Source organism: Solanum verrucosum, unplaced genomic scaffold, assembly GCF_900185275.1.
Source record: "Solanum verrucosum unplaced genomic scaffold, falcon-dt-bn FXZP01000118.1, whole genome shotgun sequence".
Lineage (NCBI taxonomy): Eukaryota > Viridiplantae > Streptophyta > Magnoliopsida > Solanales > Solanaceae > Solanum > Solanum verrucosum.
Window position 1 is genome coordinate 46,199 of NW_026020568.1, and position 53,172 is coordinate 99,370.

General features: G+C 34.2%; 2 protein-coding genes and 1 pseudogene across 2 annotated transcripts; 1 reads left to right on the top strand and 2 right to left on the bottom strand.

Moving 5' to 3' along the window:
- Nucleotides 1-8,740: 8,740 nt before the first annotated feature.
- LOC125810585 (DNA replication licensing factor MCM7) lies at nucleotides 8,741-15,148 on the bottom strand. Its single transcript, XM_049490060.1, has 15 exons — nucleotides 15,015-15,148; nucleotides 14,845-14,912; nucleotides 14,649-14,708; nucleotides 14,307-14,530; nucleotides 13,714-13,891; nucleotides 13,433-13,555; nucleotides 13,265-13,354; nucleotides 12,886-13,028; nucleotides 12,200-12,377; nucleotides 11,918-12,109; nucleotides 11,594-11,766; nucleotides 11,190-11,393; nucleotides 10,908-11,073; nucleotides 10,257-10,478; nucleotides 8,741-9,130 (listed from the first exon to the last, which is right to left on the bottom strand). Exons 1-15 carry the CDS (start codon nucleotides 15,043-15,045, stop codon nucleotides 9,026-9,028), a joined length of 2,157 nt encoding a protein of 718 aa, XP_049346017.1. The 5' UTR covers nucleotides 15,046-15,148; the 3' UTR covers nucleotides 8,741-9,025.
- Nucleotides 15,149-17,772: 2,624 nt separating this feature from the next.
- LOC125810552 (vacuolar protein sorting-associated protein 51 homolog) lies at nucleotides 17,773-42,685 on the bottom strand. The gene is made up of 20 exons (XM_049490027.1): nucleotides 42,380-42,685; nucleotides 37,312-37,451; nucleotides 36,961-37,015; nucleotides 36,718-36,825; nucleotides 35,584-35,682; nucleotides 35,417-35,494; nucleotides 35,105-35,182; nucleotides 28,629-28,766; nucleotides 28,197-28,297; nucleotides 27,997-28,064; nucleotides 25,402-25,475; nucleotides 25,238-25,304; nucleotides 24,354-24,472; nucleotides 22,775-23,041; nucleotides 22,573-22,686; nucleotides 19,522-19,593; nucleotides 19,386-19,436; nucleotides 18,956-19,186; nucleotides 18,701-18,877; nucleotides 17,773-18,397 (listed from the first exon to the last, which is right to left on the bottom strand). The coding sequence occupies exons 1-20, from the start codon at nucleotides 42,557-42,559 to the stop codon at nucleotides 18,281-18,283; spliced, it is 2,334 nt and encodes a 777-aa protein (XP_049345984.1). The 5' UTR covers nucleotides 42,560-42,685; the 3' UTR covers nucleotides 17,773-18,280.
- Nucleotides 42,686-48,036: 5,351 nt separating this feature from the next.
- On the top strand, nucleotides 48,037-49,006 carry LOC125810433 (protein FAR1-RELATED SEQUENCE 5-like; annotated as a pseudogene).
- The last annotated feature ends 4,166 nt before the right edge of the window (nucleotides 49,007-53,172 follow it).

A 53,172-nucleotide genomic window follows, 5' to 3' on the forward strand; every position in this document is an offset into this window, starting at 1 on the left:
CCAGATAGGGGAAATCGTTAGTTTGGGGGTACATCTGATAAGCTTCATAAAAGCGAAGGTAATACTGGCCAGATAGTATAACGGAGGATAAAGTTGAACAATATAATAAAGTAGAGCAGTAAATTTGACCCATTGCCCTAGAAAAAAGTTAACCTGCAAGAATTTTAGGATTTGTATGAGACTTCAACCAACAACCCTAAGTAGGGAAGTATGTCGCCAACAAGTTAATGCATGAGTTCAAACATTTTATCATTCAACGAATGCAAAAAAAGGGGGAGGGAGAAGAAACGAGAAGAGGTGCACAAAGCATGTTACATCAAATTAACAGGAAAATATTTTAGAACTATGCATGATATTTCCTTAACAGGTACTAGTGCATATTCATTTTGATTAATCCTCCCTCTGTTTCAAAAAGAATATCCCAATTTCCTTTTAGTATGCTTCAAAAAGAATAACCCCTTTCCTTTTTTGGCAACAATTTAACTTTAACTTTCCACGTGGCATGTTTAAGGCTACAAGATTAAAGGGAATTTTGGTACATTTGACATAACTTTGATTTAGAACCACAAGATTAAAAAGTCTTCTTTCTTTTCTTAAACTCCGTTCCAAGTCAAATTAGGCCATTCTTTTTTAAACGGAGGGAGTATAATAGTTTAACATTTGTAGTTCCAAATTGCAGAGGAATAGCTTAGTTCTTCTTTGTTCCGATAACCAAAAAATTCCGAAGGGTCACTGATGCACGGTTCGAAACTCAGTGATAAACTGATAATGGGTCCACCTCTCTATCATTTTCCACTTAATTACTAGGTTTTGTCTACAATGGGGTTCAAACCTATGGATGTGTGCCTAACCGATACATTACAAGTTGTGCTTTAACCACTGCACCAAACCCTGGGACATTAGCTTGGCAATTTCTAACCACATAAGAACTCTTTCTTGGTTAAGAGGGAGGAAGGCTCTCCATGTTTCTCTCAGTGCAGTAGTCACTCAAGAACATGTATGTCTGCATCATCCTAATTATGGACAATCCTCAGTAACACAACTTCTCACCAACCAAATAAGGAAATAGATAACTGGTCCACTCTCCAATGGAAAAATTTACTCTAAAAGTTCAATCCACATTGTACACAAAAAGTGGGGAAAAAAATCTAGAATAACATGCAATATGACAAGAGGGAGTTGCTAGGATGGTAAGCACCCCTCACTTCCAACCTTAAAAGAGGACTTAGAAGTTCTGCAATTCCGATTTAGGGAAGTGCACGTGTACATTTATACTTAGTTGATGGTCGTTCATGCATTTCAGTATCAACCTTGTACAAATACCAAGGTGGAATTTCAGATCTCCTTTCAGGAAACCTCCATAAATCACCACCACAATTGGTATCATAAGGAAAAATGAGACTAATGCAGGTATAAATTGAAGAAAATGTGCTTAACAAGAAAAGCTATTAACATTGTAGGCACATAAAAGCAGGTCACTGAGCATGCCCTCGCGTCCTCGCCATAGTCGGCCATAAAATTTGTCTGAGACAAAAAATCAATTTTGACTCAATTAGAGCGTAATTGTGAACATGCATACAACAACTCAGTGTTTTGAGATTACAACAACAACATACCCAGTGAAATCCCACAAGTGTGGTTTGGGAAGGGTAGAGTATACACAGACCTTACCTCTCCCTTGTGGAGATAGAGAGGTTGTTTCTGGAGGACCCTTGGCTTGAGTACAGCAAATCAAAGTAGGTATGAAAGGGAAAATAAAAACGACAGTGAAGAAAATATAGCTATTAGTCAAGGGAACACAGTAACAACAACAAAATAGTGTGATAACCAAAACACAATAAACACAAATGATGATAGAAACCAAAAGCGATACACTACAAGAAAGGCTAGAATTATGACAGACAATACACTACTACCTACTAACCTTCTTCCCTAATCCACGACCTCCACGCTCTCCTATCTAAGGTCATGCCCTCGGTAAGTAGAAGTTGTATCATGTCTTGTCTAATCACCTATCCCCAGTACTTTTTTGTCTACCTCTACCTCTCCTCATACCCACTATATCCTCAAGATTAACCACTTCTATTACATCCTTAGCCCCCCTGAAGACTTCTTACAGAAGCAGTCAGTAACTTGGTAGAAATAGATCACAACAAAAACAGAACAATTGATGACTCGCTTTTGTTCAATTATAAAAAAATAAGCACTTTGATGAAGATTTATAACATCATTCAAATATATACAGATTAAGATTGTAGAAACATGAGCTTGTGATATAGCTTATTACAGACACTTCGTTCGAAAAGCACCACATGCTGATACGGACAACCTAATCATTTTCTGATAATTTGAGCTCAATGATCCACCATAGTTAAAGTACCAATATAAAAACAAAAAATTGATCCGCCATAGTTGAAGTACAAAAATATGATGAGATATGTACTTTCTCCTAGTCTTTTTATAACTTTTTCCTCTTATTTTTCCTTTTGACTTTATTGTTTATCATCTAATGGTGGTTTCGCACAAATTCAGTTACTTAACCTACTGTAGCTCATGAATAAATTGACTCACTAGAACTGAGTTGAGAACCATGAGGTCTCAAGTTCAATTCTTAGTGGAGGCAAAAATACAAGATTATTTCAAGAGAACAGTATTTTTTCCTATTTTACCCTTAACATTAACTACTCTTCCCCAAATTATTTCCTAAGTCCATTGAGACTTAATTTGGGTATTATGATAAATGTGCACTTCATTTATTATTTCTTAAGGGGAGTGCAAAGTCCATTATGGACAAGTAAAAGTGCACATAGAGAGTAACTGTAATATGTGCAACTATTGTTCCCATACATTTGATCACTACTAATTCTGGAGGACATTATTAAAATTGTAAGTTTCCTTTTGCTTAGTGTCGTTAATACTTCGTGCAAGAACCTGATCTCTTCCCTGGGATAATATGGCAAGGTTGAATGTGCTTGTCACACACTTTGGCTCCACCAAAAGGTATATAGAAATTAGGCAAGTTGAGGTAATTATTAAACTACTTTGCTGTCAAAATAAGATTGTTAGCATTGTTCTTGTTTAAACTTCAAATGGTACAGACATTGGGAGCCAAACAACAATTAGCGCTTGCTCTGACACCTTTATTGGACTGAACAAAGCAGGACAGAAGACTATTTTGGTAAAATGTTTTACAATATAAAAATTACCCAAGAGGAAGGGATGGGATAGCAATCAGACATGGCATTTTATTTTACGTCCTTCCTTTTTCTCCTTTTCATACATTTCATATAAGTACTGGACAAAGGATATCAGTACCACTACAAATCCCCTCACTGTGTCCGCCTTGGGATCATAATCTAGGGTTATTTACTTATTTTCCATAACCATTAACAGCCAAAAGATTTGCAAACATTAACATCTTACGCATTTAATAAACCTCAACAAAGTTTTATGGAGAGAAATTAAATTCCTTTTTAATTACTAAACCACGAAGAATCATCTTTTGAAAATGTAACACATCAAGAAACTGCTTGATATTTTCTAGAAATATTTCAAGTCCCAGTTTAAACTCAATAAATTAATACTACAAATACCGTAAGCTATAAAAGAATCCCTCAAAAAAGTGAGGTATCACAAGTGAATGACAAGATGAGGAGGAGGACACAAGAGAAAAGATAGCAATTCAACTACAGCAACAACATAAGTGATGCAATCAATCAAATGACCAATTGATAAATGATCAATGTCCTTATCCCATGCAGATTGATTGACTATATATGCACGGGCAGAGCTAGGAGCAGAAGGGGTTTATCCGAATCCCCTGTGCTGAAAAAGTACATTGTCTATATAAGGTAAAAATTAACTTTATGTCATATATAGTAGACATTGAATCCCCTTGACTTTACTTATTCATATTTTAGGATCCCCTTAATGAAAATCCCTAGCTCTGCCACTAGTCGACCCATTTCATTCCAATTATGAATTCATGATCAATAATTTGTCGTTTAAGGCAAGTTAGGTTTCTCTATAGATTCTCTAAATCTCACACTTATTCATAAATTAACATGCCATTCTGTAACTAGACTATACATGACATGCATGCCTAGTGATATATAACATCAAGAATCTTCTAAACACAAATAATAAATCTACCAAAAACTCAAAGCCCAGTCAAGTGGGGTTTTCTTAATAACTTTTCAAGTAAGAAAATCTCTTTTCTTCTTCCCCAAGTTTAATTTTTTTTCCACCATTAAAGAAAATAAGCATGAATTGAAAGACCCAATGTTAGCAAAGTGAAAAAGGAAAAAAAGACATAGTTTTTATGATTGACCTGGTGAAAAAATAGGGCAAGATTATTCCGACCAGAGCTAATGAGCTAAAAGGGTTTTCCGGTTGTTGCTGTAAATTGATTGAGATGCAGATGCAGATGTTTGCTCTCCCACAGCCTTCGAAAATGGAAAGTTAGCTCCTTTTGGGGACAAAGAGGGAGAAAAGATTTTGTTAATAAGAAAAAAAAATAGAAGAGACAATTGTTTGTAGTGAAAAATTGTGTGTAAATGGCCAATCCGTAATTCCTTGGACCGTTTGACGCCGCAACTCCCACTTTGCTGGTTAAAAGCAAAGAGCAATAACCTTGTCTTTTCCTTTTCATTATTTTGGTTTTTCTCTCTTAATCTTAAAGAAGAAAATATTACTCCTATATAATAGATAAAATTATTATTTATTACTTTCTAAAATTATTATTAATATATATATTCTTATGTTATCTGTTAGTATTAGATAAGTTCCAACAACAGGTAGCGAAATAATTTATATTTTTTTAAATTCTGTCATTTTTTCACTTTTTAATTGTTTTTAAAAAAGTTATTCTTTATTAGTATTATTTATAGAAGTCAAGATTGTGAAAGAATTAAATTTAACATAAATATATCAATTTATATATATATTACATGTAATGTGGAGTTTCTTGGCAGATGACTTATCATTTTTTTTTCGTTGCAATTTCAGATTGTCAATGTTATTTCTAATTTATTATGTTCATATGTAATGTTGTTCGTTTTTCATTTACCTATTGTTTAAAGCGTGTGTTTGTGTATTATCAACATACTTTGACTTTTGAATATCAATGACACTATATTTAATTTTACTCCTTAATTTAATTTAACGATGAGTTATCATGTTCCTTTTAAGTATATTTTTATCTTAAAAAATTTACGACATTTAAAAAAAAAAATATACTGTAATTATATCATTCTATGACAACTTATTCTTTTTACATATATTCATATTATTGATTAGCGTAACACACACGCAAAAGCATGTACATTTAACTAGTCTATATTTTTTAAAGCATGAAAGTTCTTTAAAATGTTAATTGGACTTTACCTTCATTAAAATACTCTATAATAAAAAACTATCATTTATTATTATTTCTCAAATTATTATTTGATTATGTTCATAATAGATACGAGACTTTTAAACTTGAAAAAGTTTAAAGTAGAAGTCCTAAATACCCCCTGTCCTACCATCATGGGCGGACCCACGTGGTCTCCATGGGGTTCACCTGAACCCCCTCGACAAAAAATTACAGTATATATAAGGTAAATTTTCTAAATTTATATTAGATATAATAATTTTGAACCCTCTTATGAACAAGAAGTAAGTTGTAGCATAGTGGTAGATCTCCTTTTAGATTGACCCTCGCATCTAGGGTTTGAACACACTAATTAAAAAATTATAAATAGAAGGATAATACAGTAAACAACTCTTATTCCACATAGGTATTAGAAAATTTTATGCAAACTCCTAATTATATGAGAAAGAGAATTAACGTTTGGTGTATTTACTTTTTCCCACATGAATATGTGGAACGGAAAATTAATGTGTTACTCCCTCCATTCCTATTTAATTATCATTATTTTAGATTTTATGTTTCTTAAGAAATCAGATAAGTGTATCATTATATTCTTATTTAGAGCCCGTTTGGATTGACTTAAAAAAAGTAACTTTTTAAAGTGCTGAAACTTATTTTTAAAATAAGTAGTTATCTGTTTGGATAAAAGTGTTGCAGCTAAAAAAAAAGTTGTTAATGTGTTTGGCAAATAAGTGCTAGTAAACACTTTTTTTATCAAAATGTCTGAAATACCCTTTAAGTTGTTAACATGATGAAAAGTTGATTAATTTAAGGTTTTTATACTTTTAAAATAATTAAAACAAAATTAATTTATATTTTACATCCATAAGTAATAATATTTTCCTATCATTCACATATTTCTTTACCACCACAAATTATTTATAAGAGGAATAATAATAATAATAAAATAATAATATAATAAAATAATAATAATTATAATAATAAAATAATAATAATAATAAAATAATAATAATAATAATAATAAAATAATAAAATAATAATAATAATAATGATAATAATAATAATATAATAATAATAATAATAATAATAAAATAATAAAATAATAATAATAATGATAATAATAAAATAATAATAATAATAATAATAATAATGATAATAATAAAATAATAATAATAATAATAATTCAATATGGGCAATTTGGAAATTGTATAAAAGAATTAAGGGCAAAAATGTAATATACTTGGTCAACATAAAAAGGCTTTTAAGTTAAAAAAAAAAAAAAAACTCTCCTCACCTAGCTTTTAGCTTTTGGCTTAAAATAAGTCATTTTTGACTTAAACTAAAGAGCCCGTTTGGATGGGCTTTTAAGCTGGTCAAACTAGCTTAAAAGCCAATTTTTTACTTATTAGAGTGTTTGACAATTATCAAAGTGAATTATTTTAAGTCAAAAATGACTTATTTTAAGCCAAAAGCTAAAAGCTAGGAGAGGGGAGGTTTTTTTTTTTTAACTTAAAAGCTCTTTTATGCTGACCAAGTATATTACCTTTTTACCCTTAATTCTTTTATACAATTTCCACGCCAATATTGAATTATTATTATTATTTTATTATTATTTTTTATTTTTTTAATTATTATTATTATTTTATTTTATTATTATATATTTTTTATTTTATTATTATCATTATTCTTATTATTATCATTATTATTATTATTATTATTATTTTATTATTATCATTATTATTATTATTATTATTTTATTATTATCATTATTATTTTATTATTATTATTTTATTATTATATTATTATTATTTTATTATTATTATTATTATTTTTTTATTATTATTATTTTATTATTATTATTATTCCTCTTATAAATAATTTGTGGTGGTAAAGAAATATGTGATATTTTATTATTATTATTATTTTATTATTATCATTATTATTATTATCATTATTATTATTATTATTATTATTTATTATTATTATTATTATATTATTATTATTATTATTATTATTATTATCATTATTATTATTATTTTATTATTATCATTATTATTATTATTATTATTATTATTATTATTTTATTATATTCTTATTATTATTATTATTATTATTATTATTATTATTATTATTCCTCTTATAAATAATTTGTGGTGGTAAAGAAATATGTGAATGATAGGAAAATATTATTACTTATGGATAAATATAAATTAATTTTGTTTTAATTTTTTTTAAAGTATAAAAACCTTAAATTAATCAACTTTTCATCATGTTAACAACTTAAAGGGTATTTCAGACATTTTGATAAAAAAAAGTGTTTACCAACACTTATTTGCCAAACACATCAACAACTTTTTTTTCAACTGCAACACTTTTATCCAAACAGATAACTACTTATTTTAAAAATAAGTTTCAGCACTTTGAAAAGTTACTTTTTTTAAGTCAATCCAAACGGGCTCTTTAAGTCACTTTGATAATTGTCAAACACTCTAATAAGTCAAAAACTGACTTTTAAGCCAGTTTGACCAACTTAAAAGCCCATCCAAACAGGCTCTTAGTATTTTCTTAAAGTCAAGTTTTTAATCAATGAACATGAATTAATTTATTTTGATTAATTAATTTGATCAATAGACATAATTTATTTACTTAATTTTTTCATATTGGTCAAATACATAAGAGTAGAATAAAAATAATAATATCATTTATACATTAATTTTGTAAAATGACAAATATAAAAATATCTATTTCTAATAAAACGAAATAAATAGAAACGGAGGGGAGTATTATACATATGACAAGTGAAACTTCAATTATTGTCTATTACTCCTCAATGAAGAGCAGGCCACGATATACTCCCTCTATCCAACGGTATTTGCCAATTATTGACTTCACACCCCTTTAAAAAATTATAAATAGAAAGATAATTTTATTATATTACTCTTTGAATATAATAAATACAATATTTTGAAAAATGTAATAAGAAAATGATTATACTTAATTATAAATGTAATTAGAAACTAAATGTAAAATTATCTAGTGATTTCAGCATAATAAGCAAGTATTATTAACCATACCAAAATAATATAGTAAACAACCATTGTTGGAGAGCGTGTATTATATATGTCTTAGTACTCCTTCAATCTTATTTATAGTATTAATTAGGTAAGTCATAATATTTTATACTTTTAAACCTTTTGAGAAAAAGAATTCTTAACAGACCTATTTTTTGTCAGAATAAACACCAATATTCATTCCTATTTTCATGTTGCAGTATTTCCAAAGTCAGGAAAGATGCAAATTCAGTTGCATGATGAGTAGAATCTTAATACAAAATAAATGCTTTCAGCCTTTCACTAAACAAGGTAATTTCAATTTGTTTCTCACATTGACTTGCATTGCCATGAAGAAAGTACGAGGGGCACAGAAACCTCTACGAATAAATAATTAACACTTTAGCAAATTCTGGTACAGACTGACAACTCTGGTCATACACAATTAGCCTCCCATATTGATCGGCTTTAATAATTTGATCTAAATCCCATTCTTGATGCAATACTAGTTTTACTAACTGTAAGTAGTAACCTGACAGACAAGGGAGATTCTGTGATACGATCTTGTAACATTACTGGATTCACATTGATCCAGTGTCTATCATGCATCAATGAATCTGATGTTAAAGCTATCAGGATGAATCTGCCACACATTCAAGGCTGCATATTCTTCCAAACACTCCTTGAGTTGAGCTTCACTGTATCCCTGTTCCAAGATAAAGCAGCAACACATCAGAGGCGAGAGAACTCGTACCAAAATGTCAGTACCATGCCCAAGGAGAAAACAATTTAAGCCAGAATATAGGACTTGTTGAGTTAGATATTGAATGCCAGCAAGAAATGTATACAATGTCTCAAAATGAAACAACCAAATGAGGTTGCCCTGAATAGATAAATCTAGAGATACGTCCCAACTAGTTTGGCATGATCTTAGCTGATTGCCATCACTTGCAAGTTGCGGGAAGATGGAAACCAATTCAGTTGGTTAAAAGCATGGGTGGATCTGATTATGAGTAAAGAAAGCTAAGTGAATCTTTGTTCACCACAAAGGACTCACTGTAAAGAATTGTGGGAATAAACTGGTACTGTATCAATAGCCAGCTTGATGTCATGACCTGCTTCATCATCGTGCCACTTAGGTGCCATGTGGCATAAACTTATCCATGTGGAAGTTTTACATTGGAAGAAGGCCAGCCCATAGTGGAAGGTTCGTGAAAATTTCATGAATGAGTCACCAGTGCCGCACAGTACTAAGTAGAATTTTAAGGCCATGACATTGAGCTATTTAGTCTGATATGATTTGTTCTTTTTTTTCTCTTAAACGGGGAATGACAGGGTGGGTGGAGGGAATTTCAACAACAATAAGATGAACTAGCAGATTTTGGCCTTGCATCAAGCAATACTTTTGCCAATAGCAAAAAGATGTTCTACCAAAGGCTTTTTTAACAGAACATAAATAGTTCATAAAAGGTTGCCATATGTATCAGTATTGTAAAACCTTAATGGATTTATCATTCTGCATGTTTCCTTCCCACAAGCATGAAATCAATGCAGTTGGACACAACTTCATTGAGAAACCATGGCACAAACAATTTTGATAAAGCTTGACAGATCATGCAAATCTATTTTCTTTTTTCTTTTCTACGTTTTAATCACAACTATCTACCTTTACTTCTTGACAACTGTATCATCAGATAATGGGCAAGTGTGAATTGTAACATATTCTCTAAGCAGTAATTTATCATGCATGTGCACTAGATCCAAGTATATGTTTCAAGCTACCAACACGGTGTGCTTCCAGCTTCATCTGGCATAATTGCCCACAAACTAACCTTTCTGGAAATCCAGTTCAGAGCCTGGGCATAGCTTAGTTCCAGCCTGTTCATCCTAGCAGCCTCATCACGCAGGATTGAATAAATGTCAGATATTGCATCCAGGCCAGATCTTTGCCGATCATCTGAATACAAGGAGAACTTCGACATCTGCATTAGCCGAAGTGCCTCATCCACATCACTCTGAGCAACTTTTTCTGAGAAACGCAGTCTGGCTAGTGCCTAATTTAACACAGTAAATGACATCAACAGAGTGTAAAGAATGATTAAAAAGGACTTTTATGACATTCGCTTGACTAAATTGCGATCATCACTGTCTATTTGACCTTGTGATTAAGCGAGACAACTATATTTATGACCAACTTATTATCAATTGAGCTGTAAAACCTAGAATCAGGATTGCAAGGTCCTGGATTGTCTTGGGAAGCAAAGCCTTACATTTGCAAGGACTCCATATTTCCTAATGATAGCTAACCTACTTTCTGCTTTTTAGCCTCTCAAACCAAAGAGAAAACAAGAATGTTTCCTCATTCAGTTTCTTCCACATGGCACTTGCCAACTGTCATACTTGATTCACTACAAGTTTTCCACCCAACTCTTACTATGACGCAATGTGATACTTTAACTCTGTAAATTGATGCAGCAACTTACAGATGATATTCTCAGGATGCTTAGAAGTGTTCTGACGGTTGTATAGGAGTGAGGGGTGTTTGATTTTGCTTCTTCTTGCCTGATACTAGAATATGCACCAGCAATATAGTCCTCTAGCTCCTTTGGTACAGAGGGAGACAATCTCCTTGCAGCTGATATATAAGCCCTGAAATAAAATAAAATGGATGTAGGTTTGCTCAGTCAATTCTAAGCATCACTACTAACTTGTAAAGAGAGGTTCTCTTGAAGGTTAAAACACCAGAAAGATATTCTTGTATTTACCGAAGCACAGATGGTTCAAGTGGAGTGAACCCAAGAGCAGGAGATTCTTTGTTTTGATGCACATAAACCACATGTCTAGCCATTTCAAGATCGGAATCCATATCTGCTCGATCTAAGATTAGCCATAAAAGATCAAATCTTGATAGAAGAGCTGGAGGAAGATTAATATTTTCAGCTGGTGTCCTTCTCATATCATATCTTCCCCTAAGAATGTTTTGAACAAAAAATTGTCAGTGTTTAAAGTTTGTGCATTAACACAATCAACTGCCTGCACAAATAAATCAGATGACCATTTGTTGCAAAATTTAGCATATTTCTACATACAGGAAAAGTCAAAATTCTAAAAGATAGCAGTTGTTTCTCAATGTTTTCAACAAACCAAAGGGGAAACAGTAAATGTTTACCATGCAGGATTAGCAGCAGCAAGCACTGCAGTCCTTGCATTTAGAGATGTAGTGATCCCAGCCTTTGCAATACTAACAGTCTGCTGCTCCATTACTTCATGAATAGCTGTTCTATCAGAGTCGTCCATCTTGTCGAATTCATCAATAGCACATATACCCATATCTGCTAATACCTGAGAAAAACATTGTCCACAGAATACTTGAGAAATAGATGGTTGAAAGTTGCCTGATACAGTTCCAACTCTGAATGCACATTGCTCACACCATGATATTTTCCAAAACTCAATGAAGTAGATGTTAAAAAAGAAATTAATTTGTTCTCACCAGTGCTCCGCCTTCAAGAACCATCTCATTAGTTACTGGATCTTTCTGAACAGCAGCAGTTAGACCAACTCCACTGCTACCCTTACCAGTTGTGTAAACACCTCTGGGTGCAACATTGATTATGTGTTTGAGAAGCTGGCTCTTTGCTACCCCGGGATCACCCATCAAACATATATGTAAATCACCTCTGATCTGAGTTTTTTTCGTCATAAAGATGAATAAGATTTTCTTAATCTGAGGAGTAGGCAGAAGATGGATTTCAATTTAGGTCGGAGAGCTTACCTTCATACCATCCTTCAACTGTCGATGAGGAGCACCCACTAGAAGGAGAAGAAGAGCTTTCTTAATATCCTCATGCCCAAAAATTTCAGGAGCCAAGGAACGAGACAACTTGTTATATATATCTCCATCCTCAGCTAACCTTGCAATCTGCTCTTCCTCATCTCCTCTAAGTTCATAACTGCATCCGAAAACATATTAATCATATATTCATCACTAAGAAATTAAGCAAGCATAGAAACCTTATCTTTTCTATTTCAATAGTGAACACATAATTCTTTGTGAGAAAATGGTTATGCATAAATCAAATTTACAAGTAGTGATCTAACATTCCAAATAGGAAACTAGAAAAGATTTAGATTTGATGTGAAGTTGTCTGAACCTACTCCAAGCATAATATTTCAAGAACACTCAAAAGAAAAAATAATAAATAAATACATTAAATTATATTATGCTTCAAATTTCATTTCTTTTAGAAATGATTTGGATTTAAGCTCAATCTGGAATCAAGTTCCTCAATTTGCTAAAACTTAAAAGCAGACTCCGATTCTTCAAGGAAAAGGTGATGCATTACATTAGTTATGTTTGTCCAGTTGCTAGTAGAAAACAGAATCCATGTCAAGAAGCACTACTAGCAGAACATGAAGACGAAAGAATTACAGTAAAGGGAAAAAGTAACAATAGCTTACTCTTCATATTTTTTCTTGAAATGGCTAACAGACATTGCTTCCAAGTACGTATCTGCAATTAACCCAGCTCGCATAGCTCTAAATCCTGTGTAAGGCATAGGTAGAAAAATGCCTGACAGTTCAACAACGTCACCAGGAGATACCTGCAATTTTTAGAAAAGCAGCAGCATATGTTACACTTAAGTAGGCAGTGAAAGCTTTAGAGGAACCCTTTTAAGAAGATGTTCACTGGGAGCTTTAAGTTTGTTGGGATCATTTGATCTCACCTTCTAACTCAATCTAGAAAGCAGTTTAATGTCCTTAACATTTACTCCACACTAGACAAGCTCCTTTCAAAAACACTAAGGAAAAACATAAATAAACAAAAAATATCACCAACCTTCCTTGTAAGTTCTCCTCTGAAGTGCACAGTCATTGATCGCGGAATGTGACCTTTGGGTACATGTTCAGCCAACTCTTGAATTTTGGCCTGAATCAATGTCAGAAATGTAAAACAATTGTGCTGCAGATTTGATATTGTAATCAAGATTTAATGCAAAAGACAAACCTCTTGAAACTTTAAAAACTTTGATGCCCGAAGTTGAAGGATGAGGTTCCCTTTTGCTTTATTTACAGTGCAGCGTTTGGATGGGCATTCAAACAGAGGCATGAATACTCTAGCAGTTACTTCCTATTCATCAAGTGCATTAAGATAGGCGCATTAGATCTGAAACAGTGTAGCTTTGCCATGCTACTTAACATTGTTGTAATTTAATTTAACACTAGCATTGTGGCTCTCGTACTGCATTTAGCAAGTCAAAAATAAATAAGCACAACAAAAGTTCATACCTGATAGATTTCAAATCCACATTCTTCACATGTATATACAGCCACCTGCATCAGTGGTTTGACGTCCGAACAACGTGTCACAATACCAGATATCCTGACAAGCTGACCAATGTATGAAGCCTTGACCTCCCTAATTGTAAAGGGCCGACCTTTTGAAGATGCTTTGACATACACTTCACTGGATTCAACAAAGACAAACAGTTAGGCGGTTAACCCATTCAGAATTTCCACTTTCTGTCTTTACTTAGGAATTAAGTTATAAGGCCAGACCATATAGGGACATTCTATTTTCACCTGGGAACTTGACTGCCTAGTATATTAACACAAACAAATTATCACGCATATCATCATGTTGTTTTGAGATTAACTAAATAAGTCCATCTAATTCATATCATACAGTTAACAAAAGCACTCCTAATTATGCTGAAAGAGAGAACATAAGATATTCTTACTACTTATTAGGTAAGCTGATTTATTGGAGAAAGTAGTACCAAGAAGATGCACAAATATAAAGTCCAGCAGAGAGAACAAAAAACATATAGGCAGATTAATTCATAAAGTTAGATTCTTGAGGATAATATAATGCTTCTTACTAGAACCGCTTGATTTCCGGGGGCATCTTTTGTTTTGGATCAGAACCATCAGTGTTCTCAGTTACTTCCTCTGATCGCTGGGTCATCAAAATATCATGATCATCATCTGGAAGAGCTTCCGTTGGCTCTGGCATGAGCTCATCAATCGCACTAGCTAATATTGTGATATATCGTTTAGTGTTCTCAGCAATTCTTCGAAGAAACTCCTCATCCAAGTCCTTGTACTGAAAGAGAATTTCAAAATCATGTTAAGAGCAAAAAAACTTCAAACGAAAAACACCACATAGAGAACAACCACTCCATAAAAAGTACAGTAATTCAGAGGGAAGTAGTGGTACTTACGTCCGCTAAGTCTTCGAGCTCAATCTCAATAGCTTTGGTTTTACGATTAGCAACATCTTGCTAAGTAAAAGTTAAAACAGAAAACAATTAGCAAAAAAGTAAGAACATTTCTTAAACGATTATATTCACTAAAACAGCGTAAAGGAGTTTTTCAACTTGAAATCAACAGAAAAACTGGAAAATGAGAGGAACTTACGAGAATGTTCATGTATTTGGCTTCACCATTAGAATCAGCGAAGTTCGACAGAAAATCTTTTGCTAGATCTGTAAAATGAGAGACAAATTATTGACAGCATAAGATGATTAAATCAAAAGAAAAGGTGAATCCAAAATTTGAAACCACTTGATGCAATCGAAAACCGTTACCTTTATCGCGGTTGAAGTCAAGATCATTCATGGTGTTTGAATGAAGGCAGAGAGAATCGAGAGGAAGCTTGTGAGAATGAGGGTTTGGGGGGAAATTGATACTAAAACACAAGCAATTTGGCGGCAAAATAGTGAAGGTGTTTTGGCGGGAAAAAACTGGGCTAGGTTATGTTCGCCTGCGTTACGGGTGTACGTCCACGGTCCACACCGGACCCGGAAAAACAAAAATGAATCAGCAAAAAAGTTGCTGGTGATTAAATTAAAAAAATATCGACTCATTGATAAGACGGAGCCAATCAATATGAAATATAATTAGGTGTAGTAGCCTAGTAGGTAGTAGAATTGATAATTTGAAGTCACATTTTAATTTTTTTTAAAAATAAATTCTTTAAATCTTAAATATTAATTGCATTTTCTTGAATCAAATCAAACTATAAAGATAATAACTAGAATGAATTAAAACAAGGCTAAAATCTACTAACTTATACTACCAAATTAATTATTCCATTTCTCCTGCATTTCGAGTGTTATGCATGACGGTCATCAATTTGAACGATTTCGTTATAGGAGGAACTCGTTGTTAAATTATTTCATCAGTTCCTTTTTAGTTGTAATTTTAAACGTCTATATAGTATTTAAGAAAAAAATAAGTAGGAGTATAGTTTGACTAATATATTTCTTATTAATTCTTTAATATTTATTTATGTCCCTCTTAATTCTAAAATAATTAATGTTAAGGATAGAGTTGAAAAAAAATAATTAATCCTCTCTTAAGTCTTTAATTGTTTAAATTAATAACTATTTTGGAACAAATATTTGTATACATGATAACTAAAAAATGATGGAGGAAGTATAACACAAATATTGCTTTAATGACATTATTATTATTAGGGAAAAGGGCATGATATACCCCTCAACTTTGTCATTTGGAGTTGATATGCCCCTTGTTATGAAAGTGGCTCATACCCTTGCCGCTATACAAACAACTCACATATGCCCCTACCGTTACATAATGAGCTCACATATACCCTTTCTTTAATGGAAGTGAAAAAATTAGTTTTAAATTTATATTTTTTACTTTTAATTTTCTCAAAAATTATTTAGGGGTATATATGATTCTTCTAGCAAAGTTCAAGGTATATTTTAATCTTTTTCATACATAAATTATTTTTTGACTTATTTGATTATAATTATTTGAGTTTCTTATTCATATTTTATTTTTTTCTTTCATTCCTTAGTGTAAAAAAATAAATTTAAAACTAGTTTTTTTGTGGCTATATTATAATTTAAAACTATTTTTTTTGTCTATATTATAATTTTATTTTTGTATTTGAAGAAACAAATTTGGTCATCTATAATAAGTTTTACAAGAATATTAGTGAAACATAAATAAATTTGACCATCACAATAATAAATCTAAATTAGTCATTTAAACAAAAAAAAGTAAAAAAAAAATATGTTTGAGTAGGATTAAATATACTCATATGGGATTATATATTTATTTTTTAAAAATAATAAAAAATTCAACGAAAATTAATTTTTTTCATTTCCGTTAGAGGAAAAGGGTATATGTGAGTCATTTGTATATAAGTAGGGGTATATATGTGTCACTTTCATAACGAGGGGTATATCAACTCTAAATAACAAAGTTGAGGGGTATATCAGACCCTTTTCCCTTATTATTGTTATTTGAAGAGTCAAATAACTTTTTTATATAGATATTTTTGTCTAATTCATAATTACATAAAAAGTGATTGAGAAATTGATGCTTGGATTAAGACAAAATTAGAAAGTCTTTAACGAACCCTAAGCCTTTTATTCATTTTTTTTTTGTTTTCCGCTCGATGCGTCTGGAGCTCATATTGGAGCCCAATAAAATTCGGATCACATAAATTGCGCCCCTAATAAGATTTTTCCATCCTGCACCACACTTATGTTGGATTTTTCAATCATTTTGAAACAAAGCAATCATAAATTAGACTACTTTTAGCTCATGCCCTATAGGAGTGTGCAAAAGTCTAATAAAAAAAATGTTATTGGGTTAATGATTTTTAATAGCTTTTTTATATATAAAAAATATTGATTTATTGCTTTTTTTATTATTGAGTTATTGGGTAAATCGATAACCCAATAAGATAATAGTAATTTACTACTTTATCCTCACACAAATATCAAATATTATATCAATACCTTATTGGTTACTATCTTTGCCATTTAGCCTTCAATTAACATTATTGTCCTAGTTCTTTTATTTGAGCTGCACTTGTATAGTTTTTTTTTCCTTTTAAATGTTAGTATTGTTTTTGTTTTATGAGCATTCTGTAAAGTTACATTATTGGAGAAGTCATATAATTATTTCATGAGTATTTTCTTATTTGTTAAATCGAAAATCAATTAAAAACATCTTATTAATTTTGTTATTAGTTTAGTTTATTAAAAAATCAAAAACCGATAAACCAAACCAATAATACATAACATCAAACCGGACTGACCGATGCACATCCTAATACCCCTGAGTTCATTTTTAATTTTTTTTCATGTTTTACCTTTAATATTAATTACTAATTTCCAAATTGTTTTAAAAAACCTTACACTAATCATTATTTCTTAAGTGGTGTGAAAATCCAAAGTTTTTAATAACTAAATATGTTAACAGTAATTTGATGACCAGAATTGGTAATGTTGACAATGAAAGTAAATCTTAGCAGTTAATTTGGGGTTTAGGGAATAAAAAATAAACAAATGATCCATTGATTATAATAAAATGAATTGACAAATTACAAAATCCACTGTACCCCTTCTTTCATTTGGAAAATGCTGCCCCTTAATGAACTAGTGATCCATGAATTCAGTTGCAATGTAATTGGTCGTGAAACCAGGAGAGCTGCTTGGCAATGCTTCCATTCTCTATCAAAGTGATGCATATGCTATGGACCTATGGTGAATGCTTATCTATAGAGGATTCAATTAGTTTAACTGAATCCACTACTTTCAAGTCGAATCACTTATACATATGTAAAAAGAAAAAGAAATAAAAAATGTGAACATATAACATGTCACATCCATTTTGAACTCGATGACTCTAAATCTTGAAATCATCTCTGCCCAGAAAGGCTTTAAAGCAAGTTTTTTCTTCTAATATGTACCTAGCATTGAGTGTTATGCTTTACCTATTAAAAAAATGCATTGGGTGTTATATTTTCTGATTACTTCCGGCTCAGAGTCGCAGTAGCACGATGCATTTGAGCTCCCAGCCTCCCAGATTATTATGAAGGAGAGTTCTGGTCCGAATTCTTTGCTAACTTTGCTTGGGTAAGCCTGTCCAAGATGGCTGGTTCCAGAGGGATGGGATCAAGACAACGTTCAGCAGCAGCAACAATCACCTGTTCAGCAAGAAACACTCTCTCACATTTTGCTAGATAATAACCGTTGAAGCATTCAACTTTCAGTATGTGCAGTGATGACCAACTTAATGATTTCTACTACAAAGTCAAATCTATTAGGAAGAGGGAGAAAAGAGGTGGGGAAGAGTTTAGGGAGGAAACACCTGATCGATAGCAACTAAACATAGATGATACAGAACCTTTCAGGACTGTTTGAAGGTGGTCATTAAGAAGAAAATATAGGAAAAAGCCCATTAAAAGAGTAGCTGTTAAGTATAATAGCTGTGGAGATTCTGTCATTACCTCATCAAGCAAAAAATCAACAGCTGCTTCATCTTCAGCAGTATCTTTAAGAGTGGTCTTAAGAAAGTGAATGTCCAACTGAATTTGTTGAAATCCACTCCGATTAAAAGTCTGAAGTCGGACAAATTCTTGTAAACTCTTCAAGAAAAGTTTTATAATCGTAGTTATGACTGATTCCTGCACAGTAAATAGTTCTTATTCCACTGTTCTCCAAAATTAATGCAGGTAGATGAGTTACAAGCACTAGAATCAAACCTGTGTGTGTTCAACTTTAGTAAATATTTCCATCTTTTGCTTAAACAATTTTGCTAAATGGGACTCAAGAAGCTGACTCCTAGCCTTTTGGGTATTTGATCGTACCAGCCTATCATCTCTCAACGGATTACTACGAGAAGAAGTGGTACTCCCATTGCTGTCTGTGCGCCGATGCTTAGGCTGTAGTCCTTCAGGCAATATTTGCTTCACTTCATTAAGGATTGTATCCAGCTGAATTAATGACATCAAACAGAAAAAGTTAAATTTTTCTACTCAACTAGTCATATTAACTATTATAGGAGAAGAAACAATAGTGTATATCATATGAAGACAAAAGGTGCCATTTTTTCTCCCTCTCGGTGCTTCAATTTCCTATTACAAAAACCTCATAATGGAAAGAGGAAGAGAAAATGAGAACTGCAAAATTTACCTCTTGAAGAAGCAGATCAACGAACATATGAACTTCCCTGGGCTCTTTATGCTATACAAAGAGGGACAGAAATTAGCACAAGCAAATCATCTTGATGCTTACAAGTGATTAGTGTTAGCTGACCATGTCTGATTACCTTAACCCAATTGGGGGTTGTAAACCTCTTCTTCAACACAATCAAGATCTTCTGAGTTTTCAAGCTTATATACTGAAACAGGAGATCGAAATAGAGTTAAAACTCAGTAATTTGATTAAACTCTAATTATTAGCTGTCTACCAAGGAAGTACATAATAACAAAAAGTATCATAAGCTTCATTTGTTGGTATGGACAACAAAATTCATAAAGAACAAACTAGCACCACATACTCAATCATTCAGATCCTCCTAATATTCACAAGAAAAATGGAGAATAGCAATTTAACCTTGGACATGTATGTTTTAATGTACTTCAACAGCTTCCATAATTAGTTAGATCCAATTTCTTATTTACTCATTAATGCAAATGTTGTGTTCTCAATGGTAAAAAGATCAAGTTCAATGTTCAATCACACCCCAGAAATAACAAAATCTTTAGCTTGAGTGAAGAGAGTTCATCATGCTTGGCAAAAAGATAATATGAAATTCAAGGACGTTAACAAACCTACAACAAGCATAAATGCAACCCAGCCAGAAATTCATCATAAATCCCGTATAACCAAGCATCAAGAGAACTAGAGAAGTATGCTCTCTAACCATATAAAGACAACAAATGGGTTCTTAACAACCTACCTGAATAAATGAACAATGGCATTTAGCAGTTCATGAAAGGTTTCCATTTTTTTCAAGAAATGCCATGGTTTATGTATTCAGAGACCAAAAACAACGAAATCAGTAAATTAACTGAATTAAAAGAGAGGCAGCATGAGCAAACAAGTGGAACTGTATTGATGGACAAATAAGTAGAATGCTGGTCATAAAAAATAATTATTTGTATATTAAAAGATACTGCAGATCTTGGTTTAATTGAATACTATTCATAATTCTTTTTATTTGTCATCAACTTGGAACTATTTTTTTTCATTCCTGAAGAGGTGCATACATGCATCAAAAACAAGATCAATGTAGTGGTATGTTAGACCAACTTTGTAATATGGGGCGGAGTGTTGGCCAGTCAAGAGCTCCCATGTTCAAAAGATGCAAATTGTGGAGATGAGGATGCTGTAATGGATATGTGGCATACTAGGTGAGATAGAATTAAGAATGAGGATATCCGAGACAAGGTGGTAGTGACCTCTATGGTGGACAATATGAGGGAAGAGAGACTGAGATGGTTTGAGGAGATGCACAGATGCCCAGTAAGGAGGTGTCAGGGATTGGATATAGTGGGTATGAGGAGAGGTAGAGGTAAGCTGAAGAAGTACTGGGAAGAGGTGATTAGATCGGACATGGCGCAACTTCAACTCACCGAGGACATGATCTTAGATAGGTGCGTATGAAGGTCGTGGATTAGGGTAGAAGGTTAGTAGGTAGTTGTGCTTTGACTATATTTTCGACAGGTTTAGGCTTGGTGGGAGCCTGGGAGCACCGGGTGTGTTGTAGTATTAGTCTTATACATATATTTTCTTTCCAATTATCACATTTTCCCGTTGTTATTACAGTTTCTTTTCTTTGTAGGCTTTGTACTGCCTTCCTTATTGATTGACATGATTCACTGTCGTATTCCCTTTTCGTATATACTTTGTCTTGCTGCACTTGAGTGAGTCTTTCGAAAACAACCTCTCTACCTTCCCGAGGTTGAATTAAGGTTTGCGTACACTTTACCCTCCCTAGATCCCACCTACGGGATTACACTGAGTATGTTGCTGTTATTGTTGTTGAATGTAGTGGTATGTTAAAGAGTCCCTCCAATTGATAATACAAAAAATCGATATCTGGAATTCAAAGGGATCAAATAGAAAATAGAACTTTGATCATAGAACTATAATGAAATATATGACCACAATAACAACTGGAGGTAGACCTATATACTGTAAATGTTGTTTGGTTCTTTATTTCAGAATCTGCAAGTTTCTAAATTATCCATGAATTTAATTCTTTGTTTAAATCACAAAAAGTCTAATGAATCATGCACGTTGACTTTGTGATTGCAATCAATTTCACGCTTTTAATAAGGAAATAAATGTGAAATCGATTGCAATCATAAAACAACATGCATGAAAAAATTACAGGTTTTCACTGCTGTCTTTGTAGAGTACCGAAATACATAGTATTCTGATTTTTAGAACATTAGCATTGGAAAATGGTAACATATATGTGAATCTTATACCCGTAACCTTTTACAGTCCCAATCATTTATCTTTTCAAGGTCATTTACTCCAACGTTAGCATTACAGATTAAAGCAGTATACAGCGGCCATTTGGCACTTAAATTGAGAGGGATGCATTGAGAAGATAGACAGATTTGTTCTAATGTTTGAGAGACATATTTAAGACGAATTTCTTTTGTTTCTTCTTTTATGATTGGAGGACTTTATAAATTTCATCAGTTCTATGTGTGGTTGGAGTTAGAGAAGGAAGAACAAACTTCTAGTAGTATAATTAGAATTGTATAAATCTTGCTGTCCTCTATGAAATTATAATAATTAGCATGCACAAATTTGCTTCTAGTTACATATATTATCCATTTGATTAATCATGATTCATGAACATGATGGGTAGAAGTTCAATTGAAAACAGAATATTAAAGTTGTAACTTAATTTCTCCAATGGACTAGGTAAACATGAATAATAAATGGAAATGACTGAAAAAGTTTGTATGCTAGACAGAAAATTCATTCCCTGAAAAAAGAGAGTTATATATGCAATACAGGAAAATAATTTTTTTTTTGCAACTCATCAAATGAAATAAGAATAGTGGCTTTGGAAGTTCTCAGAATAACAAAAGAAATGTTGTTTTTGCATGCTGCAAACCTCTCAGTCACAATAAAAGATCTCTGGCAATATACTTTTGCAATGACACAAGTTTATCATTGGAGCCTAAATGGATATCAAAGCTACTTAACACAATGAAAACAAGGAAGATTAGATGTGATAAACTTTCGCTTTAGAGAAAATACACTAATCCATACACCTCTAGAAAAAGCTAACCAGTAAAACAAAACAAGATGTTTGTAGAAGTAAGAAAATGTTCAGAATCTAGATACATACATGCTGCAAGAGTTCTTCACCAGCTGATCGAAAGATGCGACAAATTTCTGCAGGAATAAAAGCTGAACTATTTTCATAGCCCCGAGTCCCACCACCAGAGAAAGAAGATATTTCCTGAAATTTTAAAAAAATAATCAAAAAGCCCATTTAGATGGCCCAGATCAGGTAACTATACTGAAGTACCAATCAGACAACTCCTTGCCTCAGTGATTCTGGTAATGGCATTTTGCTCTATGAAAACAGAGAGTTGAGCCAGCAAAAGAACAAGCTCGGGAAGTACTTTATCACCCTGCATTCCTTCCCCAAAGGTTAGATCCTGATTAGCAGAATATTTCTTTCCCGAAAGCATGAAAAAGTGATCATTCAGCTTCCTGAAGAAGTCCTGAAATCCTTCTTGCACCCACTCAATGATCAAGTCTGTCAAACTTGATAGCACTTCCAAGTTTTCATCAAGAAGTAGACGGGAATCCTGTTATACAAAAAATCAAACTAAAAGTACAATAAAGAACACAATTGACTGGACAACTGGAGACTGTACTCTGATAGAGGATATGCTGAAATCATGAAGCTGTGGTGCTAGTTTTACCCCTTGCTATTTCCTGATTTATTGCCTTTTCATTTTTTTTATTTTTGGGAGGTAAGCTCAGCGATTTTCGCAACAATTTTGTTCAGTTGAGAAACCTTTCTGATATATTTGGCATAATAAAAACTGTCTGTCAGTAACTTGAGATCAAACCTGAGTGGTGAGTTATAATAGCAAAGACCAAAGTAGGTCAGTAGGTATAGCAGCAGAAAAATGTTAATGCACACTCATTTCATATAGTAACATAACTTCATCAGCGAAGACTTTGGTTCACAGTAATCCACTATTCCAGAAGCTCTAGATGCATGTCAAAACAGATGCTATATGTGCAAAAAAGAGGCTGAAACCCCCAGACACCTTCTTCTTCATTGTGAGGTGGCCTCAGAATTATGGAGCATGTTTTTTTGTCTCTCTGGCATCAATTGGACCACACCCCTCACTGTTAAGGATGCATATGAGAGTTGGAGTCTATGGAAAGTTGACAAAGCCATCAAGAAGATCTGGATTATGATACCTGCTTGTATTTTTTGGTGTATTTGGTTAGAGAGGAACAAGAGATGTTTTGATGGAGAGTCAACTGCTTTAGGCATTTTGAAGACTAGGTGCACTGAAAATTTGTTTAGTTGGACCAACTTGTATCCTGCTGTTAATGCAGAACAACTTCAGGATTTTACTAACTCATTAGCTCTGGCTTAGATAGTTTGTATAGTTAGCTAGAGATTTTTTTTGTAAGCTCAAATGCCATATCTTGTAAATTATGCATCTTCCTGATGTTGTTATTAATACCACTTATCTTATCAAAAAAAAAAAAAACAATACGCATGAAAATGATGTTACTGATGCATTTTGCTTACCTATCCCTATTCCTTTGTAAAACAAAATAGTTTAGTTCCCAAGGGGTTCGAAAACTATTTAGCTCCATTCATAGGTTTGGCAAAAATCCTTTTAAATCCTTTTATTTCACATGTTTCTGCAATTCTTACTTAAATCATTCCCTGGGTAGAATCAAATAGAGAAAGAAAAACAATGTGCGGGCCAGGGTACGGAAATGATTAACAGATACCAACTACTTTAAGAACCATTCCCAGTGAAAACTAAAAAGACAGATTTGATGACCTTTGAACCCATAGATGAATTATTTGATACAAGGATTCAAGAGAACTTCTTAATTTATATAAAGCCACAGAGCTACTTTTACCAGCAAGGCGCCCATGCTGCCTTGTACTAATGCCTTTTTGCTGGTCTCAAGGGCAGACTGCAAAGGATACTCTTCTTCAATTACCCCCTTTTGATTATCATGGACTTTTACAAGAGCATCTGCCAATTTAAAATAATGTAAAGCAACAGTCAAACTCAGAATAGTTTAGAGCTAATGTAAAATAAGTGGTTTGAGAAAGAAGGTCATTTTCTAAGAAGGAACTAATTACTCTTAAGGCTAGTTAAGATTTTGGATTATAACAAATAATATCATAAACGAGTAGTTACACATTGTGCATTAAGCTCCAAATGCCAGATGATACAACATATAAGATAAGACCTCAGACTTCTGAAGAACCTCACCAATTTTTATCCTCTGAAAGACAATTATCTTCTTAGAGCCTGTTTGAATTGACTCAAAAGTTGGTCAAACCTACTTTGAAGTCATTTTTAGCTTTTGGACGTGTTTGGCAAGGTTAAAAATAACTTAAAACAATAAGTTTAAAATGACTTTAAAAATGTTAAAAATCAAAAGTAGGTCTCCCCCTACTTTTTATTTTTTGACTTAAAAAGTCATTTAAGTTTGACTTTTTATTTTTTGACTTAGAAGCTACTTTTTTTAAGCCAATCCAAACGGGCTCTTAATAACCTTTGCTAAGTCACATTACTCACATCATGATAACAAAATCCAATATAGGACAGAGTAGATATCCAAGAAGAAATAACAAGGAGGTTCTGTGTTTACTTTGTGCAAATTAGTAGTGTTGTGTTTTGCACATCCTTCTTAGAGATTCCTTTAAGTCTCGTAAACCTAAAACCTAACAAATTTAATTTGAGTCAAATTTAGACATTTTTATCTGACAGTACCAGTTTAACAAGACATACCTGAAATATCTAGCAAAAGATAACTGAATGTGCAAGCAACATATTGTTTAATAGCATCATGAGCAGCCTGAAACCACACAGGATTTTTCAGATATTCCAAACCCATCACTGTCACAATCGAATAACATGAATCCATAAAGTGGTAATTGTCTATTATAAGTAACCTCAAACGTAAAATCACGTAGTCCGGCCTCTGGCAGCACTTCATCCATCAGAAGCACATCTGTCCAAATTACTCCTGAGGAAAAAATGCGCGTAAAAGAATAATTTATAATCAGACCAAAATTTCATGAAATGCAAAAGTGGTGTCGACAGAGAGCCAGAGTTATTAAAGGCGAAAAAGTAGAAAAGCAAAGGTGTAGTAAGTTTTGAGTGTAAAGTTTGAATAAAGAACAATCAGTGAATAAAGGTCCAGATTCCAGAATAAAGAAAAACTAATAGATATATATGTGTGCACACACACATCAATCAGTATCGAAGAACACAAACAACAATTACAACGGTAAAAGAATTGAAACACTGTAAATAAGAGATATATGTGAAGTTAATAACCTAGTCGATCAAATTCAAAAAACATTTTAAATTCCTGATGTAAATGCAGAGATGCACTCTGATTCAGATTTGGTGTTCTTTTTCATAAATAAAGATTTGCAGACTGATTTTCTTGTTCTAAAATTTCTATTACCTACGCATAATTAATAATTATAATCATACTCATCCATAATGTTCCTAATCAATTCAATACACTCCCTCCATTTCAATTTGTTTGTCCGGTTTTGACTTGGCACGGAGTTTACGAAAGTAAAGAAGACTTATGAATCTTGTAGTCTTAAACTAAAGAGATGTAGAATGTACTAAAATGCCCTTTAATCTTTAGGTCTTAAATATGTCATGTGTAAGTTGGAACTAAGAAGTTTCTACACAAGGAAAGAGGCATTTTTTAAAAAACGTACTAAATAGTAGTGAGACAAACAAATTGAAACTCAGAGAGCATCACTTTCTTGGCTTTATTGTTTAGCGTCGGCTATTCATGACCTATACAACAACATATCTAGTGGCCAGTGGGGTCTAGAGAGGGTGGGGTGTACATAGACGTACCCTACCTTGTGTGAGATGGAGAGGTTGTTTAGATAGACCCTCGGCTCAAAAAAACATTTCCAAAAATAGTTTGACAAATACAAAGGTAAAAGCTATAGTGGAAATGTTGTAGAAAAGAAAAGTACTGACAGCAAAAAAGTAGAGATAACCCAAGTAAAAGAAACAATAATAGTAATACTGATAATAATGATACTGGTAAGTAGAAGATGGAGCAGACAAGGTGCTCAAAGCTAGAGGCATGTCCTTGGTGAGCTGAAGATGTGTCATGTCATGTCTTATCACATTTCCCCAATTTTTCCTTGGTCTACCTCTACCTCTCCTAAGACCTATCATTGCTAACCTCTCGCACTTCCTCATTGGGGCATCTATGCTCCTCTTTACATGTCCGAACCATCTCAACTTCGCTTCCCACATCTTATCCACCACTAAGGCCACTACCACTTTGCCTTGTATTACTTCATTCCTAATCATCTCTCCCCTCCCCGCGACCTATGAGCTTGATAGTTTTTTGACATTTAAAAGAAAAAAATTGTTGATTGACAAGGTTTGTTGAAGCATACGTTGTAATACCTTGGCGTCTTTGCTGAAGCACCACCTAATCTAAGGGAAGATCCTAGCTTGCACTGCATCTCACTTTAAGGTTAAAGCGCAACTTTGACAAAACCCTGAATAGCTAGGTTAAAGTAATGTTTTAATTGAATTTGTCGTGACAATTTAAAAAGTTAAATACACACACAAGAAAACACCAAATAAAGAATCAGAGCTAATTGAGGTTTAAATGATCCTCAATAACAAGTGAAAAACCTAAAGTATCAACTAGAAAGGATAACCACAAATTCTTCAAAGTTTGAGCATTTGTTCCTCCTGGGATCATCTGCTTCTCTTCTTGTCCTTCTACATTCACATGTCATAATATTTCGATCCCAATTCCAGTCACTGGAAAAAGAAGAGAATATCCTCCCAGGAGACGTATTTCAGTCATGTATGGATCAATATTTCGAGAAGGAACTTAGCTCGTTTGGTATGCGGGATGGGAAAGCAATTCCATGAGATAAATGCAGGATTATTTTATCACATGTTTGGTTGGAGGGATGAGGGATGGGATTTCCCATGGGATGTACTAAATGGTGGGATTAACTATCCCAATTTCTGTGGGATAGCTAATCCGGTGGGATGTCCTTGTCTATCTCATCTCACATACCAAAAGAACATTAAAGTTCAAATCTTGAATAAACATCATTCTCCTTCTGATATGACGAGTCAACAAGATTTTGCCAAAAATAGGAACAATAGTAAAAAGTACAAGTCAAAAAGGACTAGAGCTGCATCGCAAGTTGGAAGATGGTAAACTGGCCTAGAGTGCATGATTATTTATAGTCAAATGAGAGAAATAACAACAGTTTGTGTTGACAAAAGAGCAAAGAAGCATATTGAGAATTTAGAACCTTCATCCCCTGGTCCTAGATGGCTAAACTAACCAGGCATAGAGCAGGCTAAACCATGTGTTTTTCTCAAGTGCTTAACATACATAGCAGATGGCAAATGGTGAAAGATAACTATGGTTCTGAATCCCTAAAGAAAGGCAAAAGATGACCTGACATTGCAAACAAGTAAAGATTAACACTACATGTGATGCTGAAGTAACAGAGAGTGGAACTTACGCAACATGGCAACAAGGTCTGTTGAAGAGACCTGCTTCTTGATGTGCTGCTTTGTGGCTTCAAAGTGCCTAAAGTTTTCGAAAGTGGTGCTCTGTTATACTGATCAGTTGTAGAAAACTAATGCACAAACGATATCCAGAAAGCAAGATCAACTCCAGATGTGAAGGGAGGAGAGAGGAAAAAAAGAAGTGCATCCATACTTTGTAGCTAACTCTTTTGCAAGTCTAAAGAGCTGTTGTTCGGAATCAGGGAAAATAACTCGATAAGCGCGGACAGCCTCAGCAAATTCACGAATAGAAGCCTAAAGTTGCGAACATGACAATTTGTCAAGCACCGTAAGATAACTGGAAAGGAGAAAAATAAGTGATACTCCAAAAGGTTTCTGTCAGAAGCATTTTTAAGCTACCATATCTATCCGCTTTTGGTATTGCCACACACTGACAAAAATCATTATTTCTTTTTTTGAGTGAAAATATGTGATACTGGCATGAGTGGACGCCACCTTTACTGATGAGAAGTCATGTCTGATGAAGTTTATTAAATGTTTATAGATGTTAGAAGTTCTGGCCACATTGTGCATACACTGCAAGCATAGAATTTCCAAGCATATTAATTATATTGCTTTGACATACCTCATGAGAACTAGAAGAAGCCGATACAGGAATCCCACCAAGGCCTGATGAAGCATATCTTATTTCCTTATATTCTAGATGGAGATCCACAAGGAACTGTTCTAACTTTTCAAAGAGTTGCTCCTTCAAATTATTAACCTGCAACACAGACATATAATTCCAAAAGGCAAAGTCACAACAACAAGATAATTGAACTTCAAGCCTTATATTGCACTACAAGTCTGAAGAATATAAGATATCAGGGTTGTATCAAGAGGGATGCACTCAATTTTCTGTCCCTAAACGCATGAACTTGAATAGTTATTCTCAAGTTGTGTCCACCAGATGAAGACCAACCAAGGTGAGTTTACTCTCTTTTTTTTTTTTTTAATTTCTCTCTTTTACCATTGAGAGAAATTATTTTTGTCACGGGCCTGCAACATGTTCCATGTTATGTTACCAGCATACGAAACAGTTGTAGTTATCCCTATCCCAAGTCTCCAACTATAGGAAGTGGTGTCACAATAAATTGAGCAGTTCTGGTTTTTCCTTCACTATTATTTGAGATATTCTTGCATTCTCCAACCTCTACTTGGAAAAGACAAAAAATAAAAATAAAAATAATGCGATGATTCATGTATAATACAAAAATAAAGAAAATTCTAATTTTGAGGTGTCAAAGAGTGAAGGGAAGCCTTGGCATAATGGTAAGAGTCGTCGTTGTATGACCAAGAGGTGACAAGGTCAAGACGTGGAAACAACCTCTTACAGAAATGATAAGTAAGGTGGCAAACTATAGACCCAATGTGATATAGCCCCTTCTAAGATCAAATGCAGGAGCTAAGTGCATCATGTCACCCCTTTGAGGTGTTGAAGAGTAGGTTAACAATAGACTTAGGTTGACATCTCTAATTAATGATTGTCACCAATAAATAAGGCTATTTTTCTTCCTATTGTTGAGGAGTGTGATCATCTTATCTAAAAGCTTAAGTTGTTAGAGAGAGTTAACTTATGTCTACTTAATTATATCTTCAACACGCCCCCTCACGTGCTAGTCTGATTCTTTTTCATGGCCAAACACGTAAAAATTCTTTTTATAATGGGTGGCAGTGAAGGCTTGAACCCAAGGCCACTGTCTGCTCTAATACCATTATTAAGAAAATTGACCATGAGTTTAACTCAGCTCCAAAAGCTAGCTCATGAGGTAAGGATTGTCCAAGACCATATAAGGAAGCAAACAACCCCATCCCATACCAATCTGTGACTCTTAACACCTTCCTCCACCACCACCAACATGCTCAGAGCTGGATATCTTGAGCATGGACAATATAATATGGGGGCAACATCGGATAAACCAAATTGAGATGGGTCTAACTCTAATACGATGATAAGAAATGGACTTTGGGTCTAACTCAATCACAAAAACTAGATCATACGGTGAGGATTGTCCTAGACCATATAAAGAGACCAATTCTTCACCTCACAACCAATGTGGGGCAACTTAACACCCCAACATGTAGACCTACCAACTTGAGAGTGGACAACATAATATAGGGGCTAAGTTCAAACATCACGTAAAACAAGAATTGGATAGATCTTGTTCTGATACCATATTAAAGTGTGTTACTAATACTATTTTATCTAAAGGCTTAAAATGTGTGACAGAACAGACTCTTACCTACTTAAATTTTCAACAGATGTAAAAGGGTAAATTATTAAAAAGTTCTCTTTTCTCAAACTTTATCAAAAATATTCTTTTTGTTATCCATATTATTACCGCAACACTTTACTATCTTAATACATACTCCAGATCACAAAGTTGGTGAATGTCAGTAAGTCAATCAAGATACAGGTGAATGATTATGAAAGCCATATCAAGGGGGCTACCTTTTTCAGTACACAGATCTACAGGTTTAAGGTCGAAGTTAATTTTCTTAAGCAAAATCTTTCCTGTCTCCTACAACTCAAAGATACAGTGGCAACCTTCGATTGAAGCTACTTCTGCGGATTGCGACAACACCCGTCCTTGGATCAAGGCTCTCACTCGCTCAAGACGTCGATGAGCCACCGGGTTGACCCAAAAAATGACTCTCTTCGCCGGGATGTCAGCAGGTTAGGCAGCTCTAAGATTTTTTATATTCGGTGGAAGGCAGGCTGAAACTCTGCCCCAACCAAGTGAAACTAAGGGTCTGAAAGAGTTCACGATCTGATCTATGGGGTGTTAACCCTCGGAGGACGGCTAAGAATGTCCATTAAAAGGAGCGGTGTAATGACCCTCTTGGTCATTTCTGTGTCTTGCCTTCTGTGTGTCGTTTAGAGCGTTCCTATAGCGACCCCAAGTCATTTATGACTTGCTGGGACTGACAGTTCGGTCACCTGGTCGTTCGTGTTTGGTCTTGGTGCGAGTTTTTGTGTTTTGGAGCTTATGAACCTTGAACGATCATTTTCGATCAAAAGTTCAAGAAGATGACATCGAAATCCAATTCTGACAATTCCATCAGCTCTGGAAGGGTCATTTTAGGCAAGTAGCATGGTCGACATGACTCCCGAGGTTTTCAGTGTGAGTCGGTGCGATTAGGCGTTTTAACTTTAAGTTTAAGCTTAAGTTTGACTTTGGTCAACATTCTAAGTAAACGCGCTCGGATGAGAATTCCATCAGCGTGGTTAGCTCCGGAATGTCGAGTTTGGTCTAGATTGACCCTTCTTTTGTGTCTGGAGGTTTTCGATATCTATCCGAGCCCTTTTGTGGGTTTTGACTTAAAATGGCTTTTGGAAGTGGGACCCACTTTTTATCGAAATGACCTCTGATGGAAATTTCGACTGTGCCGTTGAGTTTGGAATATCGAATTTGGTATGGTTGCATATCTCGTTTGCATGCACGGGGTTCCGAACGAGATCCGAGCACCCCATCGGAATTTTAAGTTTTGGAAATGTTGCAGATTTTCTGCAATTTATTGCAGAAAATCAGCAACATTTCCCAAATTTCAAACCCTCATAACTCTCTCATCTCTCAACCGATTTGGGCGATTCAAAAGGCAAAGTTGTGAGATTTTTCGAGAACAACGTGTTGGTGAGCTCGGATAGTGATTTGGAGTCCCCGTTTGAGGTAATTTTCGTAAAATACCTGCTGCCTCACCCTTTTTGTGAGCTTAATTTTGGAAATTTTTGAGACTTGTTTTCTTAGCCATTTTAGATCCGATTTTGGTGATTTTTGAGGCTATCTTGAGTGGTTTTTCGAGGAGAACATTGTGGTGTTGTCAGATTTTACTGTAGACCGCTCGTTTTTGGTAAATTCACTGCTGTCCCATTTCTAATTTTTGAGAAAATTTGGGTTTTAGTTGCATGTTGATATTGTGTTGTTCCCGAGCCCCGAATTGTGTCCCATTTTGGGACATGAGCTGGGAAAACTGGTTAGGACCCACTTTTGGGGTTAATTTCGGAATTTCCTGCACGGGTCCCACTTTCCCCGTTTTGACTCCAAAATTGACCCGTCTCTGTTTGTTGTGATTTTAGTGTCTAAACGACCGTATTAACGTTGTGACTCTATTTTTGATAGCGGAGCAGCATTTCGAGACCGTTCGGAAAGGGAAAGCTCCGAAGGAGTGATTTTGGAGCGCGTGTGATCGGCCTACAGGTAGGCTACGGTTTCCCTCTCTTAGATTGAGCTTGAGAGTGTGAATGCATGTTGATTAGTTGGGATTTGGGTTGGTAGTTATTGAATCACGTTTAGGTGTTTAAAAATTATGTTTTCGGCCTATTTCGAGAATTATCGGGTAACTGTGAGCATGTTGTGTTATTAACGGACCCTCCTCGCTATGTGGAGTGCTTGCATGCTTAATTATTGTTTATTTGAAGCATGTTGGGCCTTAGTTTAGGTTTGACTAGGGCTTGCCTTAGAAATACATTATTCAGATCCAATAGGCCTTAGTTTTGCCCTGACGTCGCTCGGCCGACTTAGATCCCTGTAGACTGGTGTAGCAGACTTGAGTCTGATAGTTTGGGCCTTAGTTAGGCGATACTCTTTCTCCGACTATAGTTATCCTTATTTCCCCGATGTTACGGCTTCACGAGTTACATCGGCGACACTAGTTCTACTTCGATTTGGTTCCAAGGACTTACATTGATTGGCTAAGTATGGACGGCGTTCCACGGACATTTATGAGTGTGGATCGATTAGGACTCTTTCAGCAGCTACATTGGCACCTTTATAGAGCATCCGGTTTAAGGTCCGGCCTCTATTGCCCAAATACTTATATAGAGCATCCGGTTAGTATTCCGGCCTCTATTGCCCAGATACTTATATAGAGCATCCGGTTAGAGTTCCGGCCTCATATACTTGATACTTGTGATTGGTTACTTGGGTACTTCTGCTGAGCATCCGGTTCGAGGTCCGGCCTCCGTACTGTCAGATTTTACTAATTAGGGTTGAGGTTCTGATTCGTGTTCTTCGTTCTTGGGTTCTTTTATGCAATTCTCTTTAGTTATAGTTATTTTGTGTACTCGTCGGGCTTATGGGAGTCCGTTCGGGTTTTTATTTAACTTGCGCACGAGTGTACCTTCTGGGCTTATGGGGGCCCAGTTAGGTGTAGTTAGCTTATAAATTACTTTAGTTAGTTCTTTGTACACTCGTGTGCATTCCCTTGTTAGTTAGATTTTAGTTCTTGACTTCGGTTTGTGTTATTCCTTCTTTTCATATTGCCTTTACTTTTCAAGTTCAGTCGGCCTATGATGCCTACTTGGTACCGGTTGTTTTCGTACTCATGCTACGCTCTGCATCTGTTTCGTGATGCAGGTCCGGGCACTAGTAGCCAGCGTTGATCGAGCTTGGAGCAGTCTGATCCGGAGACGGGGGTGAGCACACGGCGTTTTGTACTATTTCAGTCTCCATCTGTATATATAGACTTGTCTTTTTCCTTTCGAGACAGTCCAATCTCTGTTGTTCACTTTTGGGACTTGTACTCATTTTGTTAGTAGCTCTGTACTAGTGACTTCCAGGTTCTGGGAGGGATCTTTATTTGTATATATGTTTTTGGTTTGCTTCCGCCTGTTTATATTGTTATTTGCCTACTCTTGTTTAGTTTCTACCCTCAGACCCATTACTTGTTGTTCCGGGTTACGGGTTGGCTTACCTACTGGTGGGTTATAGTAGGTGCCATCATGACTTGAGAAATCGGGTCGTGACAAGCGGACCGATGGGGTCGTACACTTACAAGTCCATATAACAGATCCCCTTCAAGTAAGGTCACTTTTTAAAGAAAAATCGTTCTTCCATTGTTTCTGAAAAGGCATGTATAGAGATGTATAATCTTCTCTTCAATCCCCCCCCCCCCCCCCCTCAAAAAAAAAAAGCATTAGCAACATATTCATCTACATCATAGGTCAAGGTCCACCATTTTTCATCCATCTTTTCTTTCTTTATAATGCTACAGTTTTCCTTGTTTGATGTTTTTGTCTTTTTGCATTTTCATCCAAAGAATGAGGGTTCTGATGGTAATCCGAGGTATAAAACAGATGTGCATTCATTTTAGTAAATAATAATATGAATTTTCTTCTCGATCTGTTCTACAATTATGTTTTCCGTTTTCGGAGCTAAGAAGCTTGAGAACTTTGACCTAACTGTGAGTCAACAGAGAGGTCACAGGTTCAGAAAAATAAGAGAGCAAAGAGCAAGCCCATATGGCAGGAAAAAAGGACTAGAAAATATGTCTCAGAATATCATATTGTAAAGAGCTCTTCTGAGATACTGTTCAAGAAGACAAGAAAATAGAACTTTTCCACTTGGTTACTTCTTGTTTTTTCCCAGTCAACCATTCTTACATCAGTGTATAATGTGTCAAATTGACGCATGCTACAATTTTTCCATGATTGAGCACTTCTAGTTGATCGATAGTGAAACTAGGAAAAGAAGTTTTATGAAATTATGACAATTCAACACCACATAATTTACTCCATCTATCCTACATAATCTAACATAGGTACTTTAGGCGTTCAATTTGACCAATTTCTGCATGAAAAGACAACATTGATCTAGCAAATGATTGTAGCAATACTGCAATATGATCATAAATGTCATGATCAAAGAAATTAAATTTTTGAAAAAGGTAAAGGGACTGTGGCATATTGGGGGAACGAGGAAACTTTACAGTTACCCACTCAAAATTGAAGAATTCGTCTCAAATCAGTTAAAGACCAAATTGAACTATGCAAAAAAAGTAGATGGACCAAGAAGGAAGGGGTGATGCATGACAAGACCCAAAAATTTGTTTGTAGAGTATTGGAAGATGTTCGTGACTATCATGATCAAAGTAATTAAATTTTCGAAAAGATAAAGTGCCTCTGACAAAATGGGAATGAGGGAACATTTTACAATACATATTTGCTTCAATAGAAGGAGATGGAGAGTCTTGTGAAAAATCAAAGGATTTATCTCAAATCCGTTCAAGACAGAAGACAATAAGTAGATGAATCTGGGAGAAAGGGGGAGGCGTGATACAGACCGGAAAATCCAATTGCTTAAGGAGCATAACAGCCTCTGCCCTGGCTTGTATGGATTCAGAATCTGAGAATACCTTGCCCTGAAAAGCAAACGAAAAGTAATATGCATCATAAAGTTCAATTCACTAATTTCTTGACAGCAAATCTAAAGAATCAGGATCTCCAGAAAATTGCATTCCCTACTTATTTTTCCTCTGCTGCTTTAAAAGTAGTCACAGGGATCTACGTGGTGCGTAGAAATTATACAAACACTATAACTTCCTCCACCAAATAAAGTGTCCACCCCCAATCAAGTAATCGGAGCACTTACAGACCTGCAAGGCTTTGATAATGATAGCAATTGCTTCCTCTGAGGCTCGTTTGCAGTCTAGGAATGAAGAGTCCCCATATATCTAGCACAGATAAATACTGTCAGCAAAATTTATAGACGCAATTATATCATGAAAAGGGAAAAGGTGTGGACCCAAGGATACCTACAAACCTTGAAAATGGGCATGGCTCCTATATAGTATTTTACTGCATCAGCATAGGCTTCTGATTTGATGCACTTTGCTAACGTAGCAGGTAGATCGTATATGAACTGTTCTTCTCCAAAGAAGAGGGAATATGTGTCACTCAATCATGGAAAGGAAGTATACTTACATTGCACATAGCAGCATAAACATAAAACTGAATTTTATCTTGTCAGCAAAGCTAGTGATGTGATGAGACTGAATCAAAAGACTAAACCGCTGCCAAATAATAATGCATTCTCTCCATCCCTATTTATATGATATTCTTGTAATTTTGGGACATCCCAATGAAAAGATTGATGAAGTTGTAAACTGTACCTGATGGTCAGTAAATATGAATGGTCGATTATTGTGTTCCACTTTCTCAGCAGATACGAAATGGCATATTACTTTATTTTTTACATACTTAAGGAAATGGACCTTGAAACAAACTGAACCACAAAAGCTAGCTAATAAGGTTAAAATTGTCCAAAACTATATAAGGAGACAACAACCCATTCCCCCAAATAATGTGGGAACATTCCCTTGCCCTCCCTGTACACGACATGCCCAGATCTGGCAAAACTAGAACGTGGATAACATGGGGAAAAAGACTTCTAGTTTAGTGGTATTAGTAGGATCTCCCATAAAATAGGGTGGGTTCGATTCTCTCTACCCTTTCCTTGATCCCCTATGTAATTGGAAAAAAAAATATTAACAAAAGCATGTGGGTCCAACAATGGAAACACGATAACATGAATGTAGATGCTTTGGTACCATGTTAAAAAAATGCACATTTAGTCTAACTCAACCGGAAAGCTAGATCATGAAGTGAGGAACTGAGGATTGACCAAGAGCATATGAGAAGGCACCAGTCCATTCTCTCAACCAATGTGGGAGACTCTAACATACAATTCACTGCCAGTCACCATCTAATGCCCTTCAATCATAAATATTCCATAATTAACCAGCCCAAATCAGTAGGGTAGAAATGGAAATGACTTCTTTCTTTTTTTCCATATTCAAAAAACAGCAAGATTCATTCAGTTCTGAAAAGTGCTATATGAACACCTGTAGAGATGCAGCGAATTAATTTTTTTTAGCTTAATACCTCACTTTAGTACCTGAACTTTCCGTAGAAGATTGCGGGTCCGATGCAATTTCTCAATGTGCTCTCTCTTCTCAAAAAGAGATGTATTAACCCCATCACTTCTAGATTGAACAGACATTATCTGCAAGTAATTAAAAGAAATCTAACATTTCCCACACAGTTCCTTTTCATCTTTTACTTCTTGGGTCAAAATTAAAACCAAATAAAGCAAATAACTTTTCGGACGACTAAAAGATGAAAGAAAAAAACTACTAACCTTTTCAAGAAGCTGTTCCATATTTGTTTCCATGCCAACAATATTGTTCTTCATCCTGAAAAAGCAATCACTAAGTGAGTTCGGAATCAACATGCCAAAGGAGAATACGACAAAATAAAACCCTGGCAAACGTGAAAGCAACATATGATCTGAAGCCAAGCATAACAAGTGCAAGAAACTGACAATGTTACTTCATTTCTTCTGAATTATTCAGGATCTATGACACGTCTAATAATGTCATAACAAGCTCGCACACTAAGTTAGAATTTAGCTTCAATTGTACCCAAGTGTCTGCCACTAACAGGATGAAATAGCTCATATTTTACAGTTACTTTCAAAGAAAAGGTTTACCTTTTAATAGCATCTGTGGCACTTACAAACTTGTTGTAATTCTCATATACCAACATCTGCAGGTCGGTATCCAGATTCTTTGTCTCAGCAGCCATATCAACATGCCTCTGAAGCAGACCTTCCAAATTGGACTTCTGCACCTATATATTCAGAAATATTACGCTGTCTAGTCAATCTTTTCAAAGACTTCAGCATCATTAAAAAGAATAGCTCACTCCAGGACAAAAAGGTAAGATTAGTGATAATCTTTCTGATAAATATTACGTAAGCATGAGGTGTGCACACCAGAAGTCTTTCAGAAGAGCACATAAAGTGAAAGGCAAATAACCATGCTATTCACATCAGGCTCTGTGAAGGAGCTTAGCAAGTGTGTTTCTGTACCTTGAGGTACAATCACAAGCAACAGCTTCCATTAGTTAGTTGTTTAGTGGTTAGGGAGCTAATTATTTCATAATTGTAATTAGTTGTTAGGCTAAATTACCAAGAAACCTTATCACCAGCGGTCAAAAGGGCCACAGTCAGAGCAGTCATTTCAATTGTTACAGCTAAGCAATGGAAGTTCTACCAAATTGATGTTTACAATGTCTTCTTGCTAGGGAACTTGTATGAAGAAGTGTACATGACTGTCTTAGAAGGTTTTTGTGACAAGGGTGGCAAAAATGCACAAGGTTGCAGGCTATTGAAGTCGTAATATTGCTTAAAGCAAGCTTCCAGGCAATGGAATATCAAGCTTACTGCAGTCTTGACATCATAATGTTTTCACCAGAGCACAAGAGACTATTCTTTGTTCACAAAGAGGGAGGGTGACAAAACTGCCATAAAATTTGGTGTATGTAGATGACTTGTTACTGACAAGGGATGATCATGCCATGACTCCTATGCCACAGAATCGAAAATTAAGGAAGCTTTACAAACAACTTTCAAGATCAAGGATATGAGAGAGCTCAGATACTTTCTTGGCATTGAATTTGCCAGAAGCAAGGATGGTATTTTGATGCACCAAAGAAAATATGATTTGCAGTTAGTGGCAGACATGGGGCTTGCAGGTGCTAAACCTGTCACTACTCCTATGCCACAGAATCGAAAACTCACAACTGCTGAGTTTGATCAGCATATACCACCAGCTCATGAGGATCAGTCCTTGGGATATCCTGCTAGAGATTGGTTATGAGGCTACTCTATCTTACTACAACCAGACCAGACATTGCATTTGTTGTGCAAAGTCTCAGTCAATTCATGCATTCTCCTAAGAGGTCACATATGGAAGCAGCATTGAGACTAGTAACATATGTGAAGGCTAGAGATTAGTAACAATTCATGAAGGCTAGAGATTGGTTATGAGAGGCTACTCTATCTTACTACAACCAGACCAGACATTGCATTTGTTGTGCATAGTCTCAGTCAATTCATTCATTCTCCTAAGAGGTCACATATGGAAGCAGCATTGAGACTAGTAACATATGTGAAGGCTAGAGATTAGTAACAATTCATGAAGGCTAGAGATTGGTTATGAAGCTACTCTATCTTACTACAACCAGACCAGACATTGCATTTGTTGTGCAAAGTCTCAGTCAATTCATGCAGTCTCCTAAGAGGTCACATATGGAAGCAGCATTGAGACTAGTAACATATGTGAAGAATGCAACAGGTTTAGGAATATTGATGTCAGCAACTAGTGATGATCACTTGAACGTGTGTTGTGATGTTGATTGGGGAACCTGAATCAATGGAAGGAGGTCTATTACTGGTTATCTAGTGCAGTATGGGTCTTCCCCCATTTCGTGGAAGTCCAAGAAGAAGGCTACTGTGTCCAGGAGTTCGGCAGAAGCTACTGGACAATGGCATCTTCAGATGCAGAAATAGCATCGCTGGATTGTTTCAGGAGCTTGGTGTGGAGATCAAAGTTTCTGTTTCTTTATTTTCTTGAGTGTGAATCAGCACTATAGATAGCTGAAAATCATGTCTTTCATGAGAGGACTAAGCATATAGACATAGAGTATCATTTCACTAGGGGGAAAATTCACGAGGGCCTAGTTACTACTGCCTACTTACTTTCAGCAGATCAGCCAGCGGATTCATTCACTAAGGGTCCTGGCAGAGCTTCACATGTTCATCTGATGTCCAAGCTAGGAATCAAGAATATCTACATACCTCCTAGCTTGAGGAGGAGTGTGAAGAAGCTTAGCAAGTGTGCTGATGTACCTTGAGGTACAATCACAAGCAACAGCTACCATTAGTTAGTTGATTAGTGGTTAGGGAGCTAATTATTTCATAACTGTAAATAGTTGTTAGGCTAAATACACAGGATTAGTTTGTTAGCAGTTTGCACATAGTCGGTTAGAAGGTCTTAGCTGTCATTCGTTGTCGACATGTATATTGTTAGAATATGAATAGGTTTATACAATCCTATTAGAATAGAAATAGGTTTACACAATCCTATTAGAATAGGAATAGGTGTACACAATCCTATTTATAATAGGAATAGGAATACAAATAGAAATAGGAATAGTAAATAGTATCCTACTTGGTAAAGGATTGTATTCTAGTGTATATAAATAGGGTCTCAATGTAATAATGTAAACACAACAACAATTCAATAATATTTTTTTCCTATATTTCTCACATGGTATCATAGCCTCTACGATCTTGGTAGAAAATCAAAGAGCTTCCGCTGCCGGCGGGTGGCTATTACCCATATATGTTGCCTGTCCGGCCAATGATTATGTTAGCAAAAGTTGGGTCACCATGTATCTTTCTGGTGACTATTTTTTCATATTTAATTTGTGTAGCACTGTGCCATCATTCCGGTGACTACTTTTTCATATCTAATTTGTGTAGCACCATGCCATCATTCCGGTGACTACTTTTTCATATTTAATTTGTGTAGCACCGTGCGATCTTTCCGTGACTACTTTTTCATATTTGGTTTGCGTAGCACCGCACCATCTTTCTGGTGACTACTTTTCATATTTAATTTGTGTAGCACCTTGCTATCCTTCCGGTGACTACCTTTGTTTGCATATTTTATTTGCGTAACACCGTGCATCTCTCCGGACTACTTTTCATATTTTGTGTAGTATCGTGGATTTTTTCGAACTACTTTCTCATATCTGAGTTGCATAGCATCATGTGTCTTTTCAGTGACTCCTCAGATTTGATTTGCATAGTTCCATTCGTCTTTCCGGTGATTCCTCAAATCTGATTTGCGTAGGGTTGTGCCATCATTCCAACCCTACCTGTATAATTTTTCAGGTCATGCCATCATTCCGATCCTACCATATTATTTCTCCTTTTCAAAGGGGTCGTTCCATCAATTAGAACTATCCTATACAATTTCTATTTTCTAGTTGGGTCGTGACATCATTCCGACCCTACCCATATGATATTATTTTGTTAGATTGTGACTACTTTTAGCCATCAAATCTAATACTCTGGTGATAAACATGTTCCGATCAATTTTTCAGTGACTTTCTTCTCTAATATCGACTAGATTTTGAGCACTTACAACGACCGCTGCATTATGAAGAAGTCTATATGGGAGTTTAGTAGCCTTGTCTGTTGATTACGTAAGTCACTCAATGGTCTGAACAGTCTTTGCAAGTTTGGTTTGAGAAGTTCAACACTGTAATTTTATCACTATGTGTTTTATCGGCATTATGCATCAAATTCAGTATTTCATGAGAAGATTAAGCACATTGAGATTGACTGACATTATGCATCAAATCAAATCCAGTTTTAATGAGAAGACAAACACATTGAGATTGACTGTCAATTTTGTGAAGTCGACTGATCAACTTGCATATATCTCACCAGGACCCTCATTGGTCCTCGTTTACATGTGTAACAAGCTAGGTACATGAATTGTATGCACTAGCTTGAGGGGGAGTGTTAGAATATGAATAGGTTTATACAATCCTATTAGAATAGAAATAGGTTTACACAATCCTATTAGAATAGGAATAGGTGTACACAATCCTATTTATAATAGGAATAGGAATACAAATAGAAATAGGAATAGTAAATAGTATCCTACTTGGTAAAGGATTGTATTCTAGTGTATATAAATAGGGTCTCAATGTAATAATGTAAACACAACAACAATTCAATAATATTTTTTTCCTATATTTCTCACATATATATCCAGAATTCCTCATTCAGTTAGAACTAATGCAAGATATTTTCACAAACAATGTGTTCTCTCTTTCTCCCTACGCCCAATTCTTCTTCTTCTTCTTGCATTGTTAGCTGTTAATTGCAGAGATTCAATTACTTCACATGTTCTATGACATTTCTTTAAAGAGTTACAACAGTTGTATTTCCAGATAGATTTTTTTTTTCAAAAGTAAAAGTATGTTTCCGGGTAGATATATGTCACAGCCTCTTTCTTCCTTTTTTTATAAGGTTACATAAATGTGACATTTAAATGCAGACAAGTACATCAAAAGACATCTATTCAATCGTAATAAAGGGATTAAACATTAGATCATAGAATGGCCGCTTGTAGTACAGAGAACAATACTATATATATTATGAAAAAAGGATACACATTATTGAGAAAGGGGTCACTATAACCACCTTTCTCGGTACTCTTTCCTTTCTAATTTATACAACAGTTGTCCACTTTTGCAAAGGTGTACTATGAATCACAATAAATGGACTAGACATGAGATCATAACATACTCACAAAGTAGTACAGAAAACTCTAACCCAAAATAGGACAGTATAATCTACCTCTCATAGTACTTGCTCTAATCCAACTTATGCCACACTCTTCCATTTCAGAAGACTCTTACTACATCGAAAGAAAGACTTATTATGTGAGAGAACTCAACATTGATATAACATGGTAACGCATTTATAGGGAACTTATGTCATTGTGATCTCAAAAAGGTGCCACTATACACAATCTGTCATAATACTCCCTCCATTCCAATTTATTTATCACTCCTCCACTCTGGATGTTCTGAGACAGTTTACAATAAAATGCATACATCAAATTACCATCTAAACTCACTATAAATCAAACATAGTCCTATGAGAAGCAAAAATATAGATGTGAGAGACATACAAGAAGGTTCATGTATTGATCGACATCGAATGTGGTAGTGTTGATGGTGTCCAATGTAGCGAATCTGGAAGAAGCATTGGGCGTCTTTGAAGGAGAACTGGGATCAGGAGAATAGAAGCTTGATAACAGATCTCTCATTCTCCTAGCTTTATCGTCCATCGGCACATCATCGACACCCATTTTTGTTTCGAAGGTTTCAGAAATTGACAGTGAAAATTTTCAAACGCAATGCCAGTGTTCTTCGTCTGCCAATTGTGATTTTCGACTGAGAAGTAAGAACTCCTTGTTCGGAATGTGAATTGATGCTGAATCTGATAATCTCTGATTTCCTAATTCAATCGCCCCTTTAATTTATAGTTACACGCTGTACACGCACCATCTTTTTTTAGTATTGAAGAAATTTTTCAAATAGTCACGCTAATAAATTTAATTAGACTTCTTAGTTGTACTCCCTACATTCAAAAAATGATTATAACAATATTTGTCCCATTTAGAAAATCAAGAAATAATTTAATTTATGTGTCTATTTTACTCTTGCTATAAAATACTCTCTTTTTATCATCTAATACATTTTTCAAAACATTAAACTTAATAAAGTCAAATGATAAACTAGTAATATTACCCCTATTATTTATTGTTTCTTAAAGGGTGTGTCAAGTCAATAATGGACAACTATTGTTGGACAGAGGAAGTAGTTTGTATATTGACGTGTTGTAGCTATAATTTAAGCTACTAGGAACAACCTCATTTGTATAATATGTGTGTATTTGTATAATTGAGCTATTTTCATCCGTATTTATATAAACTGGTTAGTATTAATTGATTTGTATTTATTTATGTATAAATTATTTTCTATCGATTGAATCGATTGTTCATTGTAGTTTTGGTATAATAAGTGTTTGTATAAATGAGTTATTTTCGTCCGTGGTTGTTTAAACAAAGTAGTAACAACTGATTTGTACTTATGTATTTTGTATAAATAAATTATGTTGGTGATTTTTGTACTTATATGTTTTGTATAAGTAAAATATAGAAATATACAATTAGAATAACTATACAATTACGAATTTATACAAATATGGGTACAACTATATATCTAAATTGAATTTCAGAGTAATACGAATTCTGAAATTATGCAAATATGATAAAATTCGAAATAATGAATTTGTACAAACACAAACATCTGAACTTTAAACAGTTATGCAAATTATACCATACAAATTTCAAAAATTATGCATTTATACAACTCGACTAATTGATGTATTCCTATCAATATTGAAATGTTTCAAATGTCCATTACCTCATTTTATTTTATAAAAATATATTTATAGTCTTCAGTTTATTAATTATGGACGAGATGTCTAACTATGTTGCAAATTAAAATAGTAAAAAAAAAAAAACACTCAGACACTCATATTTTTAGAAGAATTTTGTGTAAGAGATTGGTATATGAATCTTGAAGTTATAACCTTAGCAATACTTTTTAATTACGATATACTGAAAAGGTGTATGAATTTTGTCTTAAGATGTTGATAAACTTATTTTTGGATGCTTGCATTAGTAATTAACTGGTTCATAGATTATGATTTTGATTGGATACTTGCAAAATGCAAAATTATTGGCTAGATTTGAGAGATTTTCGATGTGACAAGTCCTTGTTCGAAGGCAACATTTGAATTGATTTGAAGTCTTGTGAATGGGATTCTTCAATGAAGATATAGTCAAGTGTCTTGATTTTACATGAACATTTCACTTTTTTTATTTTATATTAAAAGTTTCACGAGGAATTGAAATCTTTCGATTAGGTTGTCAGTATCTTAACTGTCACACCCTGAGACTATCCCGAGACGCGGACACGGGACTTAGAACCACAAGTGATCCCAAGCTAACCATGCTGGCATGATCATGAGCATACTAAAGATAAGTTGAATAATAAACTGATAAATAACTGTTGCAGAAACTAAATCATAAATAAAATGAAAAAAAATGGGGAATACCCATATACTATAACTGAGATATATGAAAACTGATGAGTTTAATACAAAGAAGATATTAACTCAATTCTAAGTTGAATCTAACTATGCCTGAAATAAGCCTCTAAACTGACTAGAAATGTTGGGACATCCCCCAACTAGATCTAACAAAACTGAAACTAAAGGACTAAAAGTACTGAAAAGATAAATATGTCACTGGTCCTCGAAGAATGAGGACTCACTACTGATGCTGCTGAACTGATGATCGGGAAGTGATCTAAGCGTGATCTGGATGCTGAGAACCTGAACCTACATCACGAGAAGATGTAGCGCAGAGTGTGCGTTAGTACTTAAAAGGTACTGAGCATGCATGATAGAATAAAGCTGAAATAACATATAACTGAACAAAACAAATAAGCACTGATATAATCTGAACATGATAAAGATACTAAATGTTGAGCTAACTGAATGCAGTGACCAATTTATAACATGTTGAAACTGAATATTGGATATACTGATAAATGGTCAATGCAATAGAATCTGACTGAACTGTGGGAGCTACTAATAATCGATAGTAAAATCACTTGAGCTAAATGTGGAGTCCGATGTATACGCCCCATCGAGAAGACCCAATATACCCTGTTAAAGGTATAGAAGCATGCTGGCGTGATCACTGAAATGATGCCCATAGAGGGGACTTACAATCTACGTGGCTAGTAATTCTAGGACTACTTGGGTACGCTGAACCCTAGTCCAACTCGGTATTATGCTACTCTCAATGGATTAAGTAATTAACACATTATGACTGAGTTTTTGTAAGTTACTGGATAACTCAAACTGAACATGCAAACTGAGTATGCAACAATTAAACTGATATTGATGCATTAATAATTGAGGCATGTATAACTGAATAACTGAAATATCTTTCCTAACATGTGTAATTCAAGAACTAAAGAAATACATATCTAGGGTTCTGGAATTCATGCAATAAACTGAATATTAACATACAAAGCTGATTTGGATAATTCTAACAGTTAAGAACCCAAAAATTCTAACATTCAAGAAACCCTAGGTCTAGTCATAATAAGGGAATCAAGAAACTGACTGAAAACTAGGGACTTAATGGGTGAAAGGAACCCACTAGTGAAATCCCACATGCATGGTGACGAATTCCACTGAGAAATCTTTAGATTTCGAGGCTGGAACTGATGGAACCTTGTTGCGTTCTTGAGCTAGGGTTCTTGACTTCTCTTCTCCTCTTACGCTCTAATTTTTCTAAGTTTTGATTAATGAGTTGACTTAGGTAAGTTCTAGTTATGTTTCTAGGCTTAAACTGCCTAAAACCTCATAATTTAGGGTCTAGACGACGTAGCTTAAGGGTAAAACGAAATAGAAAAAGACCAAAAGAACCCCGACTTAACTGCTGTCGGAGTGATCGACGGACGGGACCTATGGGCCGTAGGTCAACCTACGGTCCATAGGTTGGGGTCGTAGGTTAAGTCTCCCCGACAGGGCTTCTCTAAAACGAGCATAACTTTTTACTCGAAGATGGAATTTTAGCAAAATCGGTGGCGTTGGAAAGAGAATTCAATTATCTATCATATAGTAGGTCATGGGACACCTAATTCCTTTTGTGCTAAGAGTGATGACCATTTGAAGTTGACCCAATCAACAATTTCCCCCTAACTGGCTACTGACCTTCACCAACGATCAGACCTACGGATTGTGGATCGAACGACGGTCCGCGCTGGTCAACCGTAGTTCGCGTCAGAGGCTGGGTAAAGGGGCCCTCGATCCACGGACACAGACCATAGACCGTGGTCTAGCTTACGGATCGTGGGTCAAGACTTAGCTGATTTTCTAAGCTGGATTTGGGGAGGGGTTGTAGTGGTGAACCACAGACCCACAACACGGGCCATGAGTCAGACCACAGTCCGTGGGTGGCGACCGTAGGTTGCACCTGCAACTTCTGAAAATCTGAAATCTGGTCTGCTTTCAGATACGAGGTGTTACATTAACTATAGAAGGAAAGTATATGTATGTGAAATTTGATAGAGGCATTGAAAAAAAAACTGAACTTTAAACTTATATAATATATGTAAGTATATCATTAAATTTAGAGGAAATACATTAAATCCCCCCTCCCCCTTCCTCGGAACTTGGTTGCAAAACTTACTTTAATACTTTAACTACACGAGCGTTCAAATATCCCCCTAAACAACTTTCAAGTGAATTAAATACCCCTTAATAGCTGATGTGGCAAATAAAAAAAAATAGCGCATAAAAATTAAAAATTAAAGAGAAAAAAATAATTGGGCTACTTTTATTTTCTTTTCAGCCAATAAATTTTTTTTCTCTTCATCTTCCTCACACCCCACCACTCCTATCCACCAACAACCCTAGCCCTTTTTCTTCCTCACACCCCACCACCCCTTGCCACCCTTAGCCACCACCTGCACCACTTCCTCATTTTCTTTTTCGAACTCTCCACTTTCGTTTTCTTTCTTCACCCTCACCCTATTTCTCCTTCTTCGAACCCTCCATCCGCACCCCTCTTTCTTTTTTTTCCGAACTCCACTATCTCATCCCTTTCTTCTTCTTCTTCGACGATGAACTTCTTTCTCTTTCTTCGGAATACTTATACCCTCAGTTATTTTCATCACTAAATGAAAATAATTTCAAATTATTCTCACTTATTCTTTAGATGTGATGAACAACGAAAAAAATGAAAAAAAAAAACAACTACTTATTCTTGCTTCAAGATCACTACTTATGAAGGTGTTTATTGATTTGATGAACTTAAAGCTCTTATTAGTGAAAAAATTATAATTTTTTCATCTCAAATTAAATTTTTAGTTGTAACGATTTTTTTTATCATGGTAGAGGTCCAACCAACCAAAGTTGTGTGAGACTCCATTCATTTTTTGACACGTGGATTGTGGGCCAATATGTGTACTTTGCAAATGAAACAAAATTAAAATAAAGATAAACTTTTATATAATACAATAAAAATGGAGGGAAGGAGAGTACTATTTTCCCTCCTTAATTAGGATCTTTGCCTATCATATCTTAAACCAAACAAAGTAAAAGCTCTAAAACAAAAATACACCATTGTTGATCTTTACTCTTCAGAGACGTTCAAATTTTATTCAAGTAAAGTTACAAAATATATAGATCTATGAACTTATTTCTTTTACTCTCTTTGTTTCTCAATGTATATTCTTTATATTTGTACAATGATATTTTCTTACTAAAATTTTAAATAAAATGAGAAGTTTTTTATTAATAATCCTCATTATACATATATATAAATACATTTTATACACATCTTGAAAGCGAAATATTGCATTATCTTGTGCAAAATGCTCAAGATTGTGTGACATAATTATCTATGTAGACTTTTGTGTATCATTCATTGTTATCATAAATGATCTTCATGCTTGGTAGAAAGTTCCTGCCAATATAAGATACTACTTAGTATTGATAATTTCAAGAAATTTTGCATTCAAATTTAATGGTGATCACATATTTTAAATTAAATCTGAAATATATTGTATAGTAAAACAAAAGGCATGTATTAATATTTTTATGTGCTAAGGTAATATTTGAAAAATACTATTTTTAATGATATAATTTGTTTTTTATGCAGATTCTGCTTCAAATTTTAAAAAATGGAGAACGTACATGTTGATAATTAAAGAGCCCGAGGATGCACGTGTTGATAAAGGGTCTTCTCTTCAAGAAGGTAATACATTTCATTTATATGATACTTTCTTAATTCAAGTATGAAGGTTCTCTATTAAATAAATTCTATTTATATTTTTATCTATTTCTTAAGTTTTGATACTCAGAAATTAAAACTATTATTGTAGATTCCAACGTTAACAATAACGAATATTCTACAAGAGCAAATAATGTTTATAACATTAGCAAGAACTTTGCTTTTGAGATTGGTATGAAATTTAATTCTGAAGAAGATTCATACAATGCATATAATTCATATGCTCTGGCAAAAGGTTTCGGTATTCGAAAAAGTGCAAAGACTTACAACATAAATAAAGAAGTAACAAGACGGTTATTTCTTTGTTCTTGTGAAGGAAAATCTGATAAGCTTTTCCTTTTTCAAGAAAGAAAGCGACAAAGATTAGAATATAGATGTGGTTGTATGGCTCATATAAAATTCAAAATTTCAAATGAGATACGGGAAGTATGTGATTCAATGATGTGCATAGTCATCCCATGATAGAAGATAATTTGAAACATTTCATACAATTATCGGGTCGTAAGCTTACAAGTGCTACTAAAAGTATTCTTGGTTCTATGGTGGATGCCGGTATTCGTACAAAAAAAGTGGTTCGATACCTTCATAATGAAGCTGATGGAATTGAAAATGCGGGATTTATTGAGCAAGATGCTCATAACTTTATACAAACACATAAGAGGAATATGATTAGTTGTGGAAATGCTCAAACCATGATAAATCATTTTATGCATTTGCAATCAAAGGATTCAAACTTCTTTTATTCTTTTCAAGTTGATGAAGATGACAGATTGTGAATTCTTTTGGAGAGATAGTATATCTAAATTGCACTACGAGTGTTTTGGGGATGTGATGATTTTGACACTACTTATCGTACAAATAGATTTGACATGATTTGTGCTCTATTTGTTGGTGTGAATAACCACTGGAAAAATACTTTCTTTGGATGTGCATTTTTATGCAATGAAACAAGTCATTTTTTTGTTTGGCTTTTTCAAACATTTTTGAAAGCAATGGGAGGGAAAACACCAAAAACAATCTTTACTGATCAAACTCCTGTCATAGCTTTTGCTATTAAGGAATGAAACATGTCATGTGTGAATGACACATTGATAGAAATGCTCAAAAAAATATACCACAATTTTACTTTAAATCAGGATTTCGATACTGCTTTGATACTCTCTCGTGGAGGTGTAATTTAGAATCAAAATTTGAGTTAGTATGGAAAAAAATGACAGATGATTGGGATTGTGCAAGTAAATACTTGGCTTCAAAAATTGTATGATATGAGAAAAAAATGATGTCCTATATTTAGCCGTTCTACTTTCTCAGCAGATATCAAATCGACCCAAAGAAGTGAGAGCACAAATAGAGTTCATTGAAATGTCATGCAAGACAATGAGTATAATGGAGTTTGTAAAGCATTATGAGCAACGGACAATTGAAATGCGTGATATTGAAGCTATAGAGAATTATAAATCTCGGGGTAATCCTAAAATTTTCATTGAAGATTGTGGGATATTAAAGTATGTTGCTAGGGTGTACACCAGAAGAATTTACACAAGATGTCAACATGAATTTCTACAAGGGACAACCAAAAGAGTAATCAATGTTGAAACTGAAGGGAGTCTAACAAAATATACAATTTTAAAGGGTGAAAGTGAGAAAACTAAAATTGTCCAGTTCAATGCTCTTGACAATTCTATTATTTGTAGTTGTCATATGTTTGAATCCATGGGTTGGTTATGTTGTCACGCACTTAAAGTTTTGTTCTTTGACTTAAATTTTTCTTCTATTCTTGAGAAATACATTTTGGAAAGATGGTCTAAGAATGCTAAGCATGATAATGGATTTGCAGAGTACACCCAAAAGAAGGGAACAACAAAATCTTCTATGGCAATTCGTTTGAACGGATTAATGAAAGAATTATTTATTGTCATGACTTTAGCTGCAAATGGTATAGATTCGAAAGAAATTGCTAGAAGGTATTTGTACCAAGCAAGAGTTGAGATTACTAAGCATCAAAGTGAATTGTATAGTGGAAATTGTGACAAAAACATACACAAATTTGATTCATCCGTTGATCCTTTTATTGGGGCTAAGGATCGAATTTTGAATCCAATTAAGAAAAAAGGAAAGGGAAATGGATATTCAAGAATGAAGCCAAAAGGTGAGAAAAAAAAGAAAAACAAAAACATGAACATGAAAAAACAGTGAATTTTGACATACAATCAGCCTCAATGCAACAAATACAACATGGATCTATGGGATTGAGTTTTGAGGTATGTTCTCTCTTTAACAAATTAAATAATTTTTCATTGTTTGTTATTATATTCATACATATACTAATCTTGATTTGTTTTTTTTCTATATCAGATATGCAGTTACATGGAGATTCATCCAATATTTTTCCTCAATTTTTGACTCAAAATCTAAATTCACAATCTAAAGCTTGCAATTTGCATGCAGAGTCAACAATCAAACAAACATATATTTGAAGAAAATTCAATTTGTTCTTTGGTGCAGATCTTAATTTTTTATATTTGAAGCATTAAAAATCAATGCAACAAATATTTTTTTTGTATTTTGACATTACAAGTGACATGCAAAGCAAGAAGATTCATAGAGATCTATTGTCAAATATATATATATATATATATATATATATATATATATATATATATGTTTTTGTTAATTTAATTGTGTTGATAGTATTAAAAAGTTCAAGAAAGATGAAGAAAAATTCGTACCTGAAAATCATATATAGATAAAAATCGTTGAAGAAGCTTTAAGGAGAATCATCCATATCTTCACCCATTTTTTTTAATTCTCCTTTAGCATCAACGATAGTGTCAAGCAACAATAATTTTTTATTCTTTTTTTGAGATCAGCAACATTGTCTCAAAAAATTGAACACTAAGTCTTCAATATAACTTTATATTAATGAAATTTCTGATCTAGAAGAAAGAAGAAGAAATTATTTGAATGTTAATCTTCTTTCTCCTTTGAAGAAGAGAAAAATAAACCCAGTTTGAATGTTAAACTTCTTTCTCCCTTGAAGAAGTACTGAAAAATAAACCCAAAACCTTGTCTCATCTTCTCTCTCTTAGATTTAAATGAACATTTAATATATGTAGACCCCACTATTTACTTTTGATTTTTTTAGCCTTTATTTTAAGAAGGGGTCCACAATCCACGTGTCAAAAAATGGATGGAGCCTCACACAACTTTGGTTGATTGGGCCTCTACCATGATACAAATTTTCAGTTGTAACTATGTATTTACTTTGATAATGTGCCTTAAAGATTGAATGTTTTTAGTGAAAATGGTCTTGAGAATTTTCGATCTGTGGAATTGATCTTTCTTGAGAATTTTTTACTTTTTATGTTTCTTTTTTATAATCTTGGATTAATTTCTTTTTCTTTTTTCCTTTCTAAAATTGTGAATTAAGAAAACAAAAAAAGAATAAAAAACTCAAAATTTAAATAATTATCAATGTGGCACTGATGTGGCAGTGACATGGTACTGACGTGTTGATGACATGACGCGTGTGGAATGCACTTGCCATTGTGAGACTGATCTTATAAACTTAGGGTGGATTTAAATTCACTTGAAATGAAATTAGGGGGATAAATATTTATTATTTTAATTCCTTTGTGGAATGAGCGCTATATATTTCTTGCCGCTATGTATTGACATTTTAGATTTGATGTGTGTTATCCTAAATTTTATTCTTCAGTTCTTTGGTAAATCTAAGTACTAAACATTTTCCTCAAGTCATTTCTCATGATTCTCTGATGATCAGAAATTCAGCTAATAGTTATCATTAGGGGCGGATCTATGTGTACGGATAGGGTGCTACGACACCCAGTAACCTCGATTAAAACTTTGTATATATATGCGTAGTATGACAAATCTATTATATATTATTCTTGCCACCCACTAACCCAAACGGTAAATGGTGTAATTGGCAAAGGCTTCATGTTGCATATTAGCGCCAAGGTTTCGAATTTCCTTGACAACGCTAAATTTTTTATGCTTTTCACTCTTTTTTTTTTCTTTCTTTCTTTCCTTTTCGTCTTTTTCATTAATGTGTGCAAGGGCTACAACTCCCCCCCCCCCCCCCCCCCCATTAGTTCTTTTTTATTTGTTATTACTCCATATGTCTCAATTTATGTGATACTTTTCGTTTTTCGAGAGTTAAATAATTTAAGTTTGCCAGAAATTTGCACAAGGAATCTTCAATTTTTTTTAAAATGAAATTTATATATTTGCAAACTACGTAAAAAGTACTATAAGTCACAATAATTGATGATTCAAAATATTTAAAAGATCTATAAAAAATTTACAGTCAAAGATAGATCTTTTTGAATCTTGAAATCCTAAAGTGCCCCATAAAATGGGATGGAGGAAGTACGTGTTTATCTAATTAACTATTTTTTGCTTGACTTAGTTCTTGATTTTTTTAATTTACTCTTTGATCTTTCACTAAGAATTAATCTTTAATTGATATGAATGTTGTGTGTATTCTATATTAATTAAAGATCCATACTAAATTGTGAACATCTCATAAATATTAATAAAAATATATTTAGATAGTGTTTTCCTTTTTTTAAAAATGGTTTAAAACATGGTGGATATCATTATGTAATAAAAGCTTTTGAATTTAAAGGTTCTTACGATCTTTCACGTCACACTAATTTGAGATAATACATTGAAGCTATGATTTTTTAAAAAAATTCTCAACCATATTGTATTAGATGATTTATACAAATTCGAATTTTAAACGTGAAACATCTTTTGTTTCTCAAAGTTATAGAGAATAAGGTCCTTTTTTCCTTAAAAAAAACCTACTTAGGTAAATATTTTTAATAATAGAATATCTAAAAGAAAAACATTACGGAATATGCATATTTGATCATTTGTTTATAAAAATAGAAAAAACTAAATAACTCGAATAATAATTTAAAATTGAAGGAACCGGCCGATTTACCTTATTTAAACAATATGGCACCCACAATCTTCGAATCCTAGATCCGCCTCTGGTTATCATCGAAATA

Excerpts from the sequence above, each read along its gene's own strand:
- LOC125810552 (XM_049490027.1), bottom strand. The coding sequence starts at position 42,559 with ATGGGTGTCGATGATGTGCCGATGGACGATAAAGCTAGGAGAATGAGA. Across the intron at positions 35,495-35,583 it reads GAGCCATGCCCATTTTCAAG|ATATATGGGGACTCTTCATT; the intron begins GTTTGTAGGTAT and ends TATCTGTGCTAG. Across the intron at positions 19,594-22,572 it reads GTGAAGAACTCTTGCAGCAT|TATATAAGCTTGAAAACTCA; the intron begins GTATGTATCTAG and ends CTCCTGTTTCAG.
- LOC125810585 (XM_049490060.1), bottom strand. The coding sequence starts at position 15,045 with ATGAATGATCTTGACTTCAACCGCGATAAAG. Across the intron at positions 12,110-12,199 it reads AGTTGAAGGATGGTATGAAG|ATCAGAGGTGATTTACATAT; the intron begins GTAAGCTCTCCG and ends AAAAAAACTCAG. Across the intron at positions 11,394-11,593 it reads GCTGCTGCTAATCCTGCATG|GGGAAGATATGATATGAGAA; the intron begins GTAAACATTTAC and ends AAACATTCTTAG.